This window comes from Pantherophis guttatus, chromosome 8 (genome assembly GCF_059756535.1).
Source record: "Pantherophis guttatus breed Tessera chromosome 8, ASM5975653v1, whole genome shotgun sequence".
Lineage (NCBI taxonomy): Eukaryota > Metazoa > Chordata > Lepidosauria > Squamata > Colubridae > Pantherophis > Pantherophis guttatus.
The window spans coordinates 30279195-30338532 of NC_142070.1; the positions used below are offsets into that span (position 1 = coordinate 30279195).

General features: G+C 36.7%; 2 protein-coding genes across 7 annotated transcripts; one reads left to right on the forward strand and one right to left on the reverse strand.

The window, feature by feature from the left end:
• Positions 1 to 825: 825 nt before the first annotated feature.
• ABCE1 (ATP binding cassette subfamily E member 1) lies at positions 826 to 22366 on the reverse strand. The gene is made up of 18 exons (XM_034442920.3): positions 21987 to 22366; positions 19325 to 19483; positions 18974 to 19059; positions 17235 to 17332; positions 16391 to 16508; positions 13726 to 13863; positions 13460 to 13529; positions 11589 to 11685; positions 10286 to 10375; positions 9798 to 9919; positions 8132 to 8353; positions 7104 to 7163; positions 6964 to 7022; positions 5226 to 5336; positions 4983 to 5125; positions 4759 to 4881; positions 1428 to 1539; positions 826 to 1282 (listed from the first exon to the last, which is right to left on the reverse strand). Exons 2-18 carry the CDS (start codon positions 19425 to 19427, stop codon positions 1235 to 1237), a joined length of 1800 nt encoding a protein of 599 aa, XP_034298811.1. The 5' UTR covers positions 19428 to 19483; positions 21987 to 22366; the 3' UTR covers positions 826 to 1234.
• Positions 22251 to 52641, forward strand: ANAPC10 (anaphase promoting complex subunit 10). 6 transcript variants are annotated; one of them, XM_060686859.2, is made up of 6 exons: positions 22251 to 22353; positions 29952 to 30072; positions 30760 to 30850; positions 32889 to 33009; positions 46779 to 46853; positions 52346 to 52641. In XM_060686859.2, exons 2-6 carry the CDS (start codon positions 29958 to 29960, stop codon positions 52574 to 52576), a joined length of 633 nt encoding a protein of 210 aa, XP_060542842.2. In that variant the 5' UTR covers positions 22251 to 22353; positions 29952 to 29957; the 3' UTR covers positions 52577 to 52641. The 6 variants fall into 6 exon arrangements, with proteins under 6 accessions (XP_060542842.2, XP_034298813.2, XP_060542843.2 ...); XM_060686860.2 differs by having other exon boundaries at positions 22321 to 22384; XM_060686861.2 differs by lacking the exon at positions 22251 to 22353 and adding an exon at positions 22361 to 22388.
• Positions 52642 to 59338: the final 6697 nt, after the last annotated feature.

Sequence of the window (59338 nt, forward strand, 5' to 3'; positions counted from 1 at the left end):
TTCTCAGTAAGCCACACTAAAACACAATGTCACATGACTGTACTGCATGGCGACAATTCCTGGTTATCATTAAGCAAATCCTGTGATGTTTAGTGTGGCATCATATGATCATCATTTGTGACTTTCTGCTGGCTTCCCAACTGATTTTGCTTGTCAGAAGCTGGCAATGAAGCTCGCAAATGGTGTTGTGACCATAGGATGCTGTGATGTAATTGCGAGTTGGTCATCAAGTGCCCAGATCACAATCACATGACCATAGGAACCCTGCAATGGTTACCACCTCTTCAATGCCATTGTAAGTCTGAACATTTGATGAATAAGTGATTGTAAAGTGAAGATTGCTACCTGTACACAATTCTGTTTTTTCAGTAAAGGTTTTAGGATTTTATAATATCCAACTATAAATCTAATCTAGTGAAGGTACACATTAGAGGATTTGTAAAATACTCTAGTGTAAGATATTAATTCAAATGTGTTTTTTAAATCACTAGGCCTTACAATCTTGGGTTTCTAAAAAATTTCCAAGCCATTACATGCATTACATTTTCAGTCTGATGAATCAAATATACTAGAATTCCAAAATATGGAACACACAAATCATCACTAGCAGAAGCTATATCTGCCGATACGTGAAAATGTGAAATGGATGGCTAATGAAATTCCATTAGATATGTTGTTTATAGCAGAGTTTTTACTCACCCTAGTATTCCACTACAAGCAATCGGGTAGCAAGAATAGAGTAGGAACTCATCAGTACTCTTGCTCCTCAAAACTTTATACACATTTTAACCATAACTGAGTCATTAACATTCAAAACAACCGCTGTAGATTTAGATGGGCATTTATTTAGGAGCCTCTCATTTTGCAGAGGTTTTATGATAGTAATTTGTATGATGACCACCCTGTACAGAAAACAGCTAAAAAAACGTAAAATTGGAAACATGCCAGCATTTGGTATGTTAATAAGTTATATTTGAACCAAAATCCACAGTGAAAAACACACAGTCTCTTTCTATGACATCAGCTGTATTTGCTTTGAAATATTACATCCAAAAGATGGCCATATCAGGCACAACAATTGGTATTCTAACACTGCTTTTAGGCAGTGAATGTTACATAAAGAGTATCATTTTTACTCTTTTTAACCACTGGAATGAGCATTATATTTTAAAACCTGATTGTATTTTATGTAACAAAAGTTTTCACTGTTCCAAATCAATGAACTATTTTTCAATTAATCATCCAAGAAAAAGTAATTTCCACTTTTCTTCTGTTCCACGTCCTGGGGAGAGAAAAACACTATTAATGAGCTTACTTAACACTCATAACTATAGAAAACCCTTCCACTACCACCACCCAACATTTTGTAGATGTGGTAAGTATATGAATGAGAAGAAAAAAATAAAATTTCTCATGGCTATTCCTACCTTGATTGAATTGACTTTGTTTATTCTTGGTCTATAGTTGTTTGGATCTCTTCTGAAAGTAATTTCCAACTGAGACAAAAACTTATTCATACCAGCCAGAAGAGTTTGAGGACTGTAAAGAAGATTGGCAACAATTATTACATTTTAGATAATAAACAGCTTTTCTAATTAAAGGAAAGCCATCTAGTTTGCCACTTATATTAAATAACATTTATGTACAACAAAGCAAACATAATTGAATTCATCAGGCATTTTGCTACAGTCTAGTTAGAAATCTACCGTTTTCCTCAAAATAAGATATCCCCTGATAATAAGCCCAATCGGGCTTTTGAGCGCATGGCAATAAGGCTGAGCGCTTATTTTAGGGTATAAAAAAAATATAAGACAGGGTCTTATTTTCGGGGAAACATGGTATTATGCTGGCAACTATTTAGGGGCAATGCATACCTGAGATATGAACTAAAGGGAAAAAGGAGGTAAGAAAAGGATACTTGCACACATAACAGCCAGCCAGCCAGCCAGCCCGCCCACCCAATTTTGCTTAGGCTTGTAAAGTTCTGTTTTAAGTGATTTTACCCAGCTTCCAAATGTACCTGTAGAGCTTTTCCAGCCTAAAAGGGACTTTGGAGATCTTTCCTGTCCGTAGACATAATATAGGAAGCAACCCTCCCCTTCCTTAATTGCTACTACTGGAGGCAAAAATTAAAAAATGGTCCAAGTGCAAAGATATGAAATCAATTGCAGAGCTAGTAGAGAGGCCTGTGAAATGTAATAGAATTCAGATATTTCTTACACAAAGATTAGAAAATAACTACCTCCCAAACCTTGAAAGAGAGGAGTGGGAACAAATTTTCCATAGTTCCGATTAGTGTAAGTACTGACATGAAAGCCCTTTCAACATTTAGCCAGCCTCTTCCACTTTGTGGAAATACCAAATCAGCCTCCTTCCAATTTGTGCACAAACATGCCCAAACAATGTAACAGTTTAATTTGCAAACTACAAAGGCTACATCTGTTTCCCAGCAACGAATTACTTAAGTGTACTAAACTTCCTTTGTGGTGCTCAGCTCTGTTCTTATAAAGATACATCTGGGTTAGAATCCATTTAGTCTAAATTACTAAGAAATATACTCTGCTCTTCCATCAAAGGCAACTCTATTTCTTTTCCTGCAGTTAGGAAATGAGAATCTGCTAACTGAACATAAATTAAAACAACTCTGAGACAACTTTAGCTCAGTTTATCCTAGTCAAATTCTTCTCCTTTTGAGATAGGCAAATAGCTGCTGATCTGGCTTACTGTCAATTCTCCTCCTACACTGTTTATGATGAAACCATAGAAAACCATGGTTGAGATCAAGCTGCGAGCACTTTACTCTAATGTACACAATGGCAGCCAAATATCCTTCTAATACAATCACTCTAATACCTGTAATAGCATTCCTAAAATTCTTTGACACCTTTGCCTGATACAGAAGAGTGTCTATCTTATCTAATGAACAAAAGATTTAACATCCCCATAATTCTAAGTGACCCCCCCCCCCGGTTCCTGGATCGCATTGGCCCGTTTCTCTCTCTTCCCCAGGCTCCAGAGCCTTTCTAGGAGCCTGGGGAGAGCAAAAAACGGGCCTTCTGGTCCCACTGGAAGTTGGCAAACAGGCTGTTTTCCGCCTCCGGAAGGCCTCCAGGGGGGTGGGGAAGGCTGTTTTCACCCTCTCCAGACTCCTAGAAAGGCTCTGGAGCCTGGGGAGAGAGAAAAATGGGCCTTCCCCACCACACTCCGAGGTCCTCCAGAGGCAGGAAACAGCTTGTTTCCCTATTTCTGGTGGGCCCAGAAGGCCCAAAAATCAGCTGGTGAGCTGAGCTCGCGTGCCCACCGATGTGGCTACAGAAGCACAATATGTCCAGGGCAACACGCTGAAAAAGAAAATCTCGAGAGTTTGAGAAATTTGATTGAACTTGCAAGGTTTTCTTTTACAGTGTGTTTTTCTGGACACAACGGCGAGGAAAGCGACAGAGCTTGAAAGGTAAGACCTGCGTCCAGCTTCTCGCCCGCCCCACCTACCACCCCCAAATTGCATCCCTAAAGGGGATGGGTGGCTAAGCAAGGGGCAGGAGCCCTGCCATGCCTGGCAAGGGGGGGGGGAGGAGAGAAGAGACAGCAAGGGGAGCCATGTCTCACTCCACGCATCTCACTTCTCCCCCGCCCCACCTGCCATCCCTCTCGATAAAGAGACGGCAGGGAAGGGAAGCAGTTGTTGCCATTGAGGTGGGACAGGATGTTTTGGGCCACTTGGCCAACGCTAAGAACAGGGAGGGGAGGTGATGGCAGTGACGGGACATTCAGTCCCACACTCGCCACCTCCTGCACCCCCAGAATAATAAGACCCCCCGATAATAAGGCCAAGCTCTTATTTGGGGGGTCAAAAGAAAATAAGACTCAGGGAAACATGGTATAATACACGGTTTATCCCCTTCTAACTCATTATAAATAGCTTTTATGTAAACTATGAGAGTTAATCCATATATTCCTTAAAAATATCCAATCCACGCGTAAAATCACTGAACTCAGAATCTGTTAATTTCATAGCCATAAAACTATAGAAAAATGTAGTTCTTTACTTTCATTTGTCCCCATCAATGTCAGCCTTTTGTTGACTTTACAATGAATATAGTTAATTATCATATCCCATTCTAGCATTCCATATCTGTATAATTTCAATATTCCTCTGTTCTCTTTATTATCCTATACATTCTAGGATACTTTTGCAAGACATTGTCACTAAGTAAGATTTTTGATTAAATACCCATTGTATGTGTATGCCCACACATGCAGTAGAGTCAGCACTGACTCTTGGTGACTGCATGTACAACTCCCTCCCTGTTTTCTTGGCAAAATTTCAAAAGTGATTTACCACTGCCTGCTTCCTGGGGCTAAGAGAGTGACTGCCTAAAAGTAAGGGGTCTTTGTGCCTAAAGTGGGACTAAAACTCAGTTTCCTAGCTTCTTGCCTGATGCCTTACCAAACTGGTTCAACTCTATATTATCTTAATCTTCATTATTCTGAACTAGTGCTCAACTGCAAAGTCATCTCTGATATAATATACAGAAAATATAAAGCACAAGTGTTTATTGTTTTTGGAGCTGTCAATATTAATTTTTATTTACTTCTACTTTTATTTATTTATTAGAAGAGCTGCCCATACGCTAAAGGGCTTTTTTTTTTGGTGTAAAATACAAAATGGCTTGGTTGAAAAATGTGAGTAAGACAAGAATGCAGAAATAATTCATTATAGCATAAGTAGTTCACTTTTTTTCTATCCATCCTGCTTACCTGTTTGCCACTGTGCATTTGGATGGTATTCCATCGAAGACAATGACACGATCTGCTAGGTAGGTGGCCATTATAAAGTCATGCTCTACCACAAAAGCAGTTTTTTTAGCGTGAAGAATGAAACTGAAATAGAAGAGTTTATTTTTTGCAATCAGATTTTTCATAAATTACAATCGTCTTCAGAAACTAGGTATTTCTCTCTGCCTACGATAGTGCCAGCTTACCGTTTGATAACTCTAGCAGCCATCAGACGTTGCTCTGAGTCCAGGTAGGCGGAAGGTTCATCAATTAGGTAGACATCAGCAGGCTTTCCGAGACAAAGAGCAAGAGCAACTCTCTGCAACTCACCACCAGATAAAGTTTGCACCTAAGGCAGAATCATGTTTTTAAAAGTTTAGCTGGTAAATTAGGGAAGTTTCACATAAACTAACCTTAGTAACACAAAAATAATAACACAAGAATAATACCTCTTGATCAATGATATTTTCAATCTGCAAAGGCTTCATTACATCAGTCACAAACTGTGGATGTGTGTAAGCATCTCTGATCTTCTCATGAAGTAGCTGACGAACACTTCCCTATTCAAATTAAATCATATTTAGAATTAGGCACACTGAATTGAGTTTACTATATTATTCCTACTACTTTGGTTAGGGTGCACAGTCCATAACCATCTAACACCTAATTAGTGACTATCAGACAGAATAGGAGCAGGAGGCAAACTACTCTATCTCTATTCTTCAAACACCATAAAATAGCCAAGTCATCTCAAAAATGTGGAATGCCAGTGATTTTGGCTACCAAAAATTCTTAACTAAAGACAGGACTGGTTTATCTTCCAGAGGATTTCTGCCCTTATTCTTACCTTCAAGTTCTAAAAAAAATTAAAAACCCAAACATATATGAAGTCATTTCCAGGAGTTCCACCAAAGATTGGCAGGTTAGATGGTAGAACCCAAGCTATCTAAGTGAAAATATTCCTAAGGTTGTACTCAGGAACATTCCATGTTACCTCCTGACCATGCTGACTGGTTCATTTCTCCAATGATGCAAACATTATTTAAAAGTCAGTGTTTCAGAATATTAAAAGATTCATGGTCCTTGGAATGTGATCTAGCTTTCCTGAAATGTTCCATCCATTGACATAAACTTGTGCATATATCTACCCTCTTATCAAATGTCTACTACCGTGTTTCCATGAAGCTAAGACTCAAGCAGAAAAATAAGCCCTACCATGATTTTTCAGGATGCTCATAATATAAGACCTATCCCCAAAATAAGCCCGTTAAACTGGGTGTGACTAGCATGAAAATGCTTGCGTTGGAGGTGCCTGTGGGAGCCTGGCCAGAGTCCCGGCTGCCTCTTGGAGATGGGGGCTCCCCGCCCTTCCCGTTTGCCAGGGCTGTCATAGGTGGGGCAGCGGATGGCTCGTCCCGCATGTGCAGTGGAGCTGGAGGACAAGGTTGCATGGCGGGGCCTCACCTCACGGCAGTAGCACCAACAGCAAGCGGAGGCAGAGGCAGGAGAGGCACGTGATCCAGCCCGCTGGATGTGCCGTATGGCTGCCTGCCCCATCGCAGCCATAGGCAAGCAAAGACAGAATGGATTGGGCGGCCAGCCATATGGTGTGTGTGGTGGGCCGGATCATGTGTCTTCCCCCGTGCGTCTGCATGCTGCTTGGAGGGCCGGCCCCTTGGCCGCCGCACTCTGGGGCTGTGCAGCCCTCACAGCACAGATGGGTCAGAGCGCTGCAACCACTGGGCTGGTCCTCCAAAACAGCAGGTGGAGGCAGAGGTGTGGGGGGGAGGCACGATCCAACCTGCCAGATGTATTGTGTGGCTGCCCACTGATTCTGCCCCACTGTCTCTATTTGCCCATGGCTGTGAAGGGGCAGACAGCCAACGCGGCGTGTCCAGATCGCATGCCTCCTTGTTGCTGGTGCCACTGCTGCGAGCTGAGGCAGGTGACAGGGCATGGGTGGTGCCACATTGCTGCCCCTTCGTGCTCAGCCCCCAACATCCAACTTCGTCCTCTAGCTACGTCACACACACAGGACAGAACCTGAAAAGAAGCCCTAATGCATCTTTTGGAGCAAAAATTAATATAAGACCCTTTCTTATTTTTAGAGAAACATGTTACTTCCGATTAATGGATAGCACAATAAACAAACAAACCAAAAAAAAAAAAAAATGAAGCAGCACTTACGGTAGATTTTGGGCTGATCTTCTGCGGCTTATAGCTAACATTTAAAACAGGTACTTCACCTGAAAGAGATATACTATATGTAATATAAGTTATGGAAAATAATTTTTAAATGTTATGCTGAATCAATAAATAAATATTACTTTTATCATCTGGAGTAAGTCGCCCTGCAAGCATCCGAATGAATGTTGTTTTTCCAGTTCCTAAAAAATAGAAAAATCTTATTCAAAAAGCAGTAGTGTTGATAATGTCCATCTTAAAAACAAAGCACATAGTCTGTGATAGTCTGCTGCTCCCTCTCCAGAATTGCACTCTCTTCAGAGTAGATACACAGTCCTGAACTGATAGAATCCTATCCACTTACTCATACATATGCTAAAACATAAGGGACTAAAGTATCACACATCTCATATATCAGATGCCTCAAACTCAATTTCTGCCTCACTGTCCACACTGACTGGACTGACCATGGATAAACAATTACCATGACACAGGCCCTTCACTCCTAATCCCTAAAAGAATCCTGAAGGAAACCATGGACGATGGTATTGAAAACCACTGAATAATCAAGAAGAACCAGCTCTGTTGCACTACCTTCATCCCAGCTCCTCCAGAAATCATCAACGAACAGAACCAACAGTTCTGTCTCAGTACAAAACTAGGAAGCTAGAAACTGGACAACAACTAGACTGTGGGATCCAGTGACAGCTTCCTGAGAGGGTATACCATTGCCTTCTTCAAGGTAGGTGGAACCTCCAGCTACCCCAATAAAGCAGACACTACTATACAGATTCCAGCCACATCATCCCAGGGGCAGTCCTCACTAGCCAGAGGGGCATGAATCTAATAAAAAGGTATCTGGGTTAGCAATCACACGGACAGTGTCAAATTCTTCAGGAGCCACATGATCAAAGTCATCTCAGGTAACCTTTTAAGATTTTGCTTCAATCACCTTGACAGGATTTGTCCAGTCAGAGTCCAATTAAAGCAATCTAGATGTCTATTCTTCAAATGGGCTACTTTACAGATGGTTCTATTACACATCTCTCAACAGTAAGGAAATAATCACTTTAAAGAGCTACAACACTAAATATCATTTAAATAAGATCAGAAGCACGCAGGGCCCCCTCATGAAAACTCAAACATTTATTTTCTTTTAACTGAAACTCACCATTTTCTCCTAACATCACCATTATCTCAGAATCAGTGAATTCTCCAGCTACAATAGCCAGTTCAAACTCTCCCATCTTTTTTTTCATTCCAGGATATTTATACATACACATCTTTTTAACTTCTTCTTCATTAGCTGTCTCTGCCACTTTAAAAACTAACGATGCATCTCGAAACCTTAAGTTTTCTGTTGGGACATAACCATCTAAGAAAATATTTATGCCTGTAAGAAAAAAAGCTTTAGTTAATATTGTGAAATTGTCACAATAGATTTAAAAAATTCCCCCAAAATTCTCTGTGTCTTAAATGAATCTGGCTTCCCCAATGACTTTTCTTGTCAGGTCACAAAAGGTGATCACATGACCCTGGGACACTGCAGCCATCATAAATATGAAATCATTGCTAAGAATCTGAATTTTGATCACATAACCATGGGGATACTGCAACAGTCGTAAGTGTGAAAAATGGTCAGAAGTCATTTTTTTCAATGCCATTGTAACTTTGAATGGTCACTAAATGAATTGTTGTAAGTCAAGGATTACCTGTATACATAAAAGTTCTGCTATTTTGGAAATGAGATGATCTAATAATACAAGGTTTTTATAGGTAAACAGCAAACATTTGTTCTGCTCCAGCTACGGACCCCAAAGAATACAGCACACACAAAGTTTGTACAAAACTTAATTTACTAAAATAACTGTCTTTTTCAAAACAAAGACTGTTAAAGAAACTTTCTTAAAAGCCTACAAGAAACCAAAGATAAAGTAATCACAATCTTACTAAAGTTGGCAGAAAGCCCAGAAGCAATTTGCAGAGAATCCAGACACGAAGTAGAATGAACTAAAGTTGTTCCTTACAAATTGCTTCAGTCGGCGTTCCTCCTTAAATAGGCTAAGGGAGTGGCCAATTAGCCCCAAGCCTTACTCTTGAGACCTCCTCCTGAGGAGCCACTCCTGCCTTTTGGCCACTCTGCACGCCCATGCATCGAGAAGAGGCTCCTCCTCTTCGTCCTCTTCACTTAAAGGAGCTTCTGGAGGTTTTGAAGGCCCTGGCTGAATCCCTGCCTCTGTCACCACATCTTCTCCAGCCTCCTCATTGTCCGACTCAAGTGCCAGCTGCACAGGCTGCTGGCGCAACACCACACCAGCCTCCTTGCTGTCAGAGTTAGCTACAATCTGCACAGGCCGCTGACGGGCCACAACAACATTTGGATACATAAAGATAGGGCAAAATCTATCATAAGAGCATTTTATCCCCCTTTTGGGATATTTTCAACATGGTGCAGCAAGCTCTTCATTTTGAAGTGCTCATTATCATATAACCTTTTACTGAAACAATGAAGAAAGGAAAAATTGAACTATACAATTATAGTACCATATCATATGCATGGTAAGGGCAAGGACAATAATTGATTTTCACAATTGATCTAATTACTATATCAGTTTTCTCCAAACCTGTGTTCTCAATTCAGCCAGAAGTAATCCAAAGCAGCAGGCTGATAGTATGTGTGAGAAGTACTTTATCTTTCATTTATAAGAACACACTTCTTAGGATACAGGCATATACTGCTTATATGTTTTACGTATAGATGTCAATGTATTTATTGCATCAAGGTTTTTGTATAAATATCCAGGACAGATGAAAGAAATAGTCTGAATAACAATTACCTTCTCTTACACTGAAAGGCATTGTGACGACACCATAAGCACTTGGCACACCGTACAAGCAGCAGATAAAATCGGAGAGATAATCTAAGACACTCAGGTCATGCTCTACAACAATAATATATCTAGAACATAAAAAGGTAAAGAACCAAAAGTTCAGAGATTTCAATTAAGCTTTTCTTCACATGTTTCAGTAAACATAACAGCAAGGTACAATACTTTACTTGTGCAAATTAAACATGTGAATATCATTTTCTATCCTACAGGGTTTTAGCAACCGCATTTTACAAACATCAGTTTGAGAATTTTTTACTTCTTTTTGTTTGTAAAAAGAAATAATACTCATCGAGGTAAGAGTTAAAGGAACAGATAATTTCAAAGAAACAAAAACAAAAAAGTAGCAAAAGTTCAAGTTTTATTCTGAAAAGGATTTTTTTTTTAAAAAGCATGTAACTCACATCATTTTAGGAATCCATTTATAAATGTCTTACCTGTCTGGATTTATTAGAGATCGAATAGTAACAGCAGCCTTCAGACGCTGCTTAACATCCAGGTAGCTGGAAGGTTCATCAAACATGAAGCTACCCCCCCAAAAAAAGAAGACAGGGTTTCATCAGTGTTAAAAAAACATTTTTCCCTGAAAAAGGACACCATTAATCCCAGTAAGCAATAAAAGGATGTCAACTAAGAGAGATCTGAGTATGGTGAGGCACAACGTAAACAGCAGACAGGACAAAAATACTGCACACAAATCAGTCAAAGGTGTTCTGAGCATGTGTATAGACTTGACCAGTTACAAATTTTAAAGCATAACAACTTTGATGTATTGGACCAATCTTAATTTAATATTTTGATTCTTAAAACGGTTGGTTCCTTTGAGAATCAGGAGAGAGATACATATCCCTCTCTCACTATTATTCTCTTGGAACTGGGTTTTTTTTTTAAAATATATATAATTTTTACTAATTTTTTCACCTGCAATTAAAAAAAACCTACAGAAACATAAAAAGGAAAAGTAGAAAAAAGAAACATGAAAAAGCAACAGACTGCAAAAGAAGAGAGAAAAACAAAGAGATCTAAAGAAGTGAATTCCAATATTTTTTGTAGCAGTTGAAAACATGATTAATATTCCCACTCCCAAATTACAGAAACAAACCTTTTAAAGCTATAAATCCCAAAATCATCAGTTCATTTTCAGCAAAATGTCTATGAGTGTGGTTGCATGGGAGAGAGAGTGTTGCAGCCCAAGTGTACACTATGAAGTACAAGATCCTGGGATTTTGTACTCCATAGTGGAACTCTTCAGGATAAAAAGAGGCAAGGGCAACCTGCAGCTTGCCTGCCAGCTTCCCAATTGACTTTGCTTGTGGAAAGCTGGCAGAGAAAGTTGGAAATGATGATCACATGACCGTAAGGCACTACAACCATAGTCAAGTCTGAACCAGTTGCCAAGTACTTAGTTTATAATAACATGGCTGTAAGGGTGCTGGAATTGCTAGAACATCAAGGACCAGTTGCAAGTACCACTCATTCAGTGCAGTTGTATGTTTATTCTCTTCTGTCATAATTCTCATCATATGCTAAATAAATAATAAAGTACAGTTGTAACTTCAAATGGTTCCTGAATGAGTGGTCTTTAACTGAGACTATCTGTATACCAGCAACATTGAAGAAGCTGCCATAACTCTTATTCAATTAATATCATAATCACAGGACATAGCTATTCATTCTAACAATAATGAAAATATTCTGACAAGAGTAATATTACCAAAATATTTGATTGCAAATACGTACATATCAGCTTTCTGAATGCAAACAACAGCACAAGCAAATCTCTGAAGTTCTCCTCCGGATAGATCTTCAACATTTCGTTCTCTTAGATGAGATAAATCTATAAAAGTAGGTTTTTTAAAATAGCAAAATATATATTACCATGTGCTAAATATGAAGATGATAATTTAAAAATATTAATTTATATGAAATTCCCTAAAATAACTGTTGTTCATACCTACAGAATTTCCCATATATGTAAACGCTTCACTATTCCCTTCAAGAAAGGTACTAGAAATGGTCATTGGTTAGGTCCATTGCAATTTTTTAACATAGAAAAAACTGAATCCTAAACAGCAATTCTTGCTGATAAAAGAAATACTATTTTTCTTGATTTATTTTTTACTTTCTGTTCTTTCTCCTTCAAGATCCCACAATTCCAGAAAGTCTCCTCAATTTTGTGGAATATGAGATATTTTAATTGGATATTTTGATGTAATTTTCAGCTTAGAGATATAGATTTGATATGAAGTGGTTCCTGGAAATTTAAGAATGCTGGACATGAGTTAGTAAACAAAAGATACACAAAACAATTAATTCATCTGGATAAAGCTATAAGGAGCAGTTGTAGTTCAGTCTGAAGACTGGACTAAAGATTGGTTCTAAATAAACAAATGGCAACTTTGACCAACAGTTATTGTCCAACTTATGTAGGCATTGACATATTTGACATTCAGTGATTGCCTCTTTTAGCACCTTTTTTTTGCAGTTATGGCCGTAATGAAAAAGTAATTTTACAACTAATGCTCGCATTTACAACTTTTGCAGGTCTATAAAACAAAGGAGAGCTAAAATAAAATCATAAGCACACTTGCAGTTTCACTTAGCAACCAAAGTGCCAGACCCAATTATTATCACTAAACGAGGACTACTTTTATGTCACTGAAATGTGTTGAAAATCACGCTGAAAATCTTCAGTTGGTAAAGAGTGAAATGCTAGTTTGCTGAAGGCAACCAAGACTTCTAGGATATCTAATGCTGATTTTTCAATACTCTTATTGTGTACAATTCAAAACTATGACATTAATACTTTAAAGCAATAATAATTGGAAATGGGAAACCTACATGATTCTTTCGTTCAAGTCGAAAAGCATAGATATTCTTTATCTGAAAATTACATTGTAAACTAGAATCTTTGAGGAGGCATATTAAGGTTAAGTATAATAATATGTTAGAAAGACCTTGGGAGACGGGGTGAGGAAATGTTGCCAAGGGAAGGGTCAGATAAGACAGCAGTCTGCAGCTACATAGTGGGCAGAGCAAGAGGCTCAGAAAGGACTCATGCTGTAAAGGTGATGGCAGGATTGCACTTTCACACTTGCAAGATTCTGTTAATGTAGCTTTATAATAAAGCAGAATTAGCTTACTTGGTCAGATTTCTTGTGTGGTCTACCTGGTAAAACTAATAGTATGGGTGGTACAAGATTGCTGGAAAAGTTTGTTTTGTAGTATGTCTCTATTTAGAATTCATGCTTTCATTTTGGACTCCATTAAAAATATTTTATAAAATTTATTTTGGTACAGTTTATCATTTTAAATAAATTCAGTTCAATTGGATTTAGTCATGTTTTGGTCTCACTGAAATCAACCCAATTAGGAAACACAAATGTTTAAATCTTCCTGTTTTCAGCCTATTTCATATTTAATTTTTAGCTCTCTCATTGCTGGACAGGATTTCACTGAATAAATGAGAATAAATAAATATAAAATTTAACATACTCTACAATATTTCATTAGCAGAGAATGTACTTTATTTTAAACAGAAATATATTTTAAAAATATTAAATGATTATGTAAACATTCCCAAAATAATTTGTGATGAAACTACCACCTACCAAGCTGTTTACATACGATGGTCTGGGTACCGGTTTCATCCTTCCTGTCCAATATTGCGCCCACTGTTCCCTGTCATAAGACAACCAAGTTGTTTTTTTAAACCACAGGAGAAACTATACAAAACTGAAGCCTGCTATAAACACAAATGAGGTTAAATCTTTCATGAAGCTTTGAAAAATTCTCTCATTCCCGTAACTGATCAGTTAGCCCTTTCTTCCCCAAGCTGAGCATTGCATATCAGATATCCAATGCTCTTTTTACTCACTTTGGCAGCTTTGGGGATCTGGTCCACATACTGAGGTTTAATGATGGCCTTCAGATCATCTTCCAGAATTTTTGTGAAATAGTTCTGCAACTCAGACCCTCGAAAATATGTCAGGATTTCTTGCCAATCAGGTGGGTCCTAAACAAAATATTTAAATAAATGCTTATGGGAATAAAGCCATGGTTCAGAAAATAAAACCTCAGATGGCTATTCTGATTATATACCGGTACTTCATGTTCTGAAAAAATGGTAATAGCTTCCAGATCAATATTGCAGTTTCCATAAAACAGCTGTTACAGCAATTGGCCACTCCCATAGTATATTTTAGATCGTAGAAGTGACTAGCTGTTTTTCAACCTTTAACAATTGTTCAGAAGGAATTAGTCTACAAGACATATAAGACAGCCCATCTTTTGCATATGGACCACAGGTAGAAAGATCATCATATATTCCTAACAGTTAACTTCTTAAAAATATGTATTATGATATCTAAGCAGATAAGAATACTTTAAAATTACAGAAAATTGAGTTTCTAAATTCTGTAGACAGATACAAATGCTAGTAATAACAAGGATTTACCTCATTTTGCAAGTATGGAATAACATTATCTAAAATATTAGGAGTGCAAGTCTGAACATCCACTTTATCTTCATGAATGGAACACAGGCATGTTATCAATGCAAGCAAACCACATGTAATCCTTGACTTATAATCATTCATTTAGTGACCGTTTGAAATTTCAACAGTGCTGAACAAATGGTGGTTGTGACTGGTCCTCAAAGTTTTGGCCATCACAGCACTCCCACGGTCATGAAATAGTGATCTGGGCACTTGGTGACTGGTTGCACATATGACCAGTTGCAATGCACCAGTCATGTGATTGCCATTTGTGACCTTCCCTATTGGCTTCCCCAGGTCATTGGGAAAGCAGACAAGAAAGATTGCCAGGTACTAGAGCAGGTCTCCCCACCTGTGCACCGTCTTTCAGCTTCTGCAATTGTGCCGCACTGGCCACTTGCATGCCCCAGTGCATCCATTTCTGCACCCTTGCACACTATCTGAGCCTCCTGCACCATCCTTACAAAGCCAGGTCTTGTCATGCCTCCTTCACTCCCTCATGCACCTTTTGGGGCAGGAAGTTACAAGCCACCTGGGACTTGCAACTCTCTGCCAGCTTCCCCACTAACTTGGGGCTACAGGGATTGTCATCGCTAAGCGATGGGATCATGCTTTACAACGGCATCATGTAGCAATGGAAATTTTGGTCCAATTGCTGTTGTAAATCAAGGACTACATGTACAAATTAAGTTGTCATATACAGGCAGTCTTTGCTAAACGAGCCTAACTCGGACTGGAAAATTGGTCGCTAAGTAATGCAGTCATGGGCAACTGCACTGCAACTGCTTCGCAATGGGAGTTCCAGTAATCCCAGTTAAGGTAGCTTAGTGAGGCCCTCACACTTTATCTACCCTGCCATGCTTGTCTCCAATTCAACTTCTTTTATCTCCTCCACTCCCATGTCTGACCTTTTGGTTGCCCTGCCCTGCCCCCTGCTATCCTTTGTCATCTTCTTTCTCCTTCAGCTGATGAGGCAGACCTGCCCAAGTCAGCTGCTAGCACCTGGGGAAAGTCAGTTTAGGATGGTGGGGATTGACAGGGGTAGGCAGTACAGTGCAACATGGTCAAAAGGACAGACATAGAGTGGGGGAAATAGGCAGATGGGGGAGCTGAAGCACATACTGCAATCGTAAATGCAAGTGGACTGTCAATGCCCAAATTTTGATTGTATGACTGTGGGGATGCTGTAACAGCCATAACCTTGAGGAACCAACTAACTTTTATTCAGCACCACTGCAACTTTGAAGAGTTGCTGAATGAACAGTTAAGTGAGAATTATTTTTAAATTGCATAGGCAGGGTAACGAATGGGAAATATAAAATGGTAGCAAAGAATTGCAAAAACAATTTGGAAATAACATGAAAGAAAAAGAGACAAAAATAAAGTAGAAACGTTTGTGGCACAATGCAGCACATGCTTTTTTTAAAAAACGGTTGCTTTCCAATTTTGTATTTGTTAGATTTCAATACATTCAATGTTTTAGATATCATACATGGATAAAATTATGATATAACCATTTAAAGTCATAATAAAACTAACTTGATAAAAGCACAAAATCACAGTGAATATTTAAAAAAATCAAATATAAAGTCAATGTGATAATGTACAAAATTGAAAAGCCAAGCCCAACTGCATTAATAAAGATCAAAGACTTGGGAGAACAAATATAATTAAAGGGATCTTAATTAAAGGGAAAGCTAACCAGCAAACTTTCAAGCTCTACTAGTTTCTATCCACTCACCCATTCAAGAGAGTATCATGGTCAGCCCTATAAGGTAGACCAGACTAAGAAATCAATGGCATGTAAATCAATACTACTTTTATTATAAAGCTATAACAACAGAATCTTGCAAGTCTGAATTTGCTTTTTTCCCTCCTCACTTTATCTTAATGTTAACTAGGAGGGGCATCACTGAGATATTTCCTCAAAATTAGATTCTTAAATGGGCAAACCCTGCTTATCTGTTGCTTCTGTAGTGATCTTCATCCTTCAAGGCCATTCCCAATGTCCTTTACAATTAGATAATTATATACTTGCTATACATACATCATATTTCCCAAGATTTGGTTTCTGCTTTCCTGCTAAGATTTTCAAGGCAGTTGACTTTCCAATACCATTTGTTCCAACCAAACCCAGCACTTCTCCAGGACGAGGAATAGGCAACCTTCACAAAGTAATTAAAATGCAGACAGTATTATAAAAAACAAGGTATTATATATTCCTTTATTTTCCAGTTCCATTGCCTTTAGAAGTAAATGTGCTATAATGAAATGTGTTATAATGAAATGGAGAATTATCAAAACTTTTAACAAAACTTCATTTGCTCTGCAAACGAGTGTTCTTGAAAATATTGTTTAATAAGCATTACAATCTAAATCTGTTTGAATATACTGGGTTGTGATGAGGTGTAGTCTGACCCTATTTATCGATAACAAGATTTCATTAATCCTACAAGAGAACGCAAACAATTTCCTGTGTAATAGGCTAAACTGCTTGCCAGTAGTAGCCTTTCAGAAAGCCACAAAGTAGTTAAAATTCTGCTGATCATAATATGAAAACTGGTAACTTGTAGAATAATTAGGTTTAATTGTTCTCACGATATTTCTTTGACAGAGGGAATGATTCTTTCATATAAAGAACATGTGTATATTGGCTCCAAAAATTAGACCACCATTCTTAAGAATGTGACAATACTACATGGAATCATCAACATCCAATTAATTAATTCAATCCAAGTAGATATCTAATAAGTGTATTGATAAATTATCCTAAAGTTGTACTTATGCTATAAAGCAATTTTTCCATATTTTACAGAGTGACACAAATAAAATACACATCCATATTACTTCATATTCACAATTATTTTTTAAGAAATGTAGTAGAGAGATACCTGTGAAGTTTGAAGGCATTGGCACAATATCTGTGAGTTGTTTCTTTCTCCAGGTTGCTAGGCAAGTTAACAATTGACAAGGCTGCAAAAGGACATTTCTGTAAAATAAAATGAGTTTATACATTTAAAAGATTACAATTAATAGAGCAAAGCATTTTACCCGCAGTTCTCTTTTTAAACAATTAATAATGAAGATATAATTTTATACTTTATAATAGACTGAGATAGGTGGCTATAGAAATTGAATAAATAAATTTAAGACTATAATAGGCCACAAGGAGAAATTAAATGAAATTTATCTTGAAGTTGCTTGCAGAAATAAATGGAAAGCTTATTTTTCATTTTCGAAGCAGAATACCAAAAATATACAGGATTTAATGTATAAAGTAATTGTCATGATTTGGACATTACAGCAACCATAATTGGGGAGAGCAAAGAAGCAAGAATTAAAAGCTCAAATTCTACAACAAAACAAAAAATTACAATGCACCTTCTTCAAAAAGCAGTAGTCTATATTAAATAGACTTTTCAGCCCAAACTGATCCACACATAGTGCCAAGCTTTATTGAATTATTGCTTAGTGCATTGTTTCTCACTGAGGTCCTTATCGTTTTGTAAATCATGTTTTATTGGCTCAATACAATATGTAAAGCCAGTGAATAGCAGCCAATTCAATAAACCATTGTTTGGCAAGTTGTGTGAACACGTGCTACATTTACATGATACATGGATTACTATTAACATGAAAAATGCTTACAGATTATTCTTGATTCATAAGCAGTTGCTAAACAACCATTCAAAGTTAAAATGTGTCCTCAAAAGCTACTTTTGACTCCATTTTGAAGTTACGACAGTGCATTAATAGTCACGACTGTATTTTAAGCACTTGGCAACTGGTTCACCTTTACCACTGTTTGCAGCATTGTGAGCATGATTTTTGACATATTTTGTTGGTTTCAGGTGTTTACTTCTGGTTTCCAGCAAAAAAATGCCCATTGAGTAAAATCAGTTCACTTAACAACCATGGAATTTGCTTAACTGCTACAAAATGGTCATAAAATCAGGTCCAGTCATGTGGTGACCTGCTTAACAACCGCAACTGGCAACTGTAATTTTACGCTCAATTATGGTTGTACGTTGAGGACTACCTATACTTAATAAATAAATTGAGTATGACATAGTAAACCACAGCCAAAACTGTTTGCCAACTTACTTCTTTTTGAGTGATCTCCCAGTAATAGTCAAGGTGGCTAGCTGATATTTTCTGGTTATTTAATTTTGTATTATCATTATTATAACATTCAACAGCAAGAAGTGTAAAGTGGACCATCAAGAATAGAGTGAGAAAAAGACAGATGCTTTGGTTTGAGAATGGAGATCTTCTGTGCCCACATAAAAGGTAAAAAAAACAAACAGAACTGCTCTTCATTTAACTTCATTTCTCTGGAAAGCTAATGACTGCTTATTAAAAGTACTCAACTATTTAATCCTAACCCACAGCTACTTAATCAAGGACAAATCAATCAATTTTCCTAATTGTTAAATCACCTGTTACCTATCCACAAAAGTAAAAGAGCACTGTGGAACATCAAACTGTGGTTTACATTTATGCAGAATGCAAGCAGCACAAAAAATAAGACATCCAACAATGGGGGGAAAAATTAAAGAAAAGCACCCATACTTGGAACTGTCCTATTTGAAAGATATAGAGGCATTTTTCAATTATTAATGATCCATACCTTAATACAAATACCGCAACCAATACATAACGTTTCAGAAATCCATGCTATTTTGCATTGTGATGTTACTTCTATGCACAATTTTCCTAAATAAAAAAATTAAAAAGAACAAGAATTATTCCGAGCAGTATTCTGACTAGAATAAAATTTTGTAAATGGTCTCAAATAATTCTGAATTTAAGTATTTTAGGCATATATTTCTTAACTTTGAAATAAAAATCAGTAAACATACTATACACACCAGATATTTACAAATAAGACTTTATAGTTGAAAAATATGTTTTTAAATGTTTTTTTCTTGTTCTGATTTTACATTTTTAAAAGAAGTTATATATAACTTGCATTTCTTACCCATTCGAACCACAGGGCAACTCTTCTTGCATTCCTGGCGACATTTCTTTGGCTTACATTTATCATGGTTCACAATAGCAATTCTTGTTAGTTTATCAGCCATAGTAAGGATTTACAGATTATGCACATAGACAAACTAAGGATTCTAAAATGATGATTCTAGAATAAAAGAACAAATAAATAATAAATATCAGGAAACACTGAAGAACAGTAGATATCAATGATACAGTAAAATCAAAGAACAAGCATGCTTGGTGGGGAGCATGTGTTTCATCTCACTCTTGCATGGATTTTTGTGGGAAAAGCCAAAATCAGTCTTAGTCCTTCTTCCATGCCAATGCCTCTTATGGAAAACTATTTAAAACCAAACTCTTCAGGATACAAATCTGATTCCTTATCAGCAACACCAGCAATATATGGACTATGATATGAGAGTTTTTTTTAAAAAAACTTCAGTTCTTAAGCTGTAACTTTCAATAGCTTATGTCCTGAGTGCTTAAAGCTGAAAAGTACCTCTTATCCACATTTCTTTCTCATATATTTATATCACTAAATGTGACAGATTCGGAATGAGATCTGTAGTTGTATTAGCTTTTATAGAAAAAGTGAACACAATATACACAATAAAAAGAAGAAGAAAAAAGACAGTCACCATTTCATGGCTGCATTCCAAGTACAGGACTTAATTAAGTAATTAAAATAAAGATTTTTGTAAAACTTGTAAAACATAAAATTCTGGAGCCTTGATGTTACTCTGAATTTGGTTATTTATTTGCTTGTAGATATTTCATTATCCAACGAGATAACATCATCAGTGCACTCTAGGTTATTCTCCTGGCAACCTAGTTGCACTGATGTTATCTTGTGGGTAATGAAATGTCTTCAAGAACACCCAGAGCAACAGGGACTGCACAGCTCAATCCTGAACTACATATATTATTTTCTACTGTAATTACATAAAACTCAAAACTTTATTTACTTGTTTGCTGAATTTATAGGCCACTTTTTGTAAAAATATGTTTGTCAAACAGCACTTAAATGTATCCGATATCAAAGTCTAAATCAAAAACAGATTTAGTACTATTTGATCAAGTATACTAAAATGCAGAATGTGTATGTGGTTCTAATAGTCTAGTTGAACTTTACATTTTTCATCACCAAACATATATAGAACTTTAATATAATACAATAATTTTCCTGATAGTCAGTTTTTTTACTGACTTTTTGTGGATAATCAATGGACTGTAACACTAATATTAAGCAAAGTACTGAGCAGTGCTTTGTTTGGAAGGAAAACAAGAGTTTCACAGCATTTACAGAGTATCTGCATAAAAGTACATAAACTTTCCTTGGGTTCATGTGGCCACTATTTGCAGCTGTGGCACAATCTCAAAAAAAAAAAAAAAAAAAGCCCTGAATGTGTTTAAGTAGCTCATGTCTGATGCTATCTTGCATTACATATACCCAAACGCCAAAGCAGTTTTTCTCTAAAAATTCAGAATGTTGCTGAACCCCGACTGACATTATCTCCAGACTGCCCAAAATTTTATCTGTTCATTCTTTCCATCCATAATTATTAAACTACTGAAAATGTGGAAGCATTCACATGCAACAGTTTACATCCACTTGTTGTAGATGATTAGCATAATACAAGACTCATAAAGCAGTTTTGTAATGTTGGCTCAGTTAATAAACAATTCTGGTGAAAGAAAAATTATTTAAATATCCAGGGATTACGCTACCACCAATTATCTCTGCTAGGTAATAACACTGACAACTATGCTGTCTGTTTTATCACATTTCTAATATGAAGGCTACAAATTATCTGGTGAACAAACATGAGTTTAATACTTTGCCATGATCATCTTTTTTTTTATAGCATTAAACCATACTTATTTTTTTTACTTCACTGATATAACATGGGTTCCAGCACAGGAGACATTCAAAGCTTAAACAAATATCTAAAAGCAGAGGTAAAAATAGCCATTTTAATGGTCAAACCAAAAGGGTTTCATAAGGATCAGAAGAGTCAACAGACCAAGTGGAAAAGGGACATTTTCTAACCAGGGTGCCACCGCTGTTGGGGAAAGCCTTCTGATCAAAAGTATCTTGAATAAAGCCGGTTCTTGGAAGAGAGTTTTGTCGAAAATAAATGCTCTCTATAGACTTAGAAGACCTAAATTTACCAAGAGAGAAGAGTTAAGGGGCTCACCACTGCGGTGTCACAATTAAAAAGTGCCGGATTGGAATCGGGAAGGATCACATTTAAGTCTACCCAACTGTTAAGTTTGCTGAGAGACTTTGGGGCCGTCATTTTTTCCTCGCCCAACTGTGGTGAGGATAAAGGGCCGTGGGGGCGATTCAAAGCACGTTACACTGAGCAACTCAGAAGGCGAAATATAAATGTAAGGGCTCAGAAATAAACGTTCCCCGGAGACGAAGAAGGGCTGTCAGTGGAACCGCGGCGGTATAAATTAGGGATTGTTCGGCTTTCTCACCCGCGAGGCTCCCCTCTCTTTCACCGCGACGGGAAAGAAGCCTCGAGGCAGCTGGACAGCTGCGGCCCAGCCAGCCTTATCTACAGCCACCAAACCAAACTCCACATGATTGGAGAAGAGGGGCAGACCGGGCCCAACTACCACTATCCGCTAGCTCCACTTACCAGAAAAAAAATTAAGAGGCGGGAAGAACGAGAAGGGGGGAGCTACGAATAGAAAAAACTCCCCGGGCCTCCGCGGCTCACAGGTGGACACGGAGACAATGTGCTCCGACTGCCACCCGGCCAAAATGGCCGCCAACCTTAAAGGAGGAGCCGGCGCCTCACATTGAAGTCTATGATGAGATACGCACAGCGCCATAGACAAGACGAAACGCCGGAAGTGCAAGAGAGAGGTGGCGCTCTCTCTCTCTCTCTCTCTCTCTCTCTGACATCATCACTTAGCGACGGGCTGTCTGGAAACTCAGTGGTGGCGGGGAGGAGGAGGAGTCGGGCGATCAGTTAACGGAGAGGGGAAGGGCGTGGCTAAAAAGTAGGTATCGCTTGTTACCGTAGCGGGACGAGTAAGTAAGTCTTTTACCGCGTGCTACTATTGGACGTTAGAGAGCGTTTAAGTAACCATCTTCCCTTTTGGCTTGGTGTTAACAGGCGTTCGTTTCTTTCACACCATATATAATTACTGATTTAAGATTTCAAGGGATCTCTTAAAACTGAACAATTGAAATGGCCCTCGGTATTTTTTTTTTTTTTAAAGAAAGACAGTATTAAAAAGCTTAGAAGGAAGAAAAAAGCGTACATTTCCATGTTGGAGAAAGCTGTTGTAGAACGTATGTGGATCAGAAAGGTTGGCAGTTCGGCGGTTCGAATCCCTAATACAGGTGTCCTGCGTGAGCAGGAGGTTGGACTAGATGATCTCCAAGGTCCCTTCCAACTCTGTTACTGTTACTGTTACTTCCATTCCTCACCATTCAGTCAGAGCTGAAGAAGTTTCTTGGATGAGAAACGAAACGTCTTCAAAGAAAAACCAGAAAGTCCAGTTGCCTTTTGAAAAAGCACCTTTGGGATATTCATATGGATTTGTGTACACGGGTGAAGAGGGAGCAATATTAATAAGGTGTTTTATATATAATGTATCTATGAAGATTCTCAGTCATCCAGGTAGAGTTGTCATGGCAAATGGACTTTTTTTAATATATATTTTATACATTTTGTATGTATAAAATATATACATTTTATATTTTATATATATTTTATATTTATATATATATGTATGTATGTATGTATGTATTTCTCTTTAGCCAGGTTCTACCTAAGTAAACCAAGATATTATGCAGCCCTAGTTCAGTGAAATCACAATTCACTAGTTTCTGGGCTTTTTTTTCTTCTGGCAGCCAGCAGGTAGGTAGGACCTGGCTAAAGAGAAATACACATAAAACCTACGAAAAAGAAAGAAAATAAAATATTGTACATTTACAGGGAGGATACATGAGATGAGGGTGTGGCTAACTGATGAGGCCTTATAAGGCCGAAATAGATCTATCTTAGTCTCCCAATGGGCAGCAAAGGGTCTGCTGGCTGCCAGAAGAAAAAAAGCCCAGAAACTAGTGAATTGTGATTTCACTGAACTAGGGCTGCATGATATCCTGGTTTACATAGGTAGAACCTGGCTAAAGAGAAATACACATAAAACCTATGAAAAAGAAAGAAAAACATATATATATATGTAGTGGATTTCTATAAATTATACAGAGGGAACATAGAAAAGTTGAGTGGGCCATGCAAATAAGGAAGTAGAGTAAGAAATAAAGTAAGAAAGCAGAATATGAAATAGAATAGAATAGAATTTTTTATTGGCCAAGTGTGATTGGACTTGGTGCATATGCTCTCGGAGTACATAAAAAGACAAGATACATTCATCAAGAATCATAAAGTATAACACTTAATGATAGTCATAGGGAACAAATAAGCAATCAAATCATATTAGGAAACAATCTATAAATTGTAAGGATACCAGCAATAAGTTTACAGTCATACAGTCATAAATGGGAGGAGATGGGTAATAGGAATGATGAGAAGATTAATAATAGTGCCGATTTAGTAAATAGTTTGACAGTGTTGAGGGAATTATGGCGTTCAGGAAAAAACTGTTCTTGTGTCTAGTTGTTCTGGTGTGCAGTGCTCTATAGCGTTGTTCTGAGGGTAGGCGTTGAAACAGTTTATTTCCAGGTTGCGAGGGGTCTAAATATTTTCACAGCCCTCTTTTTGACACGTGCAGTATACAGGTCCTCAATGTAAGGCAGGTTAGTAGTAATTGGTTTTTTTTTTTTTTTTTGCAGTTCTAATTATCCTCTGAAGTCTGTGTCTGTCTTGTTGGGTTGCAGAGCCAAACCAGACAGTTATGGAGGTGCAGATGACAGACTCAATAATTCCTCTGTAGAACTGAATCAGCAGCTCCTTGGGCAGTTTGAGCTTTCTGAGTTGACACAGAAAGAATATTCTTTGTTGTGATTTTTTGATGACATTTTTGATGTTAGGTGTCCATTTTAGGTCTTGAGATATGTTAGAATATAGAAATTTGAAGGTCTCTACTGTTGATACTGTGTTGTCTAATATTGTAAGAGGTGGTAATATGGGAGGGTTTCTCCTAAAGTCTACCACCATTTCTATGGTTTTGAGTATGTTTAGTTCCAGATTGCTCTGATTGCACCATGAGGCTAGTTGTTCAATCTCCTGTTGTGTCTGAATTTTTTTGAAAACAGGCATTTTTTTTTCACTGTTTCTGTCCCATGATGTGCAATAGTTCCTGTCATAAACAGGTCATATTTTAATTTCAGATATAAATGTAATCTATTTAGGCCATGGGACCAGATCATTTTCAGTGATTGAATTCTTCTATTATCTTAGCAGGAACATTCTTTTAACAATGGTTATGCTTCAATATAGTGGTTTTATTATGCCTCTTCAAAGACACCTCAAATGTCTTTGAAATAGGAAAGCCAAATTTTGTTTTAAGCTCAAATCTCACTTGAGTAGGAAACATAATTTAGAAATTAGATATCCCAAAGTATCCTCAACCAAATTATGGAAACACATCCACTATAGACTTTCAAATAATTGCAATGAGATTATTAATTTGACTGGTAATTAAACTACAGATAGCTAAAGATATAAATAATTGTAAACTTTATTTTGGCCTTATTCTTTGGCAGTAAAATAGCAATTTCCCCCCATTTCATTTACATATGGCTGCTCACTTATTTGTAATAATAAAAGAATTTTCCAGTGTAAGCCTAGTAGAACTAGTATTAAAGTGCTGAAGCGTGTTGGACCCAATTTTTCTTGCAGTTTGTAAGCAAAATATCTGCAGTGAATTAGGTATCATGGCATTGACAGCTTATGCTGGAGACAGCCTATAAAATGCCTTGTCAAATTGTGATATCTGCATTTCAGTTACATAAGTTCATTAAGATACATTAATTAGAATTTGTTTATTCTGTAGATCTTTGCCAACCCTGGAGAAGTTTACGTTCTGGACCTCAGAGAAAGCAATTGCTCTTTGTACCCTATGAATCTGATACTTAAAAGTGTGGAAAGAAGTGCTTTGCAGCACCTGGGAGGATGTAGAAGCCTCTATTTTCTAACTGTTAAATCTGTTGTGTTATTTGCATAACCATTTGTTTTATTGGATATATGCATATCCGTGCATATGGAGACGACTTGGAATAGCTTCTGAAGCAGTTGCATAAGCCTTGCAAATGATGCACATAGTTATTGACTCGTCTAATCTTCATGGCATGGGCCTGGGGTACTTGCAGGATCACCTTCTGCCTGCCTCCAACCACCCAGTGCGCTCACATAGGATTGCCCTCCGGGTGCCATCGGCCAGACAATGTTGGCTGATGGCGCCCAGGATGAGGGCGTTCTCTGTGGGAGCAGCGACCCTCTGGAATGGTTTACCCACTGGGCTCCGGATGGCCCCTGACCTCTGCTCTTTCCGCGCTGACCTGAAGACATGGCTTTTCCAACAAATTTGCTGATCTGATGAGAGTTTTAACTAATTTTTTAGGGATTTTAATTAAGTATTTTAGTCGTAATTTTACTGTTTTATTGTTTTATCTTTGTGAGCCGCCCCGAGTCCTTCGGGAGAAGGGCAACATATAAGAATAAATAAACTAAACTAAACTAAACTAATCTGACATTTCTGGATAGTATTTTTTTTTTCAAAACACTGTCTAGATCTGTTTTGATCTATATACTACCCTACGATTAAGACAGAAACTCTCATGATCATTATGACTGGTACTAGTAACTGTTCCTTGAATTTGTCCTTATAGTAACTCTTGATAGGTGGAACATGATTTCCTGTTTTCCTTCTTTATCCTCCGTATTACATCTAAACTTTTGAGAAAGTTTTCAAAGGCAATATTCTGTATGTTATTTCTATTCTGCTGCATAATTTTGGCTTACCCAAAGAGCTTAAGTTTAATTTTTTTATACGTATAAAATATATCTGCCACGTTCTGTTTTCAGGAAACGCTATCTAGAGTTTGGACGTTATTGTCTTCAAATTCTCAGGTCTCCCTGCAGTTTTGCATAAAGACCGTGGACCTCTTGAACAAATCCAGGAGAAATAACTCTCTGGAAGGCAGCTGATCTAAATAATGTTGTACAATTGTCAGATTACATGGATATTTTCCCTGTAGAACTAAGTACACAATTTGATGATACTGTTTCTTTATTTTCTGGGAAAAATAGGCAAAAATAGAAGAATAGAGTAGAATATTCTTTATTGGCCAAGTGTGATTGGACACACAAGGAATTTGTCTCTGGTGCATAAGCTGTCAGTGTACATACAAATAACAAAAGTGATAAGTCACAGATCATAAATTATAGTTACAATCATAAATCATAAGATACAAACAATGTTGCCTTTGTTGCCTTTTCTAGACTAATTGGATCTGAGCTATGCTCTATAATACTGTTCCAAAACAGATTTCTCTAATGTTTACCTAATGACTGTCCCTGATGGTGGCCTGATAGCTTCAGCTGATGTAAATCCAGCTATTCAGACGCTAATGTAGCTAGCAAATCTGAAGTTATTGCAGTTTTGTGTCAGTTGCATATAGTTACAAGCATACAGGTAGTCCTCCACTTACAACAGATCCCTTAGAGATCGTTCGAGGTTACAACAATACTGAAAAAAGTGACTTACAACCGTTTTTCACAGTTTTGACCATTGTAGAATCCCCATGGTCATGCGATTTATATCCGGATGCTTGACAACTGACTCACATTTATGACTGTTGCAGTGTCCCGTGGTCATGTGACCACCTTTTGCAAACTTCTGATAAACAGTCAGTGGGGAAGCCAGATTCACTTAACGTGTTAACTAATTTAACACTGCAGTGATTTGCTTGGGTTGACAAAATCAGAAATGAGGAGGTATAAGCCGCCTGGGAAAGCCAAGGGAAGTCATCAAAACCATAAAAGAGCAAAAGTTAGAATATTTTGGACATGTGATGCGACACCCAGAAAAATACGGCATACTTCACTTAATCCTCCAAGGAAAGATTGAAGGCAAACGAGGCCCAGGCATGATAGAATAGAATAGAATAGAATAGAATAGAATAGAATAGAATAGAATAGAATAGAATAGAATAGAATAGAATAGAATAGAATAGAATAGAATAGAATAGATTTTTTTATTGGCCAAGTGTGATTGGACACACAAGGAATTTGTCTTGGTGCATATGGTTTCAGTGTACATAAAAGAAAAGATAAGTTCATCAAGAATCATAAGGTACAATACTTAATGATAGTCATAGGGTACAAATAAGCAATCAGGAAACATGGCTTCAAAATCTAAGGGACTGGTTTGGACAAAACTCAATAGCACTTTTTCATGCGGCTGTTGATAAAAATAGGATCGCCAACATGATCGCCAACGTCCAATGACGAATATGGCACAAGAAGAAGGAAGAAATGACATTTGCTTAACAAATGTGGCAAGAAAAGTTGTAAAATGGGGCAAAACTCACTTAACAAATTTTTCACTTGGCAACATAAATTTTGGGGTCAATTGAGGTCATAAATTGAGGACCACCTGTATTTTGGGGAACCAGTTCCATGCTTCTGTGAACCTTTAAATCCTTTAATGCAGGGGTGAAATCCAGCAGGTTCTCACAGGTTCTGGAGAACCGGCAACGGAAATTTTGAGCAGTTCGGAGAACCGACAGCAGAAATTTTGAGAGTTCGGAGAACCAGCAAATACCACCTCTGGCTGGTCCCAGAGTGGGGTGAGAATGGAGATTTTGCAATATCCTTCCCCTGGAGTGGGGTGGGAATGGAGATTTTGCAGTATCCTTTCCCTGCCACGCACACCAAACCACGCCCACCAAGCCACACCACGCCCACAGAACAGCTAGTAAAAAAATGTGGATTTCACCACTGCCTTAATGGCAGTTCTTAAAAGACTTCATGTGTAACATTTTGATCCTGCACTAAGAACTCCATTGGGGCTCTTCGTTAAGATCAATAATGTTGGATTATAGTAGGAACAAGGTACAGTATTCTAGTAGAGACTCCAGATCTTTGGAATACCAAATCAAGCTTTGTCCTGCCACTTCATCTATGACATTTAGTTGGATCTTGGACAATTTTCAATTTAAGACTGTCTTTAATAGATTTTATCTGCTATCACAGTAGCTTTAACTATTTGGAACTGATTTTTCACTTATAAAAAGATTATTTGCAACAGGTATAAATAAATCAGAATGTAACAAAACTTGTAAACAATGATCTAATTACAAATACCTGCATGATTTCTGTAATACAGCTAAGTGATGAACTGATTATGACTTCCTAAATATTTGTTTTCTAATCCTATGTCTAGGGAAACTTTCTCTTTAATGTCATGGGAAGATTTTTAATAATAAAGGACCATATTATTAAAATGGAAAATGGCTTTGCAAAAGAAAATTAACACGTGGCCACAAACCACAGATTCTTGACATTTTAAATAATATAAAAACAGTTTGGAAACAAGATCTAACGCACTGGAAACTCTTCTTGCTATTAATACATTTGAAGTCACTCCAGTAGCTGTAATTAATAAACTTTAAAGATCTTTCTGAATTTTCCCATTGTGTAATTATCTTATAAATCATTCCTATTAATTTTTATTACTATTACAGCTAACTCTCTGAAGAATAATGTTATTCTTTTATTTTTAAGTTAAAGATGAATATCTGCAAAAAATATAATGTGATATGATTTCAGCCAAAATTGTCTTGTGATGTTTAATGTATGGACGACTCCTTTATTCTATAACTTTTAGTTATACTCAAATTCATCATTATTATTTTCAAGTATAAAATAAATTGATTGAATCATCAATTATATAAGAAAAATAGGCATTTTTGATATTTCTGTTTTTTCAAAGACTGCTGGATGGAACAATGCTGATTATTCATTTTAGCCTTGTAATGGCTTTGATCTAAGAGACAGTCCCATTGTTGAGTTTTACTTAGGGAAAAATAAAAAGTCACATCTCCTGTTCTAGGTCCTACTTTATGTTCCTTTACATCGATGTTTCTCAACTAATGAGAAAAGGAAATTCGGGGAGCTTGGATAAAGGATACAATTTGGTGATTATTTCCCCCATTTGTTATTCTTTGAGATATTTAATCTTCAGTAAAATCCCCAAAGTAATATTTGGGACAACAGAGGACTATAGATAAGCCAACAAATAGTACAGTCACATCCAGCTCTGTTTAATGAATTGGTAGACCTTTTCTTGGTTAGCTTATGCAAGAATTTATTATAAGCATGATTAACCTCAATCCTTTTTCCACTCTTATATTTTGTTTTAAATTTAAAATTCCTAAACATACTCCCGTTCTTGTTTTTATTAACCAAAAAATATGTTTCTATTCTTAGTCTAAAGCAATTATAAGCCATTAGGTCCATAAAATGAGAAACACTGGAAAAAATGGGAGAGGAGGAAGGTCACCTAAAATATTTCAACCAAAGATTGCTACATTTGTGGCAGACCTTTTCAACATTTTCCTTTCTGTTCCTATTGTCATGAATGTGGAATATTTTAAATATACTTTTAATTTTTTTTCCTAGTGAAAAATGACCACTGCTAACAAGACTCCTCCTGGTGCAGATCCAAAACAGCTGGAAAGGACAGGAACTGTTCGAGAAATAGGTTCACAAGCTGTTTGGTCTCTTTCATCTTGTAAACCAGGTAAACTGCAGAAGCATCTCGTTTATAAACAGGCCAGAAACTCCCTTTAAGAGTGGAAAATAACTTTTGGATTTAATTTAAATTAGATATGACAATCAAACTTAAGTGTTTTAGGCATTTAGTGTCCCAAGAAAATAGTTCAAGAATATAGAATGTGCACTACTCCTTTTCACCATCAAGCACTTTTTAGATTACCATTGAACAAACTGTGGCCCTTGGGTTATCATTTCAGAGACATTTCCTTACCAGATTCCTCAATGTCACCTAAACAGTGACAGAGCTTCTAATGTAGTAGAAAAATTCTTAAAAGATTCAGGGAGATATTCAAAGGTGCATCTGCCTTGAAAGTAGCCCATGTTGAATTGTGTAAGATAGTCAAACGTCAGGAGTTGACAATAGGAAACGTTTTATAAATGTTTACATCATACAGTGTTTTATAAAATTTGTCAAATTTCAGTTCCAGGTGGGTTATGGGGCCCAGATTTAGGACAGTTAGCCCATTTAAGGTGCCTTGATTATAAATTTCGCCATATGATGCACCATTCCACCCAGTTAAAGATCACAGACATAAGAGTTTTAGTAGCATAGCACTTTTGGAAACATAGAAAATACTAAAACATTAAGAGCATCTATCTACTTATATGCTACTGTTGCTGAAGACAGTCTGCTTCTGTATATTCAAAATAGGCTTTGGGGTGGATCAGTTACGAGATGATAACCTAGAAACATACTGGCAATCTGATGGATCACAGCCTCATTTGGTCAACATCCAATTCAGGTAGTGAATATTTATGCACCAGTATTTTTCATTATTATGCATTTACCATTTGTTTTTTAAAAAAATATCTTATACAATTTACATACACGCATACACACGATAACCCATGGCCCATTTGGTCATTATTTCAGAGTTATTTTCTACCAGTTTCCTAAATGCTTCCAATGACAGAACTTCTGAGGTTCCTGCACTCACTGGAAATGTTGGGATGCATTCAGAGAAGTATCTCCCTATCACTATAGGTAGTCTTGGATGTACAACCACAATTGAGCCCAATGTATCTTTTGTTAAGCAAGGTAGATGTTAAGTGATTTGCGCTCCATTTAAGATCTTTTTTGCCATAGTTTTTACATGACTCACTTAAGTTGCTAAGTGAATTGTGTGGTCGCTAAGTGAGTCTGGCTTCCCCCATTGACTTTGCTTCTCAGAAGCTGGCTGGGTAGGTCTCAAATGGTGATCACATGACCCCAGGACAGTGCAACCATCATAAATTCGTGCCAGTTGCCAAGTGCCTTAATTTTGATCATATGACCATGGGATTGTAAAGGTGAGAACTGGTCATAAGTCATTTTTTTCAGTGCAGTTGTAACTTTGAAAGGTCACTAAACAAATGGTTGTAAGTCAAGGACTACCTGTATCACAGAATTGATATAATTTCCTTCAGTTACATCACTAGCATAACATTCTCTTCAGTTTATTGGACTTTTATGAATAAGGGACACATCTTCACTAAGTCATTCAGTTAAGTGAGATTTCACGGTACTGTAGTTAAATATACAGTACTGTTTAGTCAAGAAGTATCGCAAGGTAGGGGACGTGGTGGCTCAGTGGCTAAGATGCTGAGCTTGTCAATTGAAAGGTTGGCAGTTCAGCAGTTTGATTCCCTAGTGCCGTGTAACGGGGTGAGCTCCCGTTACTTGTCCCAGCTTCTGCCAACCTACAGTTTGAAAGCATGTAAAAAATGCAAGTAGAAAAATAGGAACCACCTTTGATGGAAAGGTAACAGCGTTCCGTGCGCCTTTCGCGTTTAGTCATGCCGGCCACATGACCACGGAGATGTCTTCGGACAGCACTGGCTCTTCAGCTTTGAAACGGAGATGAGCACCGCCCCCTAGAGTCGGGAACGACTAGCACATATGTGTGAGGGAAACCTTTACCTTTACCATTATTGCAAGGTAAATATAACTTTTTTTTTAATTCTGTGAAAGTGTAAAAGAAGCCTCCTGAAAACTGAATTGATTCAAAATCATATTATGAAAAACATAGTTTAATTGCCTGCAAAACAGATTTAGATCTTTTAAAATTAAGATTATTCCATAAGCTTTTCATGGGTAAGTGGGTCAGAGTTACAGTTGATATGTGGGGAAATACTGTACATATTCATCCTTCTTCCTTGATAAATAAAAACAGAAAATGTGCCTTGTTTTGTGTAATCATTGCCTGTAAAAAAATACTAATTTTTGAAAGTAAGTATAATTATACATTTGCTTTTATGCTACTCTAGCTTTAAAAATTATAATTTAGATATGTATTTTAATTTAACTTTAATTCATGGTCACAAAATCTCAGGTATTTCAGTACAAATTATTCTTTCACTGTTGTAACTTAATATTGTATTTTTACTCCATCCACTTTCGATATGCAAAAAAAGCCTAGCTTATTGTTTACACATTACTTTAGAATAAAATAAAAGTTGAAAGATATGAATTACTCTAAATTATATTTTTAAAAACTTCAAAGTACAAATATTTTGTTAATGTTACAAATCTTGAATACTGAGATAAATGAATAAAATTGCTTAGAATTTGAATTTTGGGATGATCAATGAATCCAAGGATCCTTAGATACAGTAATGTATATAAAGCTACATTTCAGATAGGAAAAATTTGAATTCTTTCCAATATTCATTTTTTTTTATTTAACCTACTATGTGAACAAGTTGCAATGTTTCCAAAGAATGGTACTGTTTTACTAAACCTTACTTAACCATGATACATTTTTATCATCTAATCTTGATTTTGCAATTGTTTAATTCCAGAAGAAAAACTACTGTGAAGACATTATGCATTTATGCAGATTATAAATCTGATGAAAGTTACACTCCAAGCAAAATCTCTGTGAGAGTAGGGAACAATTTTCACAATCTTCAAGAAATTCGGGTTCGTATGCTTTACTCCTTAAAAAACATTTTACAGATAAGTCCTTCCAAAATACAGCACATCTGTGCTTATACATTCACAATCCAAAATTTGGAAAGAAAGAAAGAAAGAAAGAAAGAAAGAAAGAAAGAAAGAAAGAAAGAAAGAAAGATAGATAGATAGATAACAGTCCAGGTAATTGAACTCCTTGACTGGCTAATTTTTCGAAAGCAGGAAAACTCTCCTTCAGGATCCTACAAATCCTGCTTCAGAGAGCTGTTTGATTCTCATACCTGTTTTAGGAGATATACAAGGAAAAGTTTTGTTAGCAGCAAGAAGGGAAGGGATACTCTTGTTGCATCCATAGTTGCCATGTTTCATTTTTTGTATTGTTTTAGAAGGCAAATGGCTAACTAGATAGATAGGCAGGCAGATAAAAGGATTTTGTGTTTAAACCAAGCAAATTTTCTCTTTATCTTTAAGCAACTGATAGCCATATTATATCAAAAATTGTTTTGTAGAATCTCCCAGTATCAAAACGGCCTGCAATTTCAAATGGCTCAGAGTGCTATTTATAGATGCCTAATATTTTCACTTGTGCACTTAAGGACTGAATTTAGGTGATGTCTTCATAATAGGCATAAACTAGCAGTATACCAGTAACTACCTTGAATCTATGAAAAGGTGTTGACTGCTGTCAGAGATTTTGATTGCTTAATTGCCAATTGAACTTTTATGTCATCTGTTGATTATGTAATTTCTGATTGGCTAGGATTGCCCCAGTAACTAAACTAGAAAGAAAATTAAAATACGGTATAAACAAAATAAAAATTGCAGTATAGTAGAAAACCATGCCAAAAAATAGAAGGAGGATAAAATGCACATTTTTCAATTAAGAGAGAAGGGACAGGGAAAACAATGTGTGCGTTCTCTCTCTGGATGTATTGCTTTAAACCTAAAAATAAAATCACAAAAATATTTAGTACAATTCTGTCTGTTCTTTGATTCCACACCCCACCCTTTTATCATTCAGTGTCCACTAGATGTCACCCTTGGCTTTAAATTCTTACTTTGGTTTCATGTCTCAGCATCTATACTTGTATATCTAGTTATGGAAGCTAAGCAATTTGGTTGAAATGGGGAGAAGTCTGAAAAATTGTATTCCACAGACTATCTTTGCTGCTCATGCATGTATGCACGTCAAATGTTTATATTTTAGTGGACAGTTTTAATCTTGATGTGTAGACTTTCATAGATCCTGTTTATTTTTTCAACTGCTGCCAGGTTTGTATTGTTTCTATATTTGTTTCCAATTGATTTTAGTCTTTATGCAAATAAAGAATGATGATGGGAAAATCTTAGCATCTTATTAAATAGAGAAAACATCTTACCAGTGCTATTACATTTGCTGCTCTCTACAACTTACATTTTAATAACAAATTATTAGGATTAGAACAGAGCTGAAATCCTATGCACATTTTTCTTGATGGGTTGGATTGGGCAATATTCTTCATAAAAATATGCATTTTCATTTACCTTGCTCTTTCTTCATATATTGGATAGATAAAGAAAATGAAAACCTATACAACAAAATGATCATCAGAAACCCTCAAGCACAGCTCTTGTATTTACATAGATACATCCATACAGTTTTCTTGACAGCTAGTAATTTTACCAGATTCAACACTGATTAATTGGGATGGAGAGGTTCAATCAAGATCAGCCAGGTAGTGGCTCCTCCTATGACATTTAATAAACATAAATTACTGTTTAATAAATGCAGTAATCTAGTAGTCTACTCTCCTGCAGGAAGTTGGATTAGAAGACCTCCAAGGTTCCTTCTAGCCCTATGATTCTATGATTCTAGTTCTCATTCTTTCACTCTGCATACTTAATTAAAAGTGAAACATCTTGTATTTTAGTTCCCCTTTTCACAAAAGAAGCAGCAATTCAATTCAATAAAGAAGGTTAACATTCTAAAATATTTAGCATGATGAAAATAAACCTGAATGACTTAGATTTTATCATCATTTTATATTGTTCTCTCTTTTCTCATCTTCTGATACAGCACAAGAAGATTCTGAACTTCTGCTTCTATTTCAGATTAATTACCTTTAAGTCTGTTATGTTAATCTTAACCATGGCAATTAGAAACAAACCAGCTCTATAAATTATTATTTAAATTTAGTTTATTTTCTCTAAGCATAATTCAGATTATTAATTATTGTTTGTGCCCTGATGACTTGCAAACTGGTTTATCTGTAATATCACCAGAAGTTTTCCTAGATTTTCCTTGATAGTTCTTCAGATGAGTCATAAACCCTACATCTGCAAAAGTTTATTCTCCTGTGTTATGTCTGATCAAGGCCAGTACGGTTATATAAGATAATTTAAACAATGTTACTCATTTTTTATTATCTTCTGTTTGCTGATTAGCTGGATTAAGTGCAACAAAATTTCTTTTTTGAGGTTAATTAAAAACACAGGGTTACCTTGACTTTTCTTTCTTTTTACAACATATGCCTTCTTAATATTAATTGAGTTATTTCATTTTTCTTTTCAAAGATTCAAGATTTATTTTGGAAGAAATATTTGAGCCACATTACTAACTTTTGGCAATTGCAGTTAAAGAGGAATACGAGGGTTGGAAAAAGGATTGTATTCTAATCACATTGCTCAGAAAGAACCAGTGGGCAGAAACATCATAGTCTTCGATTTATGACTGTAATTGAGGCTGGAATTATGGTCAATAAGTGGATCACCACAATTACCACACCCATTTGTATGACTTTTCTGCAGCAGTCATTAAATGAATACCACAGTCCTTGAATAAACACTGCAATGGGCACTTCTTGCTGGAAACCAGAAATAAACCTGGCAAAAAATTGTTGTAAATCATGATCACATGGACACAGGACTCAGAAAACAGCTGGAAATTCTGGCCTAAAATGTGATCATGTGACCACAGGGGGACAGCTGTCAGAACTTCAAAACCAGATTATAAGTAGCTCTAGGGAGGTCCATCATAACTTCAAACATTCCCTAAATTCTGCTTATCTTCAAAAGATTTTAATCTTGATTTAGTTCACAGTTGCAAAGGAAAACTGCTGCTTCTAAGAAAATATCTTTAGTATTCAATTTTTATGTAGTATGTAGTTTTTTGTTTACAACATAATTTGAATATCATGAAATGTGAACCAACTTGGAAATTTATCTGTGTAAACCCTTGTTAATTAATTTTTTATGCCAATAGAAATTCTCATTCTGTTATCATGGCCACTAGTAATCTTTCTACATTTTGGCACCAAAAAGGTAGAGCTAAAGTAACTAACTGTAATGAATTATTTTCTTATCCTTTTATTCTTTGTTTGCATCAACAATGGAAATATTTATCTATTTGCTACCCTGTTTTCCCCAAAATAAGACATCCCCTGATAATAAGCCCAATCGGGCTTTTGAGCGCATGGCAATAAAGCCAAGCACTTATTTCAGGGTTCAAAAAAATATAAGACAGGATCTTATTTTCGGAGAAACATGGTAGGTTTTCAGTAATTCAGTAATCAACAAAGATAATCTTGCAACAAGTAACATTCATTTGTATGGGATTCTCCTCTTTGACAGTACAATATACATATCAAATTTTTTTTTGAACTATTATCATCGGTCAGACGGTACAGGATAATAAAAACAAGGACAAATAGGCTGAAAAACAGCTTCTATCCCAGGGCAGTAACTATATTGAATTCTACTGTATAGTGCAATATTAATGCAATATCGGTTTTCATTTCAGTTGTATAGAATGTGAAGGATGTGTGTTTGTGTTTTATTTTTATAATTAAAATGTACACTGAAGATGGCATTTAATTTCATTGTACGAGGTGCAGTGACAAACTATACTAAACTAAACTAAACTAAACTAAATGACTTTAAATAAATTTATTGCAATTGTTCATACTGATTAAATCAGCTAGAATATTCAGAATTACTAAAAATTTTATGAGGGAAATCCCATATTATGTTAATAACCTCCATAAAGTTTTTAAAAATCCATAAAGTTCAAATAAAGTTTCTTACCTGAAAAAAAGGTGCTTGAAACCCATATATAAAGCTCTTTAACATACAAAACTGGTAACTTATAGTGAAATTGTGCACCTACTTTTATGATTAAACTGAGAGAAAAACTCTCACTCTCTTTTGTATACAATCAGGGAAGCAATGTAGAATAGGTTGGAAGATGTGTAGGAAGAAGGGAGTGTAGGATAGCAGGCCAGTGTTATATAGCCACTTCTTGTTTAGCAATTATCTTGGCTAGTAACCATTTGTAAATATAACAGTAATATAAAATTCCTGCATTTAGATCAACCTTTATACACTTTACAACTAAAGCCTTCATTGTGAAACTGATTAATGTCTGGTCAGTTTCGGGGGGGGGGGTAAACTGGTCTGAGGATTATAATCAACTAATTAAAGTAATAATACTGAACTTAACTTGTAGTAGCACTTTTCAGGGAAGTGCTGCATTGAGGAGAAAAGCAGCTCAGAAAGAAGTAAGCAATCTTTCCACTTTTGGTGGGGAAGGGGGTGTTTTAGGAAAAAAATGAGTCAAGTACAGGACACTGTATGAGAACTTACCTGAATGATCTTTGCAGCTTTCCGTGCATTCACTCACTCTTTATTTCACAGTCATATCTGAGCAACCAATTTTTTAGCACCATTTCACTTCTGATTTTAAGGAAGAGAATGTGTCTGCTTAGTGACTGTGTCACTTAATGAGGAGTGGGTATATTCATTTTACATACCTCAACTCTACATTTGATGGGTCTTCTTACAGATTTTATTTATTTGTGTTGTGTTTGCAGTGGTTAAGACATTGGACTGGGAGTGGGGATTCTAATCTTGTTTTAGGTATGAAATCCAGCTGGATCACTTCAGGCCAATCACCTTCAGCCCTAAACTGAGTAATTAAAAACATCTCAGAAGAAGGTAATGACAGACCACTTAAAACAGTTTTGCCAAGAAAACTAGAGGGACCTATCCATGAGTTTGCCAGAAATTTAGATTGACTTGAAGTCTCTGAGAAAAACAACCTTAGATTAAGGACTTGCAGAGATCATTGGTTTTTTGGGGGGGTGGGTGGGTGGGTGGGACCCATTTTCCTATTGTTGTGAGCTAATTACATAAATGTGTGCATAGATTCAATAGGATTTGAATTTGAATTTGAATTTATTTTAAGGAAACGTTTACTATTTTTTTTTCATCCAGTATCCAGTATTCTAGATGAGTACTAGAAAAACTCTTCAACTGTACCAGAGCTTAGCATCTGAGGCAGTTCAAGTAAAAATTATTGTGGGTTTTTGACCAATATGTGTACATGTGTACACATATATACATAAAATTCTATACATCATAAAAATGGCAATTAAAAGAGTTAAACATTATGACAAAAAGAAAGGGGGAGGGGAAGATTTTAAAAATATCAAAGGAACATACCGTATTTTTCAGAGTATCAGACACACCGGAATATAAGACTACCTATCTTTTTGGGTGAGGAAAAGAAGAAAAAGAAATCTCCCTCTGCCTCTGAGCAATTTTGCCTCCTTGCAACAAACAGCAAACAGCCTGTTTTACTTTCAGTTTCATTTTCAGGATAGCTTGATTAGCAAAGGAAAAAAAAAATCTGCTCCAGCAATTTACCTCTTTGCAGCAAGCAGTAGAGCCTTGCACAAAACAGCTGAGAGCAAATCAGCTGAGAGTCGGGAGGCCGATCCAATCAACTTGTGCTAATTAGGATGTGCTGAAGCTGAAAGGAGCTGTTTTTTTCTTCCTGTTTGCTTGCAAGGAGGTAACTGCTGTGAGGCAGAGGCCAAAGGGTGGGGGCCAATGGGTGGGCGGGGCTACATTTGATGTATAAGACACACCTAAATTTTCACCCCCTTTTGCGGGGGGGAAGGTGCGTCATATACTCCGAAAAATAAGGTAGTTTTTTTATTGGACACAATTTGTTGCTTCTTGTAGAAGCAAGGCACAATTTGACTGTGTTATTGGCAGTAATATTGGTATTATCTGCTAGAAGATAAAGAGACGTATCAATAGTCATCTCTTCCTGGGAATTGCTGAATTAATAAATTGTACAGGTTCTAATAGACATTACGGTGCAACAGGACATGTGAACATCCTGCATGGTGTGGGAGTCACAGAGGCAAAGTTGTACATGGAAGAGTTTTTTTTCATATTTACCATCAATAACTGCTGAAGGGAGTGTGTTGAATTTATCCAGAGCAAATGCTCTACAATATCTATTGTCCGTTAAGGATTGGTGATAATTGTCTGCTTTGGTGGTAAAAGATGGTCTCCAACTCTTATCTAGCCATGAGGACTGAAATTGAAATCACATTGCGATCCTCTATCACGGATCCTTTCCAATGAACTTGGTCATGGTCATATCCCATCCTTTGTATTGCCTAATTAGGAAAACCATAGGCCGTGGTGGTGAACCTATGGCACGCGTGCCAGAGGTAGCATGCAGAGCCCTCTCTGTGGGCACGCATACTGTCACCAGCTGCTCTTATGGTTTCCGGCATGTGCAGGTGTGCCAGCCAGCTGGTCTTTGCGTGTGCCGGAGCACCGGAAACCCGAAGACCATGCGCATTGGCCACCTGGTTTTCGGGTTTCCGGCGCTCAGGCGCGCACAAAGACCAGTGGAAAACTGAAAATCAGGTTGCTGGCATGCGCATGCACACTGCCCAGCTGGTCTTCGGGTTTTCGGCACTCCAGCACGCGCATGTTCCGGTTTGGGCACTCAGTGCCGAAAAGGTTCTCTATCACTGCCATAGACTGTCAGATTTTCTGTAATGGATATCTTCCAGGTAGTTTGGCTGTTATCCCTGTTAACTAGGAATGTAAGACCTATTAGATTAAATAGTAGTTTTAGCCAGAAATTAAAGATACAATCCAGATCCATGCGTTTGTCCTTGTAATTCTTAGTTCTGAGTCTTAAAGGTGTATTAGATGCATATCTGGGCTCAAATAAATATTTTTTCTTCCTAGTATTTTCCTTCAAGTGCAGGGTCCACTTTTTTTCGGATCCATTTGAATGTTGACCTATTAATTGCGACAGGAATTGACTGATCAGCTTGTTGCCTGAGCTTGACATCATGGGCAGAGAGAGAATGACTGATCCAAAATTATCCTTCTGGGCTTTCATGCCTAAATTGGGAGTAGAGAATTCGGTCTCCTGATTTCTTGCCTGGTGCCTTAATCACTAGACAAAACTGACTCTATCTTGGTTCTTCCATAATGGATCTCAAATACCTGGACTCTGCCCTTCGTTGAATGTCCCAGTTGAATCTCCTATAATAATTGTGCAATATTGTTTTCCTCAAAATAATTTTAGGGCAGCCAGAATGTAGACTAAAAGGACAATATGGCTGAAGCACTCATCTGCCAATCTGTGATATATGGGCCAAGCCTGTGGTCTCTGCATCCAGAGAAATGAAAGATAATACCTAATATACCTAAAGCATTTAATTTGGTCAGTATTATTGCCATTAATATACCAATTATGAATAGTCTTTTGTTAAACGTTTTGCTTTTTTGGTTATTTTATCAATTTTTCTTTTCCACAATATTAAGCAAAGAATCTAAAGGCCCTTCACATCCCTAACAGCATGACAGAATAACCATGTCAATCACCATTCATTATGTAAAAATTAAAAAAGAAGTGGAGCAAGGATATCACCTTACTTTTCTCTTCATGTTGTAATTGAATTAATTAGTTATTGATATATTTTTTCAGATTTATAGCTAATTCAGATTTTTAATTAGGGCATTCTTGATACAACCATGTAGTCTGTCTGCATGGCCCCATAACAATAGAAATGATTTCATTTTTCCTGTTTTCAACATTGGGAATAAAAGCTTTCTTTTTCATTCTGATCCTTTATGTACAATATGCATTCATGTAAAATGAATTCATGACACATTCTGAAGAATTTCAGTTCTTTGCCAAATATATTTACACTTAGATTATCAATTATTTTTTCTCCATGGGTGTTGGGAGGAATAGCCAGATATATTTATTAGGAATTGTCTTTGTTCCTATAACATTTCAATAGTTGCCTATTTTCATATCAGAACAAAAAAGTAAGTACATTTTGCTTAGTTTGTAATATGATGTAAGTATTTCAGTATCTAAGAGAAGCTCTTATTAGTATGACAGATTTTGAATGGCACCATATCCCAGTACTGTAAGTCTTCAATTAAGTATGGCATTCTCTGGTAGAAAGAATGTAACATTTTTTTCAAGAAGATTTTGGATTTGCACAAGAAGTTCCAGAAAGATTGTATTGATGAACTATAAGCAATGCCCATAAAGAGTGACGCAAATTCAGAATAGTGTATTGCTGGAATTTGCATTTAGAGTTATTAATTACGTCTTAGTGGATAGCTTGTATTCTCTTTCATAGTAGGCTCTAAATAGGTTCAAGCAAACAATCTGCTGAGCTATTGGGCAGAATGACCAATAGGTCACTAGACTCATTGACCCTGTCACTATATAACAAACATACCAAACAAGTTTTCTCTGCCAACAAAATTACAAGTTAAAAAGTTCCATAAGAAACTGGAACATCCTCTTAAGAATGTGGAATGTATGAGTCAGTCACATAGAGGTTAGGAGATCATGTACCAAATGTGCACATACTAAATGTTTGAATGGGCTTTTGCTCTTTTCATAAACATGAATGCTTTAGTAAAACATTTAGTGAAAACATTTACTAAGAAGTTTTCTTTTGTCTTGGAACATATTTTTAAGAATTTGACTAATATACTCCTATTTCAGTTTGCCTTTCCCCCCCCCTTTTAACTTTTGCGCTACTTCTTTTTAATGAAATCACAAAGTTTGGCTGGTGATTGCACTCTGTTGTAATGAGTATTTGGCTGGTGATTGCACTCTGTTGTAATGAGGGTGGAGTATGTTTGTCATTCTGTAACCATGCCTGATTTTTGCATTAACAAGCCAACATCTAGAGCAGTACATCTGAGTATCCTAAAATTTGTTTTTGTGAAGCTATCACTATGCAGTCAAAGAAAGCATCTATTGTGTAAAAAATTCAGCTTTTCTATATAATATTAGAAAGCTATTGACATATCACTATGATTTACCTTTAAATTTTTTTTTATAGTGGCAGTTACATGTCCTTCACAACTATTAAAAAAATTAGCAGAATGCATTCCTTTTTCCAACAGAGCAGAATTTGATAAAGTTGCTCCAGTTCATGGTCTATTTAAATCTCAAGAAATATCAAACAGAAAGAGACTGGGTTGGGTTCGAAAAGAATTAAGGGGAGGCATTTATTTTTTAAATAAATCAAAAATAAGTTCTGAGAACCACAAATATGACATGCTTAGATTCATTATAAGCCAGAGAAAGGTGATCGTTTGTTCTTTGTCTTTTGAAAAGCAATGATTTGCGTTGCACCTGATATTTAAAATGATTATTTAATTGATTGGAAAGCTAGCAGAAAAAAAAAGTTAAGTCCATTAGATTTGTAATGAGGGGGAAATGATGGTATGTTTCACCTAAAGTAAAAGAGACAATATGTAATAAGGGATTTTGTGGTTTTACAGCTCAGTGCATGTGTTTGAAAGCTGTGCTCTCAGCTTCGTGGGTGGCAGGTTATGCTACCATATAATGTATTGTAGTTGGCTCTCCACACTTGTCAGGGTTAGCATTCAACCATTCGGAAAATTTTCCCATTGTTCTAGCATGTGAACCAAGACTAGTGTTGAATTCCCAATAACTTGACAGATGGGGGAGGGGAAATAGCTTAATCACAGTTCAAACTTTCTAATTACTTTTCTTATTAACATAATGTATTTTGCATAACTCAGACCATTGATGTGCGAGCACAACTTACTTACAGTTATTTAAGAGCAACCTATTCTACAGGGTTAAGATAAATTTTATTATACTATCCTCTGGCTTCCTTCAGCACTGGCTCTCCGTTTCCATCTTAAACATGTTTGCTTTAGATGGGCCATAGCTTTTGGCAGCTTTTGCATTTTTAGCAAATAATGCTGTTTCTAGCAGACTAGCGAGCAAAAAAAAAAAAACTTTGTGTGAGGTCCTTGTAAACTGAACCTCAGGAACGTTATGTTTCTGTATTTTCTGCTTTGTGCGTCTTCCTTATTCGTGTCATGGTTATAAATTATATAGTTTGAAATGAAGAATTAAGAACATTCTAGCTTGTGACTCTCTGAAAAGAAAAAATAGGTAGGGTGCAGCTTTCTCTTTTTATGCGCTTGGCTTTATTTTCTTTTTACCTGTTGTTTTCAAGGCTGGCATGCAATGAAATAAGCAGTTATGACATTGAAGCTCCATTGTGCCAGGGCTTAATCCAATAAAAACAGAAATACCGCCTGCTGAGCTGCACATGCAGCATGCTTGTGTGAACATCAGTGTTTGCTGTTCACACACCATTTTTTCCCCTTAAAAGTTCTCTTTGGAATATTGGGGGGAAAAAAATACTTGAGTCTTGTTGTCTTTTACATTTTAAAGTTTGTAGTGAATATTATTAAATTTGCTGGTCATTACCACATTGAAAAAAAGGTTTTAAAAAAACCTTTTATCCTCATCTCAGTGGAGATGAGAGGATTAGATAAATATATTTTTTCTGCTTTCTCAGAAAAAAGCAATGCTCTACTAACCTGTTTTCTTCTTTTTGTCTTGAAAGGGGAAGGAATCAAGGAATGTTTGTGTTTATACATGCGTGGTAGTTGGGGAAAAGATAATTTAATACTGGAATGTAACTACTGAAGATATTAAACTTGATTTTCATTTTAGATGAACTATCCCTTAGCTTCTATTTTTTTAAAAAAAGATTGACCCAAGCACTTTTGACACTAGCCTTAAAAAGAGCTGGCTGACAATATGATCTAAATATAATTGGCTAGATCAGTTACATTTGTATTTAGTTAAAAGTGTTCTTCACTTCCCATACAAGATGTAGGAAAAAGTAATTTTAAAAAGCTACTGTTGTTGCCTTTTTTATTTACAAAATCTGTCATTTCCCTTAGCTTTCACTTAGTTAAATAGTGTTTTCTAAACTTCCGGCATCTCCTTATTGTTAGGTGACCTGCCTAAAGCAAAAATATGTTGCTGGTTATAATTTCAGGTCAGTGTAATCATAATGGAATAACTTGTAGGTGGTCAAGAATAGAAAACATGCAAGCAATTACAATTTATTGTTATACTTGGAATGCAGGATATCCTCTTCAGTTTTTAAAAACATGGTTTTCTCTGATACAGTTGCTGTATTTATTGCTGAGATAATGATCTGGCATTGAAATAACACTACTGCCTTAGATCGCTCAAAATCCTGGTTCTAAAACAAAACCAAAAAGGAATTGCTAGAGATAATCTTTTCATGTGAATCCACAGTGTTCTATATTTGTTTTACCCTACCATGTATAAAGTTTAGCAGATAAAAAGGTGAGAGATAATGTTCCCTTTGACTTCTACATTTATGAAATAAGAATTTCAAGCTAATTTGGAATGGAATGGAATGTTTTTTATTGGCCAAATGTGATTGGACATACAAGGAATTTGTCTCCGGTGCATAAGCTCATAGGGTATATAAAAATAGCAAGTAATAATCATATTAGATTATAGATCATAATTATAGTTACAATCATTAATTATAAGTTACAAACAACAATTGATAAATCAGCTAGAGAGCATTTCATCGAGCATTTCATTAGCAGCGCCATCTTTAACAGAACCTTTAAAAATTTATTACTTTTTTCTTTTTCTTAAAACAAGACAGATTGTTTAAACTTTAAATGCAATTGGAAAAACTGTTACTATTTTGTAGATCATCACCTGAGGTATTCATATCATTGCATATTGCTGCAAAACCCTTATAGCTGGTTTTTTACGCACTGAAAGATGAAATATTCATTGAATTTAATATTTGCATATGTTTTTTCTAGTTAGAGCTAAGTAATATGCTTAGTCTTTATAAACAGACATTTTAAAATGTGTATTCATTTGTACAGAAAATGCCAAGGTACGATGGAATAAGATAGACGAAGAATATGTAGTAGATAGAACCACCCTTTCTGATTTCCTCCCTAATCCAGCATTTAGGTTAATAAAAATAGCATTCTATCTCCAAAGATTTATTTGATTATAGCATTTCAGCTTTTACTTCAGGGTCCTATTTTTTTTGCTTATGTTTTTTTTAATTTATATGTACTTGTATTTTACAAAAACTATAAATGAAGTAGGATCCTGTTATATTAGTACAAGTAGTCCTCAAATCATAATTGGGCCCAAAATTTATGTTGCTAAGTGAGACATTTGGTAAGTGAGTTTTGTCTCATTTTACAACTTTTCTTTTTTTCTTTTTTTTTTCTTCTTCTTTTTTTTTTAATTTGATTTATATGCCGCCCTTCTCCGGAGACTCAGGGCGGCTTACAATGCGTTAAGCAATAGCCTTCATACTTTTGTATATTTATACAAAGTCAGCTTATTGCCCCCACAAACTGGGTCCTCATTTCACCTACCTTAGAAAGGATGGAAGGCTGAGTCAACCTTGAGCCTGATAAGATTCGAACCTGCAGTAATTGCAGGCAGCTGTGTTAATAACAGGGTGCTTTAAACCACTGTACTACCAAGGCTCTGTGGTCTTCTTGCCACAGTTGTTACGTGAATAATTGCAGTTGTTAAGTTTATAACCCGGTTGTTAAGTGAATCTGGCTTTCCCATTGACAGAAGGTCACAAAAGGGGTCCACATGATCTAGGGACACTACAGCCGTCCAAGATCCAAATCTTGGTCACGCATCCATGAGGATGGTGCAATGGTCACAAATGTGAAAAATGGTCTTAAGTCACTTTTTTCAGTGACGTTGTAACTTTGAAGGGTCACTAAATTAACTGTTGTAAGTTGAAGACTACCTATATAAGGAAGTAAAATGTTCTTCTCACCTGCTGAAATTTAAACATACTTCTGTTCAATTGTACAGATGCAAAAATACTTTAATACCATTGCTTAGCTTATTATGTTTTATTTGTTCCTTTAGTCATATTCAGGAGATCTCTCTAGACATAACAAACAATTCTGGAAATAAATTATGAACTTTCATTTACACATTCATAGTATTTTTCCATTATGAATGATATAAAACAGGACAAACTAAATATGCAAAGACTGGAAGTAGAAGAAAAGTATTTTCCGTGAGTCTTTTCAAGCCACAGTACTAAAAAAAATAGCATGCAATATAATAGTAGAAATAACTAATTATTTATTCTTTGAAGTTTAGAATAATTTAAGTCTAATAGAACGTCTGTGCCAGAATCTCATGCAGGGGAAGTCTCCTGGCCTCGAATACGGTCTGCTGCTTACCCCCCAATTTCTTCTGAAGTTTGGGGAAACTCAAAGAAAACCGGGAAAGTGAAGAATTGAAGGAAATGGATTCCTGTGAAATACATTATTTCAAAAGGCATTGCAGTTTTATGCCGAGTTCTTACACTAATATAATCCCAGTGACAAATGGACAAATATTTTATATTAATAGGTGATCTTTGCAAAATAAATAACCCACATCTAGTGCAGAGTAGGACAGTCAGTTAACCAAATACAAGAGAAGGGGATAGGAAGGGAGAAAAATAAAACAGCCAGTGTTGGAATGTTTTCTGACGCTAGTAGGAAAAAATCAAAATTAAAAAATTAAAATGAATTTTTGTGCTGAAGAGAAACGTTTGTAGATTTATGTTTTGTTATTCTAGAAAAGAGGTGTCAAACTGGCGGCTCGTGGATTGGATGCATCATGTGCAGGCCACACCCACCCCAGCTCTGTGAAGGTAAAAAACATCATGAAATGTCACGTGATGCTCTGAGTTTGACACCCATGTTCTAGAACAGTGTTGCTGGAGAATTCTGGGAGCTGAAGTTCACTTTCTTTAAAGTTGATAAGGTTGATAAAACCTGCTCCAGGCTAATCCATAGCTATCAAGCTCTTTTTAATGTTTATTAGTTTATCGAAATATAAAATACAAAGAAAAAGGAAAATAATGGGAAAGTAGGAGAAGGTAAAGTGTAGGGTAAAAAAGGAAATTTTAAAAAAGCATTGACTTCCAATTCTTTTTAGTACACTAGAATAAGGTAATAACATATAACCAGTGGTGGGATTCAAGTAATTTAACAATGCCCTAATGATTTCTTCCAACAACCAGTTTGCCAAACTGCTTTGGCAGTTAACAACCGGTTCTCCCGAAGTGGTGCGAACTGGCTGAATCCCACCACTGCATACAACCTCAGCTTTTTACTTTTACATAGTAATATTAGTAGCCATTTCTACAACAAAAACCCAGCAAAACCCAAAATCAAAGTTTTATATTTTTCTACCTCAAGCCCAAAGACCACAAGTGGTTTCCAAGTAGATACAAAATTAGTTGTATTCTTTTCTTTAATTAAAGCAGTCAATTTGGCCATCTCTTCTAACTTCACCAGCTTTTGCAGCCAGTCATCCATTGCGGGAAATAAAATATCTTTCTATTTCTGTGCATAGAGGATTCTTGCGGCTATCATATAAAATTAAAGTTCCAATTTTTTTTCAAGGTCTTTGTCCATTAGGCCTTAAAAATAAATTTCTGGTTTTACCTTTATGTACATTTTAAGAATCTTCTGTATGAAAACATGACTCCTTCTCCAGTATTTCTTTGCTTTGTTTATCAAGCTCTTTTTCATATTCAAATAAGCCACAGGCTATGGCATATTTTAATCTGACATCTCTCTTTAATGTAGGGGTGGGGGCGGAATTGTATGAAAAAATTAGCCCTAAGCTCAAATTATAGTGACCCCATCTTGTCTTCCACTTTAGGTCAGAGTGCAGTCCATTAGTTTCATTCCAATAATGAAAGACTAATGCTCTAGAGAAGCTGCAAGTTATCAAATACGATTGTTTAGAAAATTCTTTTGTTTGTTCAGAACACTTTGTCTGCAGATCTTGGCTGAAAGAACATAAAACCAATAGACCGGACATGTTGTCATTCTTAAAACAATCCAATATGACAATCATTTAGAGGGATGTATCATCTGCAAAATAAATATATTAAATCATTGTATGAGGTATTGTCTAAAATTTAGCCAATTGTTATTTGTGTATATTTCCACTTTTTGTGTGAATGTTAATCTTGTTCTAAATTTTTGTGTTCAGTAATACTTGGTTATATTTTACTTTCCAAAATCCATCTAATATGGACTACTTAATAATATACTACCATTGGAGAAAAAACTAGTAATAATGGTGAAACCCCTAAATGTACCTTGATAAGACATATAGTCCCAGATTAAATTGATTTATATTACATGTATCCATTTATTTATTTCCATGTATATTTGAACAAAAATATGATTTTAAAATGTCTATTTTAGGACTTTATTAAATTTACTATTTATTATGATTACTTAATTAACTATTGATTTGTTATCTTATAAAGTCTATTAGTGAAATCAGATATGGAAGGTAGACCCAAAAAATTGTATGTATCTCTCAGTGTTGTTATCAATAAAGTATAATGGCTAAAATCCAAAAGAGTGCTACTACATATAAAGTCTGTCAACTTTCCAACTAGCGGACCCAAAAGAAGTGAACACTCTCAGGCACTTTGAATTCCCAAAAGTAAAACTTTATTGGTTACATCATTTTGCCACTGAAGAATCAAAACCAGCTCTGGTTTCCCCACACAAAGTCTTGCTTAGTTAAACAATAGCTTCCCTTTCTACCCACCCCTGGGTGTTCACATTGTCCAATTATGAAATGTCCTTTTGTTATGGGAACAATCCACCTCCTTCTCAAGTACCTGCAGTGGTGGCCTTGATAGCTTCCAGGCTCTCACGCTCTGTGCACAACATCTCAACATTCCATTCCACCCTTCCCTCCACGCAGTTAATTGGCAAGTTGAATAGTGCTAAGGTTCAAAAGAAGCAAAGCAGTTCAATCTTGACACAGTCTCTCTATGATATCAAGTTCTCAAGAGCTTAGCTGATAGTCAATTCATTTAACTCCTCTTTGGTTCAATTAACAGTGCTAGAATTTGTTACTGCATCTGTATATATTAGTTACCACTTTGGCGAGAGTGTGATTTTCTTACGTTTAGAAATTATTCTGTGGAAATTGGATTTTTAATACCCTTAATACTTTTCACATTTTAATTTATATCACAGTATGATACATGGCATTCTTTTCCTACATGGGAAAAGTATTATACAACCATTGTCCGCTATGTCTGTACATAGCAAAATACATAATCATGGGTCTATATTCGATTCCATTTATTTATTTAAAAATATATTCAGCTGCCTAACTTGTAAAACACAACTCTAGCCAACTCACAACATTTTATCCTATTTCCATGTCTGAAAGAAGCCCTATATAAAGCAGAATTTCCCATTCTCTAAAACAGTTATTAAACTGCCATCCTAGCCCTATATCATGCTGGGGAGTGGTAGAAGTTATAGTTTACCAGTTTATGGGGAACCACAGATTCCCCCATCTCCTTTAAAACTTTATTGGGATGTGTTGACCAATGTCCTTCCATACCACTGTTAATTTTAATGTTCTTTCTTGTATTAAATGTTTTCTTTTAAATTGTTGTTAAAGTTATAGTCACATTAAGTATTTATTTGCGTTGGGTGTATTTTGTGGGCTATTCAGGAATGTCTGTTTTAGCTTCTTGAGCGAGTAGAAAGCTTTTCTGATCTAATGCTCTGAAATAGCCATATCTAGACCATTTACAGGAGGTGACTGAGGGCCACACAGTCACCTACTTAGGTGGTCGTTACATGTCTAGGCCAATGAGCTTGCCTCTTTACAGTGAGTCCTTTGACTGAGCTAACTTCTGTGTTTCTCATAAAGTTTCTCCTGTGGTGTTCTTCCTTTTGACTCATTTGGAATTTCTGAAGTTTCTCTTGGATATGCTTCACTTTCTTGCTGGAATTGGTACATCATTTGCTATTAACTTGTTCTCTTCCTTCCTAAGCAAAGAAATGGCAGGCACTCAAAATTTGCATCTTTATGTGTTGACAGTTCCAGCTTTGGAATTACACAGCAGCATATTTAAACTGGGTTTTTGTAGTTAATATTATGATATGTGGGAGACCTTGATCAGAAGTTGCAGAATTCAGGATAATGATCCATTTCCAACAAACTATGTATATATCAACAAGGTATATACATATACAAGTATGTACCATCAAGCATACAGCCAATACAGGAGAAAAAGGTTGATTTTTGCCATTATAAGTGATATCAGTCAGGCAATGATAATATTACTATTAGAAAAGACTCTTCACTATATTGCAGAGTAACATACCCATTAAAATCATAATTTTAAGAAATCTGGTAAGATAGCTGAATTCTGAATAGCTTTCTGCAGCATAAATTCTGCTATAAAGGGCAGTGTTGCAAAGAAGAAGTGAAAGAGGAGTTATTTATTTCACAACACAACAAACAACAACACAACACAACACAACATAACATAACATAACATTTAAATAGCCAGCTATCTTTCAGCTAACTCTCTGGTGACTTCCAGTCAAAAAGTAGATTGATGAGGATGTAGCAACCACTAAGAAAAGGAGACGCGGAAGCAGGGAACACAAATATGACTTGAATGTTTGATGAAGTAAAGACAAAAGGTGATTTAGGGAGCAATGGCTGAAAAATACTTTATTTTGCTATTGAGAAATTGAGTCTGAAATCTATAATAGATTGCCAGAAATGTTTGAAATAAATGGACTGAAAACATTTCGGAATACAAAAGCTAGCCTGAATGTAAAACTTATATCAAGGAACAATTGTTCAAATAAATAGATAGGTGGGCAGCATTTTCTGATTGGGTGCCACTGATTGTAATGAGGAATTCCAGTTACATTAACAGTGATTCTAATGATCCATCAAAAATATCATTGGGTGGTCAGGAGACTCTGCTGAGGGAGACATAATAGTACAGGGTGGGGAGTGCTGGATGAGAAATACCTCACTCAAAATTGGCTGGACCTCTGTCCAATCCATTCCACTAAAAATCCATCAATTAACCAATTATAGATATCATTCAAGAAGTGCAGGTAGCTGTGGAGATTGCAAGGCAATGGGAAACTTACCTTCCATTCATTTAATTATAAATTAATAGAACAAGATACATACCATTTTGTAACTATTCTATTGATTTTAATAAAATATCATTATGGTATGATATCTAGTTTTTAAAAGTTGGCTTAAATTAAAAAGGGTGCTTCATTTTTATTTATTTATTTGTTTGTTTGTTTGTTTTAATTTGTATACCGCCCTTCTCCAACAGGACTCAGGGCGGTGAATAGCCAAAATAAAACAGAACATACAAAATTTAAAAACAGTTTAAAAATAATTAATTTTTTTGGGCCACAATTTAAAACAACCCAATTAAAATCAATTCAATGTAACCAAAACAGTGGGATCAAGACAGCGTCATATATTCTGTATCCAGCTTTTAGATATACATTGTAGTGAATTACATGACACCTCCTTTTAAGTAAATTTGAATGTAATTACCTTTAATATTAGTTTTTTTTAAAAAAAATCAATCTTTTTTTTACTGATTTTAATTAATATCTTATTTTTAGATTCAAAAATTAACTTTTCTGTCTCCAGCTAACATCTGAGTTTTAACACTTTGGCTATCCATGTGGACATATTACTGGACATATTCGCATGCGACAATAAGCTACAATTTTCAATATTTTGGTTAAATTATGAAAAAAACAACATGCTAACAGGCACTACTAACAAACCATCATAATATCTGTGATTTATTTGTTGCAGTGTGTAGATCAGAAGAAACAATAGGCATAATTTTTGATTTCTGATGCTTAAAAAAATTAGAGATCCTACATGTAATTTTAAATTATGGATGGAATTATATGGGTTTCTTGCAAAATCTATTTACAAGCCATCAAATAGTGTGTAGTTTACTAGGAGCATTTTCATGGGAAGAATGTTGGTTTATCGCTACATGTGAATGCTCCTGGGGTCACAAAAATAACATGTCATTAAAATGCAACAACTTGAGTTATGCAACATGAAGGATTGGGGAGGTTCACCTTTGTGATTTGTATATTCATTAGCCATGTGGAGGAGAGCACAGGAGCATATTTATCAAGGGTGGTGATTGTAGCATACTAAAAAATAACTTATTTATAACTGCAAAATTTCTGAAGTATTAGATATTAATTTTATTGCTCATGCTAATAAATAATTTGAACATAGTTCTTTCTATCTCTGTTTCCTATAACACACCTTTCTTTTCCTTTCTAGCAACTTGAATTAGTGGAGCCAAGTGGTTGGATTCATGTTCCCTTAACTGACACTCATAAGAAACCTATTCGCACATTTATGATTCAGATTGCAGTTTTAGCCAATCATCAGAATGGAAGAGATACACATATGCGACAAATTAAGGTTTATACACCAGTTGAAGAAAGTTCTATTGGTAAATTTCCTAGATGTACAACAATTGATTTCATGATGTATCGCTCAATCAGGTAAAAAATATTTTTGTACTGTAATTACCCCAATTTTAATTTAATTTCAAAATAAAGATTTAAAATCCACTTGTTTATACTGTATTGTTGTGTTGTTACAGATTACTGAGTTCTAGTCCTGTTGTCCAGAGATATTTCCTTACCTAAACAGAGAAACAGAATGACCATAGGTGGGCAAAAAAGCTGTGGGAGAGGAAGCAAATTCTGACTTCCTGCTGGCTTCTCCATTGAGTTTTCTTGTGGGAAGCTGGCAGGAAGCACTGGAAACCTTCCTTCCTTCCTCCCTCCTTCCCTCCCTCCCTCTCCTTCTGCTCCTCCCTTGATCCCTGCTATCATCCTTTCCAAGATATTTCCTTACAAGTTCCTCCATGCCTTTCAACAATGACAGAGCTTCTAAAGGTATTGCCTTCACTGGAAAAGTAGGGATACATTCAGATATGTAACTGCCTTGAAAATAGCTAGCGTTGAGCTATATAGCACATTCAAACATCAGCACAGGTAATATTTTATGACATTTTGTATTATATCATAAACTGCTTTGTGATCCTTTTTATGTCATGTTTTATAAAATTTGCCAAATATCAAATTCATGAGAATCATGGATCCCAGATTTTGGATGCTTTCTATAAGTTAACCCATTGAGGTACCTTGCTTCAAAATGTTTTGCCCTATGGCCATGATGGCGAACCTATGGCATATGTGCCACAGGTGGCATGTGTAGCCATATCGGGCATGTGAGCTCAGCTCTGCCAGCTGATTTTCAGGCCTTCTGGGCCCACCATAAGTAGGGAAACAGGCTGTTTCATGCCTCCGGAGGACCTTGGACAGTGGTGGGGAAGGCCAGTTTTTCTTTCTCCCCAGCCTCCAGAGCCTTTCTAGGAGTCTAGGAAGGGCAAAAACGGTCTTCCCCACCCCTGGAGGCCCTCCGGAGGCCAGAAATGGCCCATTTGCCAACTTCCACTGGGACCGGACTCCTAGAAAGGCTCTGGAGGCTGGGGACAGCAAAAAATTGGCCTTCTGGTCCCACCAGAAGTTGGCAAATGGGACGTTTCCGACCTCCGGAGGGGGGAAGGCCATTTTCGCCTTCTCCAAACTCCTAGAAAGGCTCTGGAGGCTGGGGAGGGCAAAAAACGGGCCTACCGTGCCATCGTGTGCCAGGTCTGGGGAAGGGGGTGTTGCACGCACATGCACGGGGGCAGGGCGCATAGAACTATGGGTGTGGGCGTGTGGGCGTGCAACAACCCCCCCCCCCGGTCCTGGCACGCAACGGCAAAAAGGTTAGCCATCACTGCCCTATGGTATACTGTTAATGAATCGATTTTAGTGGTATATAGGTAGATGGTGGTGCAGCGGACTAAAGTGCTGTTAAGTAGCACTTAGCTTCCAGCTGCCTGCAATTACTGCGAATTGAAATCTCACCAGGCTCAAGGTTGACTCAGCCTTCCATCCTTCCGAGGTAGGTAAAATGAGGACCCGGATTGTGGGGGCAATAAACTGACTTTGTATAAAAAAGAACACATCGGGGGGGGGGGGGGCGAAAGCCCTACTAAGCAGGTATATACAAAAGTATGAAGGCTATTGCTTAACGCATTGTAAGCCGCCCAGAGTCTCTGGAGAAGGGCGGCATATAAATCGAACCAATAAACAATAAATAAATAAATAAACATGCCTCAAACCAGAAGTGATACAGAAAGTTTCCTGATGCAGAAATCATTGGAGGGAAATATAAAGATTGCTATGTAAATCTGCTCCTCCTGTTTGTCATGTCATCATCTAAAGCCTTTGAAACTGTCAGAAACTATAGCACAGACTATTTTCAGCTGAAATAACCTAGATGCTTTATAAATGTTCATTTGACACAGACATTTCTGTCTTTCAGTGCTGAGCTTAAATCATTTTAATAGTCTTTGACTTTAGCAAGTAATAACATGGTTTTGTTATTATTACATTGTTTGCCTGCTTTGCAGGTGGTGGTTCTCCTATATTGATATTTGTATGCTTATTTGATTTTAATTTATGTAGATTTCTGCTTGACTATTATTTTTGGATTGCAATTTATTTCAAGTCTTTGTAGTGGAAAGTTTACAGAGAGAAATACTTATACTAGCATGGTATATAGAATACCATAGATTCTTTGAATGGAATTGGGTCCTATGCCTAATTACACATTGTAATTTGACTTTTGTGGAAAATTCACGTATTTTCATATGTTATAAATGAAATAAAGAGAACTATGCAATAAAAAACCACCTCAGAATAGAGTGGCATTCTACTGAACCAAATCTCATCAGTTTAAATGGAATTAATTCTTCCAAGAACTTGGAATTTAAGATTCCAGGAAATAATCAGTTATATTCTTAATTGTTAATTGTCCAATTATATATTTCTAGAAATGTGTTACCTTTGTTTTTGTTTTTTTTAAAGATGATCTAATTACAGTATATCACAGAAGTGAGTACACCCCCTCACATTTTGTAAATATTTAAGTATATCTTTTCATGTGACAATACTGAAGAAATGACACTTGGCTACAATGTAAAGTAGTGAGTATACAGTTTGTATAACAGAGTAAATAAGCTGTCTCCTCAAAATAACGCAACACACAGCCATTAATGTAATTAATACTATAATTAATAAATAATTAATACTGTCTTTGGTGTAAGCCGCCCAGAGTCCTCGGAGAGTGGGCGGCATAGAAATATGACTAATAAATAAATAAATAATAAATGTCTAAACTGCTGGCAACAAAAGTGAATACACCCCTAAGTGTTAATGTCCAAATAGGGCCCAAAATGTCAATATTTTGTGTGGCCACCATTATTTTCCAGCACTGCCTTAACCCTCTTGGGCATAGAGTTCACCAGAGCTTCACAGGTTGGTCACTGGAAGTTCAACGTGGCACCTCATGGCAATGAACTCTCTGAGGATCTGAAAAAATGAATTTTTGCTCTACATAAAGATAGCCTAGGCTATAAGAAGATTGCCAAAACCCTGAAACTGAGCTGCAGCACGGTGGCCAAGACAATACAGTGGTTTAACAGGACAGGTTCCACTCAGAACAGGCCTCGCCATGGTTGACCAAGAAGTTGAGTGCCCATGCTCAGTGTAATATCCAGAGGTTGGCTTTGGGAAATAGACATATGAGTGCTGCCAGCATTGCTGCAGAGGTTGAAGGGGTGGGGAGTCAGTCTGTCAGTGCTCAGACCATACGCCGCACACTGCATCAAATTGGTCTGCAGGGCTCTCGTCCCAGAAGGAAGCGTCTTCTAAAGATGATGCACAAGAAAGCCTACAAATGGTTTGCTGCAGACAAGCAGACTAAGGACATGGATTTCTGGAACCATGTCCTATGGTCCAATGAGACCAAGATAAACGTATTTGGTTCATATTGTGTCAAGCATGTGTGGCAGCAACCAGGTGAGGAGTACAAACACAAGTGTGTCTTGCCTACAGTCAAGCATGGTGATGGGGATGTCATGGCTTGGAGCTGCATGAGTGCTGCCTGCACTTGGGAGCTACAGTTCATTGAGGGAACCATGAATGTCAACATGTACTAAAGCAGAGCATGATTCCCTCCCTTCAGACACTGGGCCGCAGGGCAGTATTCCAACATGATAATGACCGCAAACATACCTCCAAAACTACCACTGCCTTGCTAAAGAAGTTGAGGGTAAAGGTGATGGACTGGCCAAGCATGTCTCCAGACCTAAACCCTATTGAGCATCTATGGGGCATCCTGAAACAGAAGGTGGAGGTGTGCAAGGTCTCTAACATCCACCAGCTCTGTGATGTCATGGAGGAGTGGAAGAGGATTCCAGTGGCAACCTGTGAACCTCTGGTGAACTCTATGCCCAAGAGGGTTAAGGCAGTGCTGGAATAATGGTGGCCACACAAAATATTGACATTTTGGGCCCCATTTGGACATTATCACTTAGGAGTGTTCTCACTTTTGTTGCCATCAGTTTAAACATTAATGGCTGCATGTTGCGTTATTTTGAGGGGACAGCACATTTACATTGTTATACAAGCTGTATATTCACTACTTTACATTGTAACCAAGTGTCATTTCTTCAGTGTTGCCACATGAAAAGTCATACTTAAATATTTACAAAATGTGAGGGGTGTACTCACTTCTGTGATATACTGTATGTCCACAAGACATAAACCTTGTCAACTGTCCTAGTAGGAACCCCTTTGTCCTTATTTTCACTTCTCTGGTCACAGCAGAATAAACACTTGGAATTGATTTCACCCCCTGCTTGGTGGAGTATGAGAAAAGCAGACAGCAGGTTCCGTGCAACTGATATTTCTTTGGCTAGTCTTCCCACTTTGGGGGATTGATGGAGCAAAGCAACTGATGTTGCCAGGATTTTGTAAACATAATAAAGCAATTTTTTTAAAAAAAATTTCCTTTTGGTGAAGTCTCAGAACTAAGTTCTATATTTTTTATGTATCTCCCCTTTCCCTCTGCCCAATTCCCTGCATTGCCAAAATGTAGTCTAACAATCTTTTTACTGTAGCCATACATGAAAGCAAATATATTTCTATATTATGACGAATTTATGTCCACTATAAGCTTTCATTGGTTGGTATAATTGGCATTTGCCTACTGACAATGTGCCAAAAGATTTGACTTAAAGGAAAACTTATACATCTCTCAGAATTGGCATTAAGCACTGTCTATATATTCTTGGACATCGGTACTGCCACTTGTTAAGAGCACTGGATATAACACAAATCGGTACAAGTACCAAATATGACCACGTGACTATGTGGTCTATGTGACTATGTGAACTCAGATGTAAGAACAGAGATGTGACTAAAGAGCGGCCCTAAAGGAAACACCTAAGAGATGAAATAAGTTTCTGATAGCTGGAAAGCTATGGATCCAGACTGATGAAATAATCAAAATTATGTTACCTCTTAATAATAGGATATTTATGTCAGAATCCGATTGTTGGACATCAGTTATTTCTAGTGGTTTCATCAATGGGGCTCTTCTGTTTGAATTAGAGGATGATTTTATATTATGCAAGGATTTCATAACCGTCTTCCTGAAACAGTTATGATGCTGTAAAGAAATATAATACTTTTGTTGTGCTAAGGGGGGCATTTGCCCAGGTTCGCCTGGTGCGCCAGTTGCACCCCTACTTGGACCGTGATGCCCTATGCACAGTCACTCATGCACTTGTCACTTCCCGTATTGACTACTGCAATTGTCTCTACATGGGGCTGCCCTTGAAATTCACTCGGAGGCTTCAGCTGGTGCAGAATGCGGCCGCGTGGGTAGTGATGGGAGTGTCTCGACACTCCCACGTTACACCTCTCCTGCGTGACTTGCATTGGTTGCCGGTTGCCCTCCGGGTGAGATTCAAGGTGCTGGTGATTACCTATAAAGCCCTACATGGCTTAGGCCCAGGATATTTGGCGGACCATCTGCAGCCAGCAACAGCTTCCCATCGCCCTGTGCATTCCCACAGGGAGGGCCTACTCAGGGTGCCGTCGGCCAGACAGTGTCGGCTGTCTACCCCCAGGGAGAGAGCCTTCTCTGTGGACGGACCCACCCTTTGGAATCAACTCCCTCTGGAGCTCCGGGTGGTCCCCGATCTTTGCTCTTTCCGCCGTGGCCTGAAAACGTGGCTATTTCACCTGGCTGCCCTGGACTGATGGGGGTTTTAATAGAATTTTAACTGGGTTTTATTGAATTTTTGTTAATTTTAACCTGGATTTTTTTTTAAAATGGTTTGTTTGCTTGGTTTTAATTGTTGTGAGCCGCCCCGAGTCCATTGGAGATAGGGCGGCATACAAGTTCCATTAATAAATAATAATAAAGTGGAAAATTACATGTGTAACTTCTTTTATCCACCACCTAGTATTCGAAGAGTACTAATAACAATAATGAAAATCCAAATTTTGGAAAAGTTAAGTTGAATTTTTCTAAAAAATAGATGCATCTGAACGATGATAGACACCTACATGGTCATTAAAATGTTTTATCTTTTTCTGATAGCAGGAATTTACTATTAATCCTTGAATTGGCATTGAATGATACCCATATGATAAACACTCCTACCCATTTTAAAATAAAATATTTGCAAGTTAAACTGGACATAGTTTATACAAAGTTAAGTATACTTAAAATCTTTCGATGTTGCCAGGAAAGATTTAAAAAACATGAATAAGTCCTTTAAATAAGTGGGGGTTAAATGTGTCAGTCTTCAATTAAATCAACTTAGTTCATGCTCCACAGAAAATGCGGCAAAGGCAATTTCTTTGCATTACTTTTGGATGCTGAGGTAGATGCTCTCTTGGTGGTTTTGCACCTCATCTTGAATTCCTCTTCCAGCCAGATGGCACAGCTCAATTACACTTTATCACTATTTCCTATCTGCCATAATTTATTTCTGCCCCCAAACAACTGCTATTCAAGGTTTTAATTTCCCCCTTTTTCCACGGTGTCAAGCAGTAACAATGAAGAGGGTGGATTGTATACTAGCTGCTTGTTTTAGTGGCCCAGTTCTTGTTGGGCCAAGGAGTAGAAGATAGGATAGAAATACTGCCTATGCTAGGAGACAAAAACCCTGCCCCATCTTTTAAATAATCTTTTAAATAATTTTTAACATCTCTTGCCTCTTTTAAAATTTAAATTTTATACATTGTTTTTATGCTCTGTATGACGCCCAGAATCCCTCTGCAAGAAAGATGGAAAGTTCCTAAATATGATAAATAAAATAAACTCTTCTGAAATTATGAATTTGTCAGAAGA

Bases quoted from the DNA above. Each gene is read 5' to 3' on its own strand.
- ABCE1 (XM_034442920.3), bottom strand. From the start codon at position 19,427: ATGGCTGATAAACTAACAAGAATTGCTATTGTGAACCATGATAAATGT. The intron at 7,164-8,131 runs GTGAGTTTCAGT...TCTATTTTTTAG, and splicing joins GGTGATGTTAGGAGAAAATG to GAACTGGAAAAACAACATTC. The intron at 5,126-5,225 runs GTATTATTCTTG...ATTCTGCCTTAG, and splicing joins AAAATATCATTGATCAAGAG to GTGCAAACTTTATCTGGTGG.
- ANAPC10 (XM_060686859.2), top strand. From the start codon at position 29,958: ATGACCACTGCTAACAAGACTCCTCCTGGTGCAGATCCAAAACAGCTG. The intron at 33,010-46,778 runs GTTCGTATGCTT...TTGTTATTCTAG, and splicing joins ACAATCTTCAAGAAATTCGG to AAAAGAGGTGTCAAACTGGC. The intron at 46,854-52,345 runs GTAAAAAACATC...TTTCCTTTCTAG, and splicing joins CCCACCCCAGCTCTGTGAAG to CAACTTGAATTAGTGGAGCC.